General features: G+C 44.5%; 2 protein-coding genes, 1 long non-coding RNA gene and 1 pseudogene across 5 annotated transcripts in view; 2 read left to right on the top strand and 2 right to left on the bottom strand.

Moving 5' to 3' along the window:
* LOC141076435 (uncharacterized) overlaps window positions 1–10,335 on the top strand; it is a 151,740-nt gene extending 141,405 nt beyond the window's left edge. For all 3 annotated transcript variants that reach the window (XM_073563884.1, XM_073563883.1, XM_073563885.1), the window contains one exon: window positions 6,422–10,335. In XM_073563884.1, the coding sequence (XP_073419985.1) occupies window positions 6,422–8,511 (2,090 nt within the window). In that variant the 3' untranslated portion in view covers window positions 8,512–10,335. The remainder of the gene's footprint in view (window positions 1–6,421) is intronic.
* The window catches only part of LOC141076439 (uncharacterized), a 70,129-nt pseudogene extending 41,896 nt beyond the window's left edge, over window positions 1–28,233 (bottom strand).
* Window positions 28,234–29,488: 1,255 nt separating this feature from the next.
* Window positions 29,489–34,909, bottom strand: LOC141076442 (uncharacterized). Its single transcript, XR_012227487.1, has 3 exons — window positions 34,811–34,909; window positions 34,522–34,612; window positions 29,489–32,109 (listed from the first exon to the last, which is right to left on the bottom strand). It is a non-coding gene; the product is annotated as an uncharacterized lncRNA (long non-coding RNA).
* Window positions 34,910–46,089: 11,180 nt separating this feature from the next.
* LOC141076405 (oocyte zinc finger protein XlCOF29-like) lies at window positions 46,090–47,938 on the top strand. The gene is made up of 5 exons (XM_073563855.1): window positions 46,090–46,095; window positions 47,006–47,197; window positions 47,327–47,506; window positions 47,589–47,712; window positions 47,796–47,938. The coding sequence occupies exons 1-5, from the start codon at window positions 46,090–46,092 to the stop codon at window positions 47,936–47,938; spliced, it is 645 nt and encodes a 214-aa protein (XP_073419956.1).
* Window positions 47,939–72,089: the final 24,151 nt, after the last annotated feature.

Genomic DNA, 72,089 nt, shown 5'->3' with positions numbered 1-72,089 from the left:
GGAGCTGGGCTTCACGGGCCCCGACCAGCATAGCAGTTGCGTGGGGGGCAGCATTCCGGTAAGGCCTGCATCCTGGATGCAGCCCGGTGCATGAAGCCGAGCTGGCACATGCGCCGACTGACACAGATTTTTCTGCCCCGGAAGTGAAAGTTGGACTTCCGGGGCACACAGGCTGAGGTACAGGTGGTAGGGGAAGTGCTGGTGGCGCATGCGCGATACACCGCAGCCGCTGACCCGGAACTGGATGGGGGACTTCTGGGTCATGGAAAACAAAGGAAAAAATAAAAGGGATGTGTATTATGTTCTATAAAAGCCCCCATGCCGACTACCCCCGCCACCGCATTGAACTATACCGGCATCATAGATGCCGGTACAGTTCATAGCAATGATGGATGATCATTCCCTGCTGTGACTCTGACACTTCATTGCGCACTCACTGTGTGCCAGGCAGAGCAGGATACCGGAGCAGTGCGGGCACGAGGAGTTGAGTGTTTTGGTTTTTTTAAATGTAACAGTGACTGTGGGGCCATTCTCGGGGGGGGAGGGAGAGCTGGTGCATACCATGGGGCAGTGCTGTATACCATTTGATGCTGTGTACCATTTGGTGCTGTATACCATGGTGTTGTGCTGTATACCATATGGGACTGTGCTGTATACCAGTGGGGGGCTGTGCTGTATACCAATGTGGGGCTGTGCTATATACCATGGTGCTGTGCTGTATACCATCTGGGGCTGTGCTGTATACCAATGGGGGCTGTGCTGTATACCATGTGGTGCAGTGCTGTATACCATGTGGGGCTGTACTATATACCATGTGGGGTTGTGCCATATACCATGTGGTGCTGTGCTATATACCACTTGGGGCTGTGTTATATACTTTGTGGGGCTGTGTTATATACTTTGTGGCTGTGCTATATATTATGTGACTGTGTTATATACCATGATGGGTACATTATACATTATATCCTATGGGGGAGGCTGTGTTATATAATATAGGGGGATACATTATATTCTATGGGGAGGTGGGCTGTATTCTATTCTATTCGGGGCTACATTATATTCTATGGGGGGCTGTATTATATTATATTCTATTGGGGTGATCGCATCATACTCTGAGTGGGCTACATTATACTATATGAGGAGGCTACATTGTATTCTATGGGGGGCTGCATTATAGTCTATGTGGGGCTAGATTATATTGTATGGGGGCTCTATTATATTTTTTGAGGGGGCTACATTATATTCTATTGGGGCTGTATTATACTATATGAGGAGGGCTACACTGTATTCTATGGAGGGGCTACATTATACTATATTAGGGGCTGCCATATATTCTATGGAGCGGCTGCATTATACTATATTAGTGGGCTATATTATATTCTATGGGGAGTTACATTATATTCTTTGGGGTGGCTACATTATGCTCTAAGGGGTGGCTGCATTAAACTGTAAGAGTGGGGCTGCATTTTATTCTATGGGGGTTACATTATATTGTATGGCGGGGCTGCATTATACTCTTTGGGGTGGCTGCATTATGCTCTATGGGGTGGCTGCACTATGCTCTATGGTGTGGCTGCATTATACTGTATCAAGGACTATGGGGAATACATTATACTATATGAAGAACTATGGGGTGCATTATACTATGGGAAGTGAATTGTACTACATGGATGACTATGGCGGTGTATTATACTATATGGAGGACTATGGGGAGTATATTATACTATATGGAGGACTGTAGGGGGTGTATTATACTATATGGAGGACTATGGGGTACATTATATTATATGGAGGACTATGGGGTGTAAACTGTAGATGTGCTGCTGATAACATGATACTGTATGGGGACAGATTGATCCATTAGGGATTGTTCTGTCCCCATCATTCTTTCTCAGACGGTGGAAAGAGGCCGGGAAACAAGTGTTGAACGACTTCAATATTGTCGATCACACTCATTTAGCAGCCTTAACTCAGCACATGTAAATACAATCGAACTACTTCTGTGTGATGTGCAATATGTTAGCATTTGGGGCCCCATTTTAAACTTTGCCTAGGGTCCCACTTTGCCTAAAACCGGCCCTGCTCAAACACATGACATGATGCAGCATTACCGATCACAATCTCTGCCAGTACCTCCAATGTAAGATACACACACACCACACTCTTATATGGCCTAATATGTCATATGAGGCCTGTATACCGACTGTACAGACCACACTATCATCCTCCTGTATGCCGTATATAGGCAGAGAGTGCAGTCTGTACAATATCTAAGATGGCGACAGTCTGTATGTCTTATAGGGGGCCTAATAGGAGACGACAGTCTGTATGTCTCATAGGAGGCCGACAGTCTGTATGTCTTATAAGGGGCCTAATAGGAGGCCGACAGTCTCTATGTCTTATAGGAGTCCGACAGTCTGTATGTCTCCTAGGAGGCCTAATAAGAGGCCAACAGCCTGTATGTCATATACGAGGTCAATATTCCGTACATACCGCAATATCGGCATCCTATTTACTGTACATACCACACTTATGGAAAGTATCTATTATAGGAGACTGAGTCTGTATGTGATATAGGATGCCAAGAGTACAGTCTGTATGATATATAGGAGGCTGAGAGTGCAGTCTGTATGATATATAGGAGGCTGAGTGCGGTCTGTACAATAGAAAGGAGGCTGAGTGCGGTCTGTACGATATATAGGAGGCTGAGAGTGCGGTCTGTACGATATATAGGAGGCTGAGTGCGGTCTGTACGATATATAGGAGGCTGAGAGTGCAGTCTGTACGATATATAGGAGGCTGAGAGTGCGGTCTGTACGATATATTGGAGGCTGAGAGTGCGGTCTGTACGATATATAGGAGGCTGAGAGTGCGGTCTGTACGATATATAGGAGGCTGAGTGCGGTCTGTACGATATATAGGAGGCTGAGAGTGCAGTCTGTACGATATATAGGAGGCTGAGAGTGCGGTCTGTACGATATATAGGAGGCTGAGAGTGCGGTCTGTACGATATATTGGAGGCTGAGAGTGCGGTCTGTATGATATATAGGAGGCTGAGAGTGCGGTCTGTACGATATATAGGAGGCTGAGAGTGCGGTCTGTACGATATATTGGAGGCTGAGAGTGCGGTCTGTACGATATATAGGAGGCTGAGAGTGCGGTCTGTATGATATATAGGAGGCTGAGAGTGCGGTCTGTACGATATATTGGAGGCTGAGAGTACAGTCTGTATGATATATAGGAGGCTGAGAGTGCGGTCTGTACAATAGAAAGGAGGCTGAGTGCGGTCTGTACGATATATAGGAGGCTGAGAGTGCGGTCTGTTCGATATATAGGAGGCTGAGAGTGCGGTCTGTTCGATATATAGGAGGCTGAGAGTGCGGTCTGTATGATATATTGGAGGCTGAGAGTGCGGTCTGTTCGATATATAGGAGGCTGAGAGTGCGGTCTGTACGATATATTGGAGGCTGAGAGTGCGGTCTGTACGATATATAGGAGGCTGAGAGTGCGGTCTGTATGATATATTGGAGGCTGAGGGTGCGGTCTTTACGATATATAGGAGGCTGAGAGTGCGGTCTGTACGATATATAGGAGGCTGAGAGTGCGGTCTGTATGATATATTGGAGGCTGAGAGTGCGGTCTGTTCGATATATAGGAGGCTGAGAGTGCGGTCTGTACGATAGAAACGAGGCTGAGTGCGGTCTGTACGATATATAGGAGGCTGAGAGTGCGGTCTGTATGATATATAGGAGGCTGAGAGTGCGGTCTGTACGATATATAGGAGGCTGAGAGTGCGGTCTGTACGATATATAGGAGGCTGAGAGTGCGGTCTGTACGATATATAGGAGGCTGAGAGTGCGGTCTGTACGATATATAGGAGGCTGAGAGTGCGGTCTGTACGATATATGGGAGGCTGAGAGTGCGGTCTTTATAATATATAGGAGGCTGAGAGTGCGGTCTGTACAATAGAAAGGAGGCTGAGTGCGGTATGTACGATATATTGGAGGCTGAGAGTGCGGTCTGTACGATATATAGGAGGCTGAGAGTGCGGTCTGTACGATATATTGGAGGCTGAGAGTGCGGTCTGTACGATATATAGGAGGCTGAGAATGCGGCCTGTACGATATATTGGAGGCTGAAAGTGCGGTCTGTACGATATATTGGAGGCTGAGAGTGCGGTCTTTACGATATATTGGAGGCTGAGAGTGCGGTCTGTATGATATATTGGAGGCTGAGAGTGCGGTCTGTACGATATATTGGAGGCTGAGAGTGCGGTCTGTACGATATATTGGAGGCTGAGAGTGCGGTCTGTACGATATATTGGAGGCTGAGAGTGCGGTCTGTACGATATATAGGAGGATGAGAGTGCGGTCTGTATGATATATAGGAGGCTGAGAGTGCGGTCTGTATGATATATTGGAGGCTGAGAGTGCGGTCTGTATGATATATTGGAGGCTGAGAGTGCGGTCTGTACGATATATAGGAGGCTGAGAGTGCGGTCTGTATGATATATTGGAGGCTGAGAGTGCGGTCTGTATGATATATTGGAGGCTGAGAGTGCGGTCTGTATGATATATTGGAGGCTGAGGGTGCGGTCTTTACGATATATAGGAGGCTGAGAGTGCGGTCTGTATGATATATTGGAGGCTGAGAGTGCGGTCTGTACGATATATTGGAGGCTGAGAGTGCGATCTGTACGATATATTGGAGGCTGAGAGTGCGGTCTGTACGATATATTGGAGGCTGAGAGTGCGGTCTGTACGATATATTGGAGGCTGAGAGTGCGGTCTGTACGATATATTGGAGGCTGAGAGTGCGGTCTGTATGATATATTGGAGGCTGAGAGTGCGGTCTGTATGATATATTGGAGGCTGAGGGTGCGGTCTTTACGATATATAGGAGGCTGAGAGTGCGGTCTGTACGATATATTGGAGGCTGAGAGTGCGGTCTGTACGATATATTGGAGGCTGAGAGTGCGGTCTGTACGATATATTGGAGGCTGAGAGTGCGGTCTGTACGATATATTGGAGGCTGAGAGTGCGGTCTGTACGATATATTGGAGGCTGAGAGTGCGGTCTGTACGATATATTGGAGGCTGAGAGTGCGGTCTGTACGATATATTGGAGGCTGAGAGTGCGGTCTGTACGATATATAGGAGGCTGAGAGTGCGGTCTGTACGATATATTGGAGGCTGAGAGTGCGGTCTGTATGATATATTGGAGGCTGAGGGTGCGGTCTTTACGATATATAGGAGGCTGAGAGTGCGGTCTGTATGATATATTGGAGGCTGAGAGTGCGGTCTGTACGATATATTGGAGGCTGAGAGTGCGGTCTGTACGATATATTGGAGGCTGAGAGTGCGGTCTGTACGATATATTGGAGGCTGAGAGTGCGGTCTGTATGATATATTGGAGGCTGAGAGTGCGGTCTGTATGATATATTGGAGGCTGAGGGTGCGGTCTTTACGATATATAGGAGGCTGAGAGTGCGGTCTGTATGATATATTGGAGGCTGAGAGTGCGGTCTGTATGATATATTGGAGGCTGAGAGTGCGGCCTGTACGATATATTGGAGGCTGAGAGTGCGGTCTGTATGATATATTGGAGGCTGAGGGTGCGGTCTTTACGATATATAGGAGGCTGAGAGTGCGGTCTGTATGATATATTGGAGGCTGAGAGTGCGGTCTTTACGATATATTGGAGGCTGAGAGTGCGGCCTGTACGATATATTGGAGGCTGAGAGTGCGGTCTGTATGATATATTGGAGGCTGAGAGTGCGGTCTGTATGATATATTGGAGGCTGAGAGTGCGGTCTGTATGATATATAGGAGGCTGAGAGTGCGGTCTGTTCGATATATAGGAGGCTGAGAGTGTGGTCTGTATGATATATTGGAGGCTGAGGGTGCTGTCTTTACGATATATAGGAGGCTGAGAGTGCGGTCTGTATGATATATAGGAGGCTGAGAGTGTGGTCTGTACGATATATTGGAGGCTGAGGGTGCGGTCTGTACGATATATTGGAGGCTGAGAGTGCGGTCTGTACGATATATTGGAGGCTGAGGGTGCGGTCTTTACGATATATAGGAGGCTGAGAGTGCGGTCTGTACGATATATTGGAGGCTGAGAGCGTTCTCTTTTGCACACTGTACAGCTTGCAAAAAGGCACACGTTTTAGTGGGAGAGGCCAAAAAATGAACACGTAATAAAACTGTTTATGGTAGCCATAGGGTGGGCCCTAGGCATCCCAGTCCGACCCTGTTCATCCAACAAGATTTTCTATTAGACTGTGAACTGTCCTTGTCTTGGTAAATAAAGTTTATTACAAAGCTTGCCATTTTTATGGACAGTTTAAGTAGAAATGTTCAAATATATAAAACTCAAGGATATTTTATTAAAAAATAATTGTTTTTTTATCTTAGCAGATGACTATAACAGGAGATCAGAGGGACAGCTGACATCTTCAACTTTTAAATCTGATGATCTTGAGATCCTACGAGATAGAACTGAAGTGATTGCTGTTACTCCAGATATATCATTATCCATTCACAGCAAAGATTTCTCATCTGATCCTATGAAACAGGTCCCATCTTCTGATTCATTACTGACTACTAAGGAAAATCAAAGTCACAAAAGAGGCAATAAAAAGCCAACTGCTCCTAAAGCAAAGAAGTCATATTCATGTTCAGAATGTGGGAAGTATTTTACATGGAAATCACATTTTGTTACTCACCAGAGAACTCACGCAGGAGCGAAACCTTTTTCCTGTTCAGAAGCTGGGAAATATTTTGCACAGAAATCAAATTTAATTAACTACCAGAGAGCTCGTCCAGGGGAGAAGCCTTTTTCATGTTCAGAATGTGGGAAATGTTTTACAAAGAAATCAACATTTGTTACCCACCAGAGAACTCACACAGGGGAGAAGCCTTTTTCCTGTTCAGAATGTGGGAAATGTTTTGCAAAGAAATCAACTTTTGTTACCCACCAGAGAACTCATACAGGGGAGAAGCCTTTTTCCTGTTCAGAATGTGGGAAATATTTTGCACAGAAATCAACTTTTGTTACCCACCAGAGAACTCACACAGGGGAGAAACCTTTTTCATGTTCAGAATGTGGGAAATGTTTTAACAATAAATCCGATTGTGTTCATCACCAGAGAATTCACACTGGAGAAAAACCTTTTTCATGTTTAGAATGTGGGAAATGTTTTGCAAAGAAATCAACTTTTGTTACCCACCAGAGAACTCACACAGGGGAGAAGCTTTTTTCCTGTTCAGAATGTGGGAAATATTTTGCACAGAAATCAACTTTTGTTACCCACCAGAGAACTCACACAGGGGAGAAACCTTTTTCATGTTCAGAATGTGGAAAATGTTTTGCACATAAATCACAGTTTGTTACCCACCAAAGAAATCACACAGGGGAGAAGCCTTTTTCCTGTTCAGAATGTGGGAAATGTTTTGCACAGAAATCACAATTTGTTACCCACAGGAGAACTCACACAGGGGAGAAGCCTTTTTCATGTTCAGAATGTGGGAAATGTTTTAACAATAAATCAGATTGTGTTAATCACCAGAGAATCCACACAGGGGAGAAGCCTTTTTCTTGTTCAGAATGTGGGAAATGTTTTGCACGTAAATCACATTTTGTTATCCACCAAAGAACTCACACAGGGGAGAAGCCTTTTTCATGTTCAGAATGTGGGAAATGTTTTAACAATAAATCAGGTTGTGTTAAGCACCAGAGAACTCACACAGGGGAGAAGCCTTTTTTATGTTCAGAATGTGGGAAATGTTTTAAATGGAAAATAGATTTTGATCGCCATCAGAGAACTCACACAGAGGAGAAGCCTTTTTCCTGTTCAGAATGTGGGAAATATTTTAACCGGAAATCAGATTTGGTTAATCACCAAAGAACTCACACAGGGGAGAAGCCTTTTTCCTGTTCAGAATGTGGCAAATCTTTTAACTACAAAGGGAATCTTGATGAACACCAAAGAACCCACACAGGAGAGAAGCCTTTTTCATGTTCAGAATGTGGGAAACGTTTTACTCAGAAACCAAATCTTGTTAAACATCAGAGAATTCACACAGCAGAGAAGCCATATTCATGTTCAGAATGTGGGAAATATTTTAAATGGAAAATAAGTCTTGATAGCCATCAAAGAACCCACACAGGGGAGGAGCCTTTTTCCTGTTCAGAATGTGGGAAATGTTTTACTCATAATTCAAGTCTTGTTAAACATCAGATAATTCACACAGCAGAGAAGCCATATTCATGTTCAGTATGTGGGAAAGACTTTAAATGGAAAATAAGTCTTGATCGCCATCAGAGAATTCACACAGGGGAGAAACCTTTTTCATGTTCAGAATGTGGCAAATGTTTAACAATAAATCAAATTGTGTTAAGCACCAGAGAACTCACACAGAGGAGAAGCCTTTTTCCTGTTAATGTGGGAAATATTTTAACCACAAAGCGCTCCTTGATCGCCATCAGAGCAGGCACACAGAAGTGAAGCCTTTTTCATTTTCTTAATGTTGGAAATATTTTACTTGGAAATCATCTGTTAATAAACATCAGAGTCGTCACATAGGGGAGAAGACTTTTTTATATTCATAGTGTCGGAGTAGTTTTAACCCAAACTGAATCTTCTTAAATGGGTTGTCTCTTGTCATTCCTCATGTTTGCTGACATAAAACTAAACTTTATTAATTCCAAATGTAAAACTATACCCATAATTCACCCTCTGAAGGTTAGTCAGAAGGTGACTAATAGAAAAAAACATATACCCCACAGTTCAATATATCGGGTGAGGTGACGTATAAACACTCACTCTCCAAGCCTCTCATTTCTACGGGCTTCATCGTCCTCACCAAAGGCGACTCATCAGGAGACTATTTAATATTGACCTATATTCAAGCAAGACTAGACAAAAAAAACTAAAATCATGTATCATGTATCATGTTATTCGAAACAGTCAGAAAACTAGCCCCATATTGGCAGATCCCAGACCTCAAACTATTTACTTCGGAAGCTTATAAGCCACTCCAGTGTCAGGAATAGATAGTATGATTTTGAATTTACCAAATGGCGGCAATGAAACAAAGAGTGAAAAATTTAAAGGGGTCTGAATACTTTCCATACCCGCTGTATCAGTAAAAATAACTCCTCTTTATTAGGTAAAGAATAAAAGAATTGCAGCATTTTCCGATACCCGTCGCGTCTCCATTTTTTATGATCTCGCATTGGGTGAGGGCTTATTTTTTACTTGCCGAGCTGATGTTTTTAATGGAGACCATTTTGATGTAGATACGATCTTGTGATCGGCCGTTATTGCATTTTAATGCAACGTTGCGGCAACCAAAAAAAGTAATTCTGGCGTTTTGACCTTTTTTCTCGTTACGCCATTTAGCGATCGGGTTAATTCTTTTTTATAGTGATAGATCGGGCGATTCTGAACGCGGCTATAACAAGTATGTGTATGTTTGATTTTTTTATTGCTGTATTTTGAAAGAGGGGTGATTTGAACTTTTATATTTTTTTAACATTTTTAACTTTTTTTTACTTTTGGCATTGTGAAGACATACAGCATTGTATCTTAATTAACCAGATGAATATTTTTTAGCAAACGAAGAATAATAGAATGTTATCTGTATGTTGGCTTTAAATGTAAGTGTTGATTTCTGGTTGGTCAAGAAAACAGACTTTTGTTTGTGTAAGCCGGTAATATTGACATCTATACATCCAAAGGACAAGAGACAGGACAGCAGCCACAACATCATCACAAGGGACACGGATCTATCATTCTATAGGAAACAACCTAGGGGTTTTCAGCCTCGGTTGGAAGAATACAGATCTGCTCCATTGGCCATTGCTGAACCATGGATACGTTTGGAGACAGGTTGTGATCCTCGGATCAACTGGCCTTGTATGGACTGTCAATTTCCTATGCTTGTCATTACCCCTGTGTGTGTGCGCCACAGGTGGAGTTGCGACCCTGGAAGATCTGTAGTCACAGCAGCTATTATCCTGGCGGGTCAGTGGAGGGTGAGACTCTGTAATGTGCCCCATCTTGGGTATTTTTCTGGGACTGTTCTATGTGTTAGCATACAAAGAGATAAACTGCACGGCAGGGAAATCACGGCCGCCACATGTGCTCGGTGCGATACTGCTCAGTGAGCCATGATGAGCTCATGTAACCGGACACTTCGGGTGCACACCAAGTAAAGAAAGTGTGGACCCGCAGAAGCGCAAAATGGCCGTCATCACTCGCATACTCCATCTCCCTGAGGACATGCTGTGAACTGCTTGATCAATAAAGAACAGACTTTTTACACTGGTGAGTGCCACCTCATCTTTTCTTCGTGTTCTATGTGTTATGTGCCTGTTCTGTGGTACAGTAAAGCATTGCCCACACTGTGTTACCCTCACCCTGTGTTGTCTGAGTAGCGTTTTGCCCATGTTAAAAGGAGAGCGGGAGATCGGCGGGATGATCCCTGGTCCGTGCGGTTTTGGCTAGTGGGCGGCGCTCATAGCATTCCGGCAGTGACAAGCATAGAGGTCTGCTGGAGACCTCTGGTTGTCATGCCAACCCATCGGTGACCCATGATCATGTGACGGGGTCACCGATGGGCGGGATTTCCGGTGCACTTGCTGGAAGTGCGCATTAAATGCCGCTGTCAGAGGTTGTTCGGGGCAAATGGCAGCTGTTCAAAATAGCTGACGTGCCGGAAAAGATGTCGGCTCACCGCCGGAGCCCACATCAAAGGGAGGAAGTATATTTACACCCGGTGTCGGAAAGGGGTTAAAGGGGATTGTTTTTACAGAGCCAGAAGTGGTAATCAATCATGTATACATACAGATAATTACAGAAATACACAGCTTCTAATGGTAAATAGTATAAGTTACCACAAGAAAATATAATTTGTGTAAACCATGTGTAGATATAAAAATTCAGGCAAATGTCAAATGTTGTAGCTCCATCTAGTGGCCATGTGCAAAAGTGCCATCAGAGTAAAATGTTGGCGTGACACCTAATAGTGGTTGGGACATACCCCTGATGGCTTATTGGTGCAAACCGAGCGACCTGGGGCAAATGCCAATCAGAGGTCACAGGGAGCGAGTATACCCCACGTGGGTACATGAATCTGTGACTCCCCCGGGTGGTGTGTCACGTGCGGGATCCAGGAAACAGCGTCACACGCCATCCCGGGTAACTCCGCCTCCAGGCACCTCTGATTGGATGGTGTCACACCGAAGAGGAGTGACCGGAATGACACTGGATGGACTCGTCGCCATGGAGACCGGACTAGGCCACACCACGCGAGAGTTCAGCATCCCCAGTGAAGCAGGAGGTTCAGGATGAAAACCTGTTGGTAAGACCAAGATGAATAATGCTGCATAGAGCCATCTGGTAGTGATCAATCAGGTAAAGTGATAGTGAGGGGGGTCTGGAAACAAAACTGCATGTGAAAAGTGCCAAATGTGACCCCACCAAGTGACCAGTGAGAGCGCAACTGTGCAACGGGTAAGAAAAGGGAATAAACAGTGATATGGTAAAGATATAAAGAGAAAAGCAGCTTAATAACAGTGATGATAATAAAATCTATGGGAAGTGTTTGTGGTGAAGTGTATACACTCCTAGAAATGTTTCCTCTACAGTATAGAGATATAAGTGATCAGTATTAGGACGTGTAACAAAGAGGAATCTGTTATTATATAGAGAGAATGTAACGAGCAATAAATGACGGGAATAATCGGGAATGACATTGTTATTAGTAATATAATGAGATCCCAGCACCTGACACTTCCCGGGATATATGGGCTTATATTAGAATCCCAATTACCAACTGGAAAGATAACAACAAAGGGAAAAGGGCGGAACAAAAAACAAGCCCCAAACACCTCATAACCCACAATGTAAGGGCAGAAAAATACCGGAAAATATAAGTTTCTATTCACACTGCAATATTAGTCACATGTGATCTGTGTCTCTTCCAGAAGAAAAGTCATCACAGTGTCATTCCCCATAATAACCGTATAGAGGAGGAAATGATCGCGGAGAGAGCGTCCATTGTTAGAATAGTGGGGAGACACAGATGGGATCCTGTTGTGAGTTCATTTTTCCCTTCACCAGTGAGGTCTGATGAACTCCCTCTTCTGGCGAAGGAAGATAGTGAGGCTGATTACCAAACAGCTGAGCAGGTAGATGATGACTGGGTCACAGGAACTGATGACTGGATATAAGGCAGCCGACGCCCTGCTGCCTTGCCGGTGATTTTCCTGCTGGATTCTTGGAGACCAGTCTGATTTCTGCTTCTCAAAGTGAAGTTTTGCTCTGCCTTTTGTACACTTTAGTTCTGGTTTTGTTTGCCTTGTTTTTTTTTGGAGTTCAGCCATCCCCGGCCGGGGGTGAGCTGAATTCCATTTTTTCTCTGATCTGTTGATCTCTGGCTCTGTCTTCAGAATATACCTGAGTGCTGATATAGTCTTTTGAAGCCTAGCGACTTCAGGGCCTGTTTCTCCTATCAGACGGTTGGGACATTTTTTGGATAGGGTTTTTTGCGGATTGCAGACAGCAGCTTTTCTATCCTGTCCTATTTAGTTAGCTTGGGCCCCATCATTTGCTCATCCTATCTTTCTATCTGTGTTAGTGTTTTTCATCTTGCTTCACCGTCATTATATGTTGGGGGCTGCCTATTGCTTTGGGGTCTGCTCTGGGGCAGTTTAGATTTCCCCTTTCTTTCTTTAGGCCTATTTAGTTCTCCGGCTGTGATCGAGGGGTCTAGGGCACCGTAGGAACCCCCCACGGCTACTGCTAGTTGTTGTGGATAGGATCAGGGGTCTGCAATCTGATAGCTGCCAACTTCTCTGGTTTTCTGGACTTAGCTATTATTTTTGTTTTTTCCTCCTTCGGTGACTCATCCATAACAGAATCACCGGCCATACCGCAGATCCTAGGGTACTCAATAGCAGGAAAGAATTGTAAAAAAAAGAAGGTGTCAGAATTTCTTTGTGTATATTTTTTCCTCTATATCTCTGAGGCCGTAGGGGGAATTTTTTTTCTCTCAATGGAGAGGAAGCAATTGTCTGATCATGTGGAGCAGCTTGCTGCGGAAGTGCGGGGAATTTCCGCCTATCTTACTCATTCACATGCTGCTGAACCAAAGATCCCTACTCCTGATGTGTTTTTTGGGGATCGGTCTACATTTTTGAATTTCAAGAATAATTGCAAATTATTTTTTTGCCTTGAAGCCTAACTCGTCGGGGAGCTCCGCGCAGCGGGTTAAAATTGTCATCTCTTTGCTGTGCGGCAATCCCCAGGATTGGGCGTTTTCTTTGAAACCTGATGATCCTATTCTAAATAATGTGGATGCATTTTTTCAAGCCTTGGGGTTGTTGTATGATGAACCTAATGCTATTGATCAAGCTGAGAAAGCCCTGTTGGCAGTGAGCCAGGGTCAGGATTCTGCAGAGTTATACTGTCAAAAATTCCGAAAGTGGGCAGTCCTTACTACCTGGAATGATGGTGCCTTGGCAGCTCTCTTTCGGAAGGGTTTGTCAGAAACCGTAAAAGATACTATGGTGGGATTTCCTGTTCCCTCTGGTCTTGACGATTCTATGTCATTAGCCATTCAGGTTGATCGGCGTTTGCGTGAACGCAAGACCGCACGAGAGGTTTTGCCACATGTTGAACAAATGTCTGAACCTATGCAATGTGATAGAGTTTTGTCCAGGGCGCAACGTCAGGAGTTCAGAAGGCATAATAAGCTGTGTTTTTTTTGTGGAGATGCCTCGCATATTATTTCTGTCTGCCCTAAACGAGAGAAACGTTGTGCTCACACGTTTTCTGTGGGTGGTGTTCAACCTAAGTTTCTTCTAGCAATTACTCTGATCTGCTCCCTGTCCACATTTTCCGCCAAGGCTTTTGTGGATTCGGGAGCAGCTCTGAACCTGATGGACTTGGATTTTACTAAACGTTGTGGATTTCCTATGATGCCTTTGCGGACGCCTATCCCTTTGAGGGGTATTGATGCGACTCCTTTGGCGAAAAATAAACCTCAGTTTTGGACCCAGGTGGTAATGCGGGTCGCCCCAGACCATCAAGAAAATTGCAGATTTTTGGTGTTGCATAATTTGCATGATACCATTGTTCTGGGGTTTCCCTGGTTGCAAATCCATAATCCAGTTTTGGATTGGAAATCTGTGTCTGTGGTGAGTTGGGGTTGTCGGTGTGCCCTTAGCGATGCTCCTGTTTTCTCCACCTCTCCCCAGTCGCATGATGTTCCTGACTATTTGGCTGACTTTTATGATGAATTTAGTGAGAATGAGTCTGCGTCTTTGTCTCCTCATAGGAGTTATGACTGTGCAATTGAGCTGAGCCCGGGGTGTAAATTTCCCAAGGGTCGTCTTTTCAATTTATCTGTACCCGAGCACGAGGCTATGCGATCCTATATTAAGGAGTCGTTGGAGAAGGGTCATATTAGACTATCCTCTTCACCTTTAGGTGCTGATTTTTTTTTCGTGGCTAAAAAAGATGGTTCATTAAGGCCTTGTATTGACTATCGTGCCCTCAACAAAATTTGTTAAATATCAGTATCCGTTACCCCTGATTTCTGATCTATTCTCCAGAGGTAAAGGTGCTTGCTGGTTTACCAAGCTTGACCTCTGGGGGGCGTATAATCTTATTCGCATTAAGCATGGGGATGAATGGAAGACGGCGTGTAATACTCCGGAGGGACATTTTGAGTACCTGGTGATGCCTTTTGGGCTCACTAATGCCCCTTCTGTCTTCCAATCCTTCATGAACGATATTTTCCGAGACTTTGTGGATAAATTTTTGATTATCTATTTGGATGATATTTTGATCTTTTCCAAGGATTGGGACTCCCATGTGGAACATGTTCGGACTGTGTTCCGGATTTTGAGGGAGAATTCCCTGTACTTCAAGGGATCGAAATGCCTTTTTGGGGTACAGAGGATTTCATTTTTGGGATTCATTTTGTCTCCGTCAACTATTGAAATGGACCCGGCCAAGGTACAGGCCATTTATGATTGGGTTCAGCCCACTTCTTTGAAGGCCCTTCAGAAGTTTTTGGGTTTTGCTAATTTTTATCGGAAATTTATAGCTAATTTTTCTAGTATTGCCAGGCCATCGACTGATTTGACTAAGAAGGGAGCTGATGTGCTGAATTGGTCTCCGGAGGCTGTTTCTTCCTTTCAGGAGCTGAAGCGAAGATTCACTTCTGCTCCGGTTCTGCGGCAACCTGATGTCTCACTCCCGTTTCAGGTAGAGGTGGGCGCCTCTGAGATTGGTGCAGGAGCTGTTTTGTCCCAAAAAGATCCTGTGACATCTAAAATGAATCCCTGTGCTTTCTTTTCCCGAAAGTTCTCCCCATCCGAACGTAACTATGATGTGGGGAATCGGGAACTGTTGGCCATGAAATGGGCATTTGAGGAGTGGAGACATTGGTTGGAGGGAGCTAAACACCAGGTCGTGGTCCTTACTGACCACAAGAATTTGATTTACCTAGAGTCGGCCAAACGCTTGAATCCTAGACAGGCTAGGTGGGCCTTGTTTTTCACACGTTTTGATTTTGTGGTCTCTTTTCTTCCTGGCACTAAGAATGTCAAGGCAGACGCCCTCTCTAGGAGTTTCTTTGCTGATTCTCCTGTTGTGACCAAGCCTGCTACCATCTTAGGTGAGGGGGTAGTTCTTTCTGCCATCTCGCCCGATTTGAGACGTGCTCTGGAAGAGTTTCAGGAGGACAAACCTGAGCATTGTCCCAGTGGAAAGCTGTATGTTCCTGACCAGTGGAGGAAGAGAGTGATGTCTGAAGTTCATTGCTCTGCATTGGCTGGTCATCCAGGTATTTTTGGTACTAGAGATCTGGTGAGTCGGTCTTTTTGGTGGCCCGCCTTGTCTCGTGATGTCAGGAATTTTGTGCAGTCCTGTGGGACTTGCTCCCGGTCTAAACCTTGTTCTCGCTCTAGTGGGTTGTTGATGCCTTTGCCGGTGCCCAAGAGGCCATGGACCCATATTTCAATGGATTTTATCTCTGATATGCCTGTCTCTCAGAGAATGACCGTTATTTGGGTGATTTGTGATAGATTCTCTAAGATGGTCCATCTTGTACCACTCCCTAAGTTGCCATCTTCCTCTGAGTTGGTGCCCTTGTTTTTGCAACAGGTAGTTCGCTTGCACGGGATTCCTGAGAACATTGTGTCTGACAGAGGAGTTCAGTTTGTGTCTAGATTTTGGAGGACTTTCTGTTCCAAGCTGGGAATTCAGTTGTCCTTCTCCTCTACGTTTCACCCTCAGACCAACGGGCAGACGGAGAGAACAAACCAGACTTTGGAGTCGTATTTGAGATGTTTTATTTCCGCTGATCAGGATGATTGGGTTTCATTTTTGCCCTTGGCCAAATTTGCTTTAAATAATAGAGCTAGTTCTGCCACTTTGTTGTCACCTTTTTTTTGTAACTTTGGGTTTCATCCTCGATTTTCTTCAGGGCAGGTGGAGCCTTCTGCCTGCCCAGGTGTTGAGACTGTGGTGGAGAGAATGCACCAGATCTAGGACCAAGTGGTAGATAAATTGTCTCTCTCCCAGGAAAAGGCCCAGCGGTTTTCCAACCGACATAGGACCATTGGTCCCCAGTTTAAGGTGGGTGATATGGTTTGGTTGTCATCAAAAAATATCGCTATGAAGGTGGCTTCTCCTAAGTTTAAGCTTAGATTTATTGGACCTTACAAGATTTTGGAGATTATTAATCCGGTCTCTTTTCGGTTGGCTCTTCCTGTCACGTTTAAGATTCATAATGTGTTCCATAAGTCCTTGTTGAAGAGGTTTGTTGGTTTGGGGTGGCACCTCCTGACCCTGTATTGGTTGAAGGTAACATGGAGTATGAGGTAGAGAAGATACTGGATTCCTGTCTGGCTAGACGGAGACTCCAGTATTTGGTTAAGTGGAAGGGTTATGGTCAGGAGGATAATTACTGGGTCTCTGGCTCTGATATTCATGCCGAAAGATTGGTGCGTGCCTTTCATCGGGCTCACCCGGATCACCCTGGTGGCATGGATGAGGGTTCGGTGACCCTTCCACAAGGGGGAGGTACTTTTGTGAGTTCATTTTTCCCTTCACCATTGAGGTCTGATGAACTCCCTCCTCTGGTGAAGGAAGGTAGTGAGACTGATTACCAAACACCTGGGCAGCTAGATGATAACTGGGTGGCTGGAATTGAGGACTGGATATAAGGCTGCCGACGCCCTTCTTCCTGGCTGGTGATTTTCCTGCTGGATTCTTGGAGACCAGTCTGATTTCTGCGTCTTAAAGCTAAGTTTTTCTGCTCTGCTTTGTACTCTTCAGTTTTGTTTTTGTTTTGCCTTGTTTTTTGGGAGTTCTGCCATCCCCGGCTGGGGGTGAGGTGAATTCCATTTTTGTCTCTGATCTTTTGATCTTTTGCTTTGTCTTCAGAATATACCTGAGTACTGGTAGAGTCTTTTGAAGCCTAGCGACTTCATGGCCTGTTTTTCCTATCAGTCGGTTGGCTCATTTTGATAGGGTTTTTGCGGATGGCAGACAGCAGCTTTCCTATCCTGTCCTATGTAGTTAGCTTGGGCCCCATCATTTGCTCAACCTATCTTTCTATCTGTGTTAGTGTTTTCATCTTGCTTCACCGTCATTATATGTTGGGGGCTGCCTATTGCTTTGGGGGCTGCTCTGGGGCAGTTTAGTTTTTCCCCTTTCTGTCTTTAGGCTATGTAGCTCTCCGGCTGTGATCGAGGGGTCTAGGGCACCGTAGGAACCCCCCACGGCTACTGCTAGTTGTTGTGGATAGGTTCAGGGGTCTGCAATCCGATAGCTGCCAACCTCTCTGGTTTTTCTGGACTTAGCTGGTATTTTGTTTTTTCCTCCTTCGGTGACTCATCATAACACCCACCTCCACCTTGCTGGCGTCTGAGTCGGAGAGGAGCTCTCTGGCTTTACTGATCCAGCCTCGGGCCCATCCATCTGGCCCATCAAGATTCACTCTCATTTTATCAGTCCATAAAACCTTAGAAAAATCAGTCTTTACATATTCCTTGGCCTAGTCTTGACGTTTTATCTTATGTTTCTTGTTCAAAGGTGGTTGTTTTTCAGCCTTCCTTACCTTGGCCATGTCCCTGAGTATGGCACACCTTGAGCTTTTTGATACTCCAGCAACGTTGCAGCTCTGAAATATGGCAAAACTGGTGGCAAATGGCAACTTGGCAGCTTTACGCTTGATTTTCCTCAATTCATGGGCAGTTATTTTGAGCCTTTTTTTATCAACACGTTTCTTGCGACCCTGTTGGCTATTTGCCATGAAACGCTTGATTGTTCGGTGATCACGCTTCAAAAGTTTGGCAATTTCAAGACTGCTGCATCCCTCTGCAAGACATCTTACAATTTTTGACTTTCATAGTCCGTCAAATCTCTCTTCTGACCCATTTTGCCAAAGGAAAGGAAGTTGCCTAATAATTAAGCACACCTTATCTAGGGTGTTGATGTCATTAGATCACACCCCTCATTACAGAGATGCAATCACCTGATTTACATAATTGACAGTTGGCTTTCAAGCCTATACAGCTTGGTGTAGGACAACATGTATAAAAAGGATGATGTAATCAAAATACTCATTTGCCTAATAATTCTGCACACAGTGTATATGGGGCCCATCATATACTAGAGCATCATATGGGGTTCATTATTTATGGGGAATCACATGGAGCCCATTATATGAAGCATTACATATGGGGACCAGTATATTTGGAGCATTATATGGGGCTCATCATACACTGGAGCATTATAAATGGGGCCCAATATACACTGGAGCATCATATGGGGCCCATTATATATGGAGCATTATATAGGCCCATCATACACTGGAGCATCATCCATGGGGACCATCATACACTGGAGCATTATAAATGGGGCCTATCATACACTGGAGCATCATATAGGGGGCCCATTATACACGGGAGCATTGTAAATGGGGCCCATCATACACTGGAGCATCATATACGGGGCCCATTATACACTGGAGCATCATATGGGGCCCATTTTATATGGAGCATTATACAGTATAGGCCCATCATACACTGGAGCATCATCCATGGGGGTCCAGCATATACTGAAGCATTATGTGGAGCTCATCATATACTGTATGGAACATTATATGGGATAAATTATTTATGGAGCAATATATGGGGATCATTATTCTGTATAGTGCACTATGTGGTGGCAATAATACTGTATGGTGGAATATACTGTCCAGTTTTTGAGATATTGTAGAATTTAAAATAGATACCACTCATGTAATGTAAGAAGTGAACTATTTGTCATTGTACTATACCTATATTTCTCTGCCGTATCGGAGCATCATGAATTGTGGTATGTGTTAAAGGGGCCCACTGGGACTTTTTGGCCTGGGGCCCACGAAAACCTGGAGCCAGCCCTGCCCCCCCACAACTTTAGCCAAATAACCCCCAGTTTTTTTTTAAACACAAACTTTATTTCAAATTTTCATAAACAATGCACCGTTTCATATATTAAAACGTATTTCCAATAAACAGACAATAACTTAGCCTATCCTCCTCCCATCCAACCCTCCCTTAAGCTAACCCTAGTCATCGTACATTTTCGGTAACCCCCCCTCGCAACTTCGCACACACTATATGCCTAGACCACTTGGAAAACACAGATTATAATCACCACCTCTGTGATATAGCACCACGTGTTTTATCCCCCCGTCCCAACCCGGATCTTACACCTCACCTTCATTAATCACCTTCAATTTCCCCAAAGTGCCATGGATATCTTCCAATATATACCATTCTGTATACTTAAAGGGAGTTACTATTTTCCTTATTTCCTCTTCACCGCACTGTTGTACTATGAAATTCCTCCATTTTTTGAAAAATTTACCCGTCAGGCCCTCCTTATTCCTTTCCGCCTCCAGCTGTTCGATTCTGAGTAATGATTTAATCTGCCTCAACGCCTCTTCCTCTGACGGCACACTTCCTTCAAGCCATTTGGACAATAAAGCCCTTTTGCCTATCATAGCCACTCCATGGAACAATTTTGGTAATTTGGGCCTCTGGTCCCCCCCTCCTGCTATTATTTGCCCCTTGTTCCTATAATGGAAGATCCACAGCAATGGATCCAGTTCGACTTCCACACTCCCCACTTTTTGTATAAATGTTTGCAATCTTTTCCAGAATTTCTGGCTCTCTGGGCATTGCCAGATCCCATGAAACAGGTCCGTTTTTGACCATTTACATTTGGGACATTGGATCACTCTGTTTATCTGTTGTGTATTTGGGATGTTAAAACCATAGATTGCTCTATGCATCAACCGAAATTGTGTATCCCTCCACCCTTCATTAATCACCTCCTTCCTCATCGTCATCCACCCCTGCAATATCTTGTCCCCTACTTCGACGTCCTCTAATTGTCTTGCCCATGCTCTCCAGATTTGTTCTGGGCATATTGGAATCAAAACCTCCCTCATAGCTTTATATAAAGCTGAAATAGTGTTCTCATGTCGATCTTTCATAATAATTCGGTCCATGTCATTCGTCACCTGTTCCATACTAACATCCCTCAATTGTAACATTAACCCTTTTTCTATCTGTTTGTATTGAAGGATTTGGAATGTGGATAGCCCATATTTTGTCACGATTTCCTGGTATGTCAGCCATCTATTTTCCGTTTCATGTAATAGATCCGTCACCCCTTCTATCCCCTTATTCCTCCATTCTGAAAATAATTTATTGTCCCTTCCCGCTGGGAAATCTGGGAATTTCCATATATTGAGATGTTTGGAGATTCTCCAGGACAAACCGAATTTTTTCCTCACTGCTTTCCAAGCCATCACCGTATCTCTACATACCAGTGAGTGTTTGATTTTCTTCGGTATGTTAGCCAATGACGTGTGAAGTAATGCCCCTAAATTCCAGGGTTTACAAAACTCACTCTCTAAACGTATGTCTGAGTGCCCGTTTGTCTTCCTTAACCAGTCTATGGCGTGTCTCATCAGGCATGCCAAGTTATACCCTCTAATATTTGGCATTTTGATGCCTCCTTTTTCCAAAGATTGCATTAATTTTTCCGTTTTGATTCTTGGTCTTTTCCCCCTCCACAAGAATGTCGAGAATGCTTTATTCAGTCTATTTATGTCTGTATGCTTCAATAACATGGGGATTGTCTGCATTGGGTAGAGTAACTTTGGAAAACTCATCATCTTCAAAAGATGATTTCTACCTAGCAATGATAGCTGTAGCCCTTCCCACATCCTTAGTTCCCGTTCTATTTTCTTTATCAAAGGTTTGTAGTTCAATTCGTATATCGACGCTGTTGTACGTCCCATCTGTATTCCCAAATATTTAAGGTGAGACCGTGCTATCGGTATCCCAGAGATGCCATCTCTTGTTCCATCGGCAACCATCAATTGCATCTTTTGCTCACACAGAAACAAAATTTCACACTTTGCTCTGTTCAATTTAAAGCCTGATAAGCCCCCAAACTCCTCTCTCTGTTTTATCACTTTTGGGAGATCCCTCTGAGGGTTGTTCATAAATAGTATGATATCATCCGCAAATAGGGCTGAACACAATTGTTCCTTCCCGACCCTAATACCTTCGAAACAATCTCCTTCATTTAACAGTCTAGACAATGTCTCAATGGCCAGATTAAACAGGAGGGGTGACAGTGGACATCCCTGTCTAGTCCCCTTGCTCAATGGGAAAGATCTTGACAGGAACCCGGGCGTCGCCACCCTCGCCTGAGGATTCGCATACAATACCCCTATGAATGTACGAAAGGCTCCCCTTATCCCCATGTTATCTAGTACCGTCTCCAGCCATGTCCACCCCACGCTATCAAACGCTTTTTCAGCATCAAGTGTGACCATGGCTGGACACTCCTCCTTTCAAAGATCCCTATGTCTAATGGCATCCATTACCAGCATAGCCCTCCGCACATTCGTCACCGCTGCCCTCCCCTTAACGAACCCCGATTGTGCCGGTGATATTAAATTTGGTAGTATCTCCGCCAATCTATTGGCCATCAATTTGGCCAAGATTTTGAGATCTTGGTTTATTAATGAGATTGGCCTATAGTTTGCTGGGTTGTCTAGATTTCTGTCCCCCTTGGGTATCAATTTTATGTACGCAGTGTTAAGGTGTCCCGAAATTCCACCTCCTCTCATTATTTTGTTATACATTCTAGTCAGGATCGGTGCTACCTGCTCTCTCATTACTTTATAAAATTCCCCATTAAACCCGTCAGGTCCCGGTGCCTTGTGTACGTTCAGATCTCCTATTGCCGTCTGTACTTCTTCTAATGTTATTTCTGCGTTCAATCTAGACAGCTCTTCCGTATTAATTTGCATGAGTTTTATGTTTTTCAACCAGTCATTTTCCCTGCCAACGTCTCTTCCCCCTTACTATATAATTTTGCATAGTAATCCCCCAGAATCTCAGTAATCTCTTGTGGGCTTGTCGATTTGCTCCAGTCAGGTCTAGTCATGTTAGTTATCAAAGTCATTGGTCGTCGACCTTTTGCCAGATTGGCCAATAGTCTCCCTGCCTTATTGCCAAATTTGTGTAAATCAACTTCCTGTTGTGATCGTATCAGATCCTCCCTTTTCCCCGCCCAAGATTGAAATTCCTGTCTTGCTGCTTTCCACTCCTCTTTTGCCTCTTGTGTCTTGTTTTCTAGATACCATGTGTACTTCTCTCTGAGGGCCTCACTTGCAGCCTGGTATTGTTTGTGGGTATGTTTCCTAAGTTTAGCTACATGTCCCATCAATCTTCCCCTTAATACTGTTTTTGCTGCTTCCCAAAACAACATTATATCCGCCTCATGTTCACTATTGGTTCTGCTATAGTCTTCCCACCATTCGTTCAGTGTTTTGGCAAATTCCTTGTCTCTAAGTAGAAACGACGGAAACCTCCACAAGTAGTCCGTCCCCCTCAGTGTTGTATCAGTGATTTCTAGAAGCACAGGGCTGTGATCCGATATCACCATATCTCCAATAGCCACATCCCTTACCTTATGCATCAGAAATTGGTCTACCAAAATGTAATCAATCCTGGACCACGCTTCGTGTGGATGCGAGTAGTGAGAATATTCCCGGTCATTTGGGTGAAGCATTCTCCAACTATCTTTTAAATTTGTGTCCTCCAAAAGCTTGACCATTAATCCTTTTACCTCCCTGATCGGTCTGCCGTCGTCTCTACTATATCTCTTATCTTCCCCCCTTGAAACCACTGCATTAAAGTCCCCTCCGACTATCCGTTTGAGTTCTGTGTCTTTTCCCAATTCAGTAGTGATAAAGTTAAAAAATGAAGTTTGTTCATTGTTAGGGGCGTATATGTTATATATATATCAAACTCTCCCTGTGGACTGGTAAGCTTAATGTGAATATACCTCCCTTCTTCATCATTGATCTGAGACACTATCGTGTGATTAAAATTTTTGTTAATTAGAATCATCACCCCTGCCTTTCGTCCCAGGGAGCCTGACCCAACTACTTTTCCCACCCATAGTTTCTGCATACGGAAGAAATCCCCCTGGGGTAGGTGTGTCTCCTGTAGTAATGCTATATCGACTTTCAGTCTTTTGAGTTGCCTCAATATCATCATGCGTTTATGTGGTGACTTCAGTCCTTTCACATTCCATGTCACTATTCTAACCATTGTCCCAATTTCTCAAGTATTTCACGTCGACATGTGGTCTTTCATATGTGTGGTGTTGTGACCCCTCCAAGCGTTCGGTGCGCCTATAACGTTGCTTTCCCTGAACCCATCTGCTCATCCTAAATCTATTATCAACTAACAACCCCTCAACTGTCCCCCCCTTTACAGTCAATCGTCTCTTCACTTCCATTTTTTCTGTGATGCTCCTGGCTCCGCAACTCCCTCTCAGCTCACTGATTAGTAATTACCCATAGCCTATCCCCCATTCTTCTGCTCCCCACTATATCAAGGCAAGGCCTTCTTGGTCAATAATCTTGTCAACATACAATACCCCTTCCCTCCTTTCCCATACACCTTGTTTGGTGCCTCTGAACCCAATCTCCCTCTCCTTCCTAACGATATGGTCCTCCCAGCACCCAATAGAGAGATTTGGAAGAGAATCCCGGACCCCCATGAACGCCAAAGCTCCTCTACCCCCCAGAGTATGCAGGATCCCAGGATCCATAGAGACCAAAGAGGAGGGGAGAATCAAAGAGAAGATGTAAGAAAAGGAAAAAAAAAATGTCCACCTCTACTTTTCGTCATTCCCCCCCCCCATAGGTCCCCCAGTTCGGTCCAAAATGATATATCTTCTCCTTAGAGTCTCTCTCAAGGCGCTCCCCTGCCCCGGTCTCCAGATTTGCGTGGCGGCGATCTTCTTTCCTTGGGATTCCTCATATGGAGCTCCTTCCCCTCCTCTCTCCTCTCCCTCCATTCGTTCCGGCCCTCTTCTCGAACCTCCTCCTCACTTTCCCCGCATCGACCACCCCTCCTCCCCGAAGATTCTCTTGTCTGGTCACTTTCCTCCGCCTCCTCCATCCATCTCTCCGCCTCTTTCAAGTCCTTTGTCACAAAAAAGGATCCATCTTGTCTTGTCACTCTCAGTAGGGCAGGGTAGAGCAACTGGAACTTTATACCTTTGCGGTACAGTGTAGTGCAGATCTTGCTGAAGGTCTTCCTTTTCCGGGTGACCTCTGCCGAATAGTCTCCAAATATCAATACTTTATGTCCTTGTAAAAACAATGGGATCCTCCTTCCTCTAAATGCTGGCAGCAACTCTTCTTTGTCCTTATATTCCAGGTATTTTATTATGACTTGGTGCGGTCTGGCTGTTCCAGTCGCCCCCGCATTGTCTTCCTTCCCGCTCGTTCTCCACATGCCTGGATTCTCTCTTACAGGTCCCACTCTGTGCACTCTTTCCACTCTGCAATTATGTGTCAGACCCAGCACCTTGGGGAGCTCTATTTCACAAATGTTATCCAATTGTCGCATGCTTATAGATTCCGGCAGCCCCACCAGCCTTAAATTGCTTCTCCTGGATCGGTTTTCCAAATCCTCCAGTTTGTCTTTTATAGCCTGGGAGCCCTCCGACATCTCCTTCAACTGCTCCTTTAATGTTATCACCTCGTCCTCTGCAGCTGATATTCTTTGTTCCGCCTCTGCCATCCTGGTTCCCTGCTGTGTGACCTGTTCTTTAATGGAGGATAGCGCAGCCCCCACCATAGCCTCCAGGGACTCTTTTATCCTGTCTGCCAGGTGCGTTGCCACTGCCCCAGCCAAACGGTCATAGTCTATCTGCATGTGTTATCTGGCTGCGCTGCTGGGCTGCCGACTTTTCGTTCTGCCTCTCCCCTTCCTCCTCCACCAGGCTCTGCTCACCTTCCTGCAGACCGCTGTATCCCGCGTCTGCCGCCATTTTATGGTCCCATGCTGTGTGGTCTCCCTCTGCAGCTCCTTGCTTTAAGTGCTTGCCGCCACTCCGGAGAAGGTACCGCTCCATATACCGATATCTCCTGCTCCCTGCCTCTCGCTTTCCACTGTCTCTCGCGGCCGTGGGGTGTTCTGTGTCGGTCTTTGTAGCTGAGGATTGCACGGAGCTCTGTCTCCTGCGTCCTCACATCAGAGCGCCGGAACCGGAAGTCCAACCCCCAGTTTTTAATGGGTAACTATTATTATAAAGTAAATTAAAGTTGACAAGCTTAAGTAATAAGAATTGATGGCGTTGGTATTGCAATGGGCATTTTAGTTGTGTTTACAGTCCTCCACTCCCAGCCGACTTTTCTTCCCCATTGACTTGCACTGGGTTTCGTGTTTCAGTCGGACCTTCGACTTTTCCCGATATTCGGCCGATTTCGTTCGACTCGACTTTTGAGAAAGTCGGGTGACCCGAAAAAAGGTTATGTCGCTCATCTCTACTCCCAAGGCCTCCTTCTCTCCTCCACACTTATTCGCTCCTCACCCAACCGCCTCCAAAACTTCTCCCGAATTGTCCCCATCCTCTGGAATTCTTTGCCCCAACACGTCCAGCTATCAACCACACTCGGATCCTTCAGACGGAACCTGAAAACCCATCTCTTCAGGAAAGCCTACAGCCTGCAATGATCCCCGCTGCCCCCTCACCACTACTGAAGCTACCACCTCACCATCACTGGAGCTGCTGCAACCCCCCCAACCTTCTGTCGCCTTCCCCATCCTGTAGAATGTAAGCCCGAAAGGGCAGGGTCCTCTCCCCTCTATATCAGTCTGTGATTGTTTGTTTACTGTAAGTGATATCTGTAATTTGTATGTAACCTCTTCTCATGTACAGCACCATGGAATCAATGGTGCTATATAAATAAATACTAATAATAAAAATAATAATATTGCACTCATTTCTTGACAGACCGCAGCATGGCCATTAGTTAGAAGCTGCTAATGATCTTTGGAGCAGGTAAGTTTTCCCTGAGTGGTACATATTGGGCCGTCTGAAGACTGAGTTTAGTCTAGGACAATTTGTCTGCACTACTAATTAACAGCAGTTACAATACCAAACTAAGGCAGTCCCTAATAGGAGAAAAACACAAGAATTATACTGTATTTTCACATACTATCTATTCCTGACACTGGAGTGGCTTATAAACTTACCAAGTATATAGTTTGAGGTCTGGGATCTGCCAATATGTGGCTAGTTTTCTGGCTGTTTCGGATAACATGATACGTGATTTTAGGGTTTTCTTCATCTAGTCCCGCTTGAATATAAGTCAATATTAAATAGTCTCCTGATGAGTCGCCTTTGGTGAGGATGAAACCCGTAGAAAAGAGAGGCTTGGAGAGTGAGTGTGCATATGTCACCTCACCCTATATACTGAGATGTGGGATATTTGTTTTTTCTATTAGTAACCTTCTGACTAACCTTCAGGGGGTGAATTATGGGTATAGATTTACATTTGGAAGTAATAAAGTTTAATTTTATCCTTTTGTCAGCAAACATGAGGAATAACAAGAGATAATCCCTTTAAGAAGATCCAGGTTTGGTTAAAGCGATTCCAACATTCTGAACAAAAAAGGGTTCTCCCATATGTGACATCGCTGATGTTTATTAACAGTTGATTTCCAAGTAAAATATTTACCACATTAAGAAAATAAAAAAGGCTTCTCCCCTGTGTGACTGCTCTGATGGCGATCAAGAAGCGCTTTCTGGCTAAAACATTTCCCACATTCTGAACATGAAAAAGGCTTCTCCCCTGTGTGAGTTCTCTGGTGTCTAACAAGATTCCCTTTATGGATAAAACATTTCCCACATTCTGAACATGAAAAAGGCTTCTCCCCTGTGTGAGTCCTCTGGTGCCTAACCAATGTTGAGTTACGATTAAAACATTTCAAACATTCTAAACATGAAAAAGGCTTCTCCCCTGTGTGAATTCTCTGGTGAACAACAAGGTCTGATTTCTGTTTAAAACATTTCCTACATTCTGAACATGAAAAAGGCTTCTCCCCTGTGTGAATTCTCTGGTGACTATCAAGCTCTGATTTCTGTTTAAAACATTTCCTACATTCTGAACATGAAAAAGGCTTTTCCCCTGTGTGAATTCTCTGGTGAACAACAAGGTCTGATTTCTGATTAAAATATTTCTCACACTCTGAACAGGAAAAAGGCTTCTCCCCTGTGTGAGTCCCCTGGTGCCTAACCAATTTTGAGTTACGATTAAAACATTTCCCACATTCTGAACAGGAAAAAGGCTTCTCCCCTGTGTGAATTCTCTGGTGGTATACAAAATGTGATTTAGATGTAAAATATTTCCCACATTCTGAACAGGAAAATGACTGATTTGCGTTAGGAGCAGTTTGTTTTTTATTGCCTCTTTTGTGACTTTGGTTTTCCTTAGTAGTCAGTAATGAATCAGAAGATGGGACCTGTTTCATAGGATCAGATGACAGATCTTTGCTGTGAATGGATGATGATATATCTGGAGTAATAGCAATCACTTCATTTGTATCTTGTAGGATATTAAGATCATCAGATTTAAAAACTGAAGATGTCAGCTGTCCCTCTGATCTCCTGGTACAGTCATCTGCTAACATAATAAAATAGTACTTTTTAATAAAATATCCTTGAGTTTTATATTTTTGAACATTTCTACTTCACTTGATATTTTTATGGACAGTTTATGTAACAAAAACTTAAATTTACAAAACAATGACAGTTCACAGTCTAATAGAAAACCTTGTTGGATGAGCCAGTAGTGTGCGGTGTTCAACTGTTGGTTCATTCTGCCTCCCAAATGTCAAATATAAAGAAACTAATCAATGTTATGTAGGCGAAAATAATACCAATTCTCATCTCACAAAAAACAAGTCCCCACTCAGGTCCATCATCTGTCAATGGAAAAACAGAGGTTCCCGCACTATTAGTGGCTCAAAGGCTGCTGAAAAGCAACAAGGTTTCCATAAACCAATCCGGCAAAATCCGCTCTCACTTCGGAGTCTTGCAGTGTGCGCAAACAACATTTAGGATCCCTGTATTTAGCAATACTACAGTGAGAAGAACCCACTTAATTTGTGGTGTGTGTCTCCTGGAGCACAATCTGGGCACTATGTGCTGGGTAATAAAATGGCAAATGTGTAATTTTCACTCTCCAACATCCACTGCGTGTTAATTTCCAGAAAGTGGCTGTGGAGTCAAAATATTCACTCCTCCTAAGGATTATAACCCTCAGTGAATTAATTTATAAAATGGAATCACTTTATGGGGATTTCTACTATTCTGGTTTCTGTCATTTAGTTATATTAGGGCTTCTGCATATGGTGTGTCCAATCTCATCTGGGATCTGTTCCTGCTGTCCAGCTGGAGTAATCTGGTCCCTACTTCAGCCAATTGGAAAGTACCACACCCTACTAAAGCTCAAAGCACATGGCCGGAATCTGCCAGATACAGCGCTGTTCTCCTCTGGTTCAGTCCTCTGTGCTCAGCTTGCGGCTTGTGTATTTGTTTCCTGCTGTGACCGTGGCCCGTTTACTGACTACTCTTGTGTCTTCTGATTCTGTGTTCTGTCCTTCTGGTTCTGACCCAGCTACCTGACTATTCTTCTTGCCATCTAACACCACAGAATAGCAGGTAACACCATGGTCCAAGCCTAGGGGTCCCTGTGTAAGTCCAGATTCCATGTAAGGGTGTTATAGGGCGATGAGCAAGGCAATCCTTGGGATATGGAGAGTAGAGAAGATAGAGCCAAGCATGTTCATGGTGGACATCTTTTGAGCTGCCAGGTGACCATGAACAGAGCTCCCAATACATTGTGTCTGTAAACTATTCCAGCTAGATCTGCATTCAAATAGCTAAATATATATAACAAAAATGGGGCGCACCAACTGTACCAATCACAAATATATAAATGAAGGTTTAGGTGCAGCAACAGTGGAATAATAAACATGAGAAGAGAAGAAAAAGAACCACTGCAAATAGCGCACACTGAACCAGTACAAAAACAATGTTTTATTGATGCAGCAATACAATTAAAAACATAATAAAAACATATGAAGCATCCCACAATATATAACAGTGAAGTATGGCATATCACAATTATAGATTATGCTGTAATAACCTGTATATCAACCATGTGGTCCAACCTCACTGCAATAAATCACAACAACCACCCCATAAACCTGCTCATGGAGACCAAGGGCCCTAATATTGCACAATCACTGCATGAAATAATTCCATGCATGTGTCCCTAAATATTCACTGGTTAGGGCACACAGGCCATAATAAGCCAACAGCAATATGGCCAATGCCCACAATCCAATATTCAATTGTACCACACAAAAATTACTCCAGAGCAACCAATGATAAGGTCGCAGTGAAAATACAGCTATAACCAAGTGGGTGCTACACCCAGGATCATACCCCACGCGTATCGCCGCAACCCATGCGGCTTCATCAGGGGAGCTAAATAGCTAAATGGCGCTCCTTCCCTTCTGAAGACTTCCATGTGCCCAGACAGTAGTGTACAATTGTATGTAGGGATTAGTGCGAAGCTGGAAAATAATTTGTAAGATCCATTTGTTTCCTATTATCCTTTGTGAAGAATTCCAAACTTACCACCACATAAAGTGACACACGTCAGATATTAATAATGGGGCCTGATTAGGAACTACTGAAATGATCAAACTCCACAGTCTCCATCAGTAATAAATGAGCAGCTAGTGGTGAAACCTCTCTGGGGTAATTAGCGTATGGGTCTCGGAGACTTCACAATCTATACTATCCTAAGCTCCAATAATATTTTCTGTCAGATGAGTTTCAAGAAGAAATATTAGGCATTTAAAGAGAACTGTGTATAAGGCCGGTTTCACACGTCCAGATATTTTCGGTACCGGAGATGTCCATGTGTGTAATACTTGTGGTACATGTGTGACAACTGTGTGCAGCATCAGTACCACATGGACGGTCGGAAGGGAAGAAGCGCTACAGTAAGCGCTGTTCACCGGCGGCAGGTGCTGAAGACGCTCTCATCATTCTCCTCTGCTCTGTCGGCAGGGAGAATGATGAGAGTTATATTAAAGTCAGAATGATGACAGCAGGTGGCGGCTTTTGGGACTATTATTCCCATCAACCTACACCTGCTGCTAAGAACAGTGACAGCAGGAGCGGATGATGGGAGTATTCCTCACATTTAAAAAACTGCATGGGGTCCCCCCATTTTTGACAACAAACCTTGCTAAAGCTGACAACTGGGGGATGGTATTCTCAGGCTTGTAAGGGGCCAGCCTAAAAATAACAGCCCGCAGCTGCCCAGAAAAGGCACATCTATTAGATGCGCCAAATCTGGTGCTTTTCCCGGCTCTTCCCACTTTCCCTGTAGTGGTGGCAAATGGAGTTCATATTTGTGGGGTTGATGTCACCCTTGTATTGTCTGGTGACATCAATTCCACGGCTTAGTAATGGAGAGGTGTCTATAAGACACCTATCCATTACTAATCCTATAGTTATATGGTAAAGACACAGCCAGAATAAAGTCTTATATTAGAAATAAAACAAAACACAGTTTTCATTTTTTATTTAACAATAACACAGAGAATTAGCTTGAACTGTGGTGACCTCATCACTGGCTATTTCCCACAGTCCTGAGGTCACTGCAGTTCAGCCTGGCTGGAAACCTCGATGATGTCACTTCTGGTTAATGATGTTGTGCTTGCAGCAGCTCATTCACCAGTGGTTCTCTGCCTGCATGGTCGCATCTTGGCACCGTCCAGGTTGAAAACGAATTATCCCCCAGACATGGATTACGGCGTGGGACAGAGCGACAGACAGGTATGGTATATTGTTGTATTTTATTTTTATTACAGAATGAGGTCTTCGGTGGAAATAGGCGTTAGGTGAGTATAACTGTGTTTGTTATTTTTAAATAGAAAAGGAAAACTGTTTAGTTTTATTGCTAATAAAAGGCTTTATTCTGGCTGAGTCTTTATTTTCCATGTAGCCAGGGCCGGACTGGGAGTGAAATTCAGCCCTGGCATTTGTAAGACCACAGGCCCACGTCTTGTACCCTCTGTAATCTTGCTCTCTAGATAGTCTAATACAGGTCCGCGGCCTACAATCACAACGTTTAGTGTTGTGGAGCTGCAGAGCTGACAGCCACTGAATTATGGCCACTTTAGATGGGCCAATAATCATGAAATGTGGGATTGTAAGAGCGCGGCTTCCTGATTATCGGCTCATTTCAATAGGTCAGTAATCACCTGATGGAAGGAAAAATGATTATTAGTCACGGCTTAAAAATCCAGGTTCTTGGTGGCACATTGCTCGGGGTAAACAGGACATGCGCTCCTGAGAACAGGACAGTCTACGTGCACAGAACATATTACCAGTCGCTGTGTGCACAGAGAAGTGCGTCCTCCTGTGTGAACAGGCCGTAGAGGACACTGACTGACGTGTATATGGCTGGTCGGTGGTCGTGGACATGCTGGAGCACAGGAATGACAGGAAAGTCTCAGTCAGACGGCCGTTTCTCACGTCCATGTTCTGTCTGTGGTTTTCATTATTTCTCTTCCATTATAGTCTATGGTGCTGCTCACAGGCTCATGTTCTTGCAGACTGTGTCTCCCCAAATAAAAATCAGACATTTTCATTTTTAATTGTTGTCACAGACACAATCCCCTCCACAAGTCTCTGAACCTGCGCCGATCACAGACCCCACATAGATCGCCCCAGTGCACACTCTGCGCGGATTAACACTGTAATGTATAGGAGAAGATTTTCATTCATTTAGTTTTTTTCATACGTGAAAATCACTAAAGTTCCCGTCTGGGGGCAGCACCCATCACCGGCCCATGTGTAGTGACCCATTAACCAGTTTATCGCTGCCTTGCCTTCCTTATAGAAGCAGCAGAGACTGGACAGATGGTTTTCATGCTGGGATGCCTGTATTTTGTGGCTGCAGAACCAAGGTAAGGGGATGTGCACACATCTTTGTCAGGCGGATTGAAGAAGCGCCACAAACCTGCCGCTAAACATGAACGTAGTGCACGGCAATGGAAAACCACATTGCTGTACCCGCTCCGTCTGTTACGTCTTTTATCTGCTTCAGTGCTTGGAAACTGAGGCCATTAATAGAAGTAGCACATTCTGTCACCTGCAACTATAATAGAAACTATCGAGAAAAGACGCCGGTGGCACAAAAGACATGGCGCCTTCAGGTAAAAGACCGGAGACACTTTCCTGAAGCAGCTCTGCCCCCTGAAATAAAACTGTGTGCACATACCCTAGATACAAACACAAGGCTACAGCACCCTGCAAACACTGAGTACAAGAATCATTCTAAGGCCGGGGTCACACTAGGGTGTGTGATGCGAGAAACAACACCCAGCACTGCCACCGGCACTCGGACCGGAGCGTGCGGCTACATGGATTTCTAAGGGCCAATGCAGACGGCCATATATATCCTCTGATCTGAGAGAATCGGCCAATTATACTGTACAGCTGACACTTGGATCAGGATCTGACCCGAGTGTCAGCACAGTGTGGTCCGATTGTCTAGGATGAGAGATTCAGAGAACACTGAGGAAAAGATGGAGAACAAACTCTTCTCCATTGTGTCATCGGAGTGCAGTCCAGTGTTTTCCACGCACTCATTGTATTGCATTACTGAGCGTGATCAGAATATCATACGTTAACAACATATAACGCATGTTCCAACCCCATGGATAGAGACAAACACCTCGGTCGCCTCAGAAAGTCCTTTTTGAGTCAGGGCTACCATCCAAGAACAATAGAAAACCAAATTACAAGAGCCACCAGAATATCAAGGAATCACCTGCCACATTACAAAGCTAAAGAAGAAAATAACCGGGAGCCTCTAGTGGTCACCTACAACCCAAATCTGGAGGTGCTAAAGGGAGCGGCACGGGAATTACAACCTTTACTACAAAACGATGCCCGATTACAATCCATGTTTCCAGACCCCCCACTACTGTGTTTTAGGCAGCCCCCTAATCTAAGAAGCATCATTGTCAGAAGCTCCCTGTCCTCTCCAACAGCTGCAGGAACCTTTCCTTGCAACCAGAAAAAATGTAAAACCTGTCCATTTATAATGACCACGGACAAGATAAAGATCCCCAACTCACATCAGGACTACAAGATCCCAGGTACTCTCAGCTGCATCACATCTAATGGGGTGTACTTAATTATTTGTACTAAATGTCCATCTGGGGGGTCTGTATGTGGGGAGAGACCAGGCAAACACTGAGAACAAGGATGAATTCTCATTGCCACACAATAAGAGAAAAAAGAAGGGATCTACCTGTGGCAAAACATTTTTGTATCCCCGGTCATAGCATGATGGACATTAAATTACTTGTATTAAAAGGTAACTTCAACTCTCAGAGAGACAGGAGGGTCTGGGAGTATAAATTTATGACAACTTTTGACACACTCAGTGCAGGAATGAATGTGTCGCATGGATTTATGTCTTTTTACATCAATTAAGGAATTTGCTCTTCAGACCTTCTGGGGTCATCACACAACACAGAACCAGATCCCAATCAGAGGGCAATAAAACCTTCACACTCCTAATCTATAAACTGTTCCAATATTTATGACAATTCTGCTAAATGTTACTTGTCTTGTCTGTTGCGTTATTTTTGTGCTGTTTTGTGTATAAATATGTGATTTTTCAGATGTTGCATTAGTCTAGCCTGATGAAGAGACCTGAGGAGTCTCGAAAGCTTGCAATGTGCTACCACCTTTTCAGTTAGCCATTAAAAGGTATCAACCACTGAGGACTCTCAATTCTAAATATTCTTTTATCTACTGGCTAACACGGTACAAAGTTATATATCTTTCCTGTATCAAAGTCATTTGAACAGTTTTGGGTGGAGGAGAATGTTGTGGTCTAGAGGCAAAATGGTGATCATGGAAATACGGCCGGACTACACCACCGATAAAGCAGCCACAGCCGGTGACTGAGAGGAATCTGTGACGTCTCTGCATTCAGTGGTTACTACTCACCTGGGTAGTCATATGTGGGAATCTCCTCTTTACACCATTCATCACCCCTCACATATGTCTCTGTAGTATTAGTATGGGTCAGATCTTCACCCTGAAACAAATATTGTAAGAGTCACCGACAGATGGAGAAGTCCCATCTATGATCAGCTCTAATCCTGCCATCTCCACCGCTCTCATTACACAAGTATAAAACATATAATACTGGTGGATAAAACAAGACTGAGCACAAGACCTTCACAGCCGTCTACACATCATAGGGGAGATCTCCTGACACCTTCTCTCCATCTACCTGATGATCCTGAGGAGCACTGGGATCTTCTTGGTTACAGTCCTGTGGAAGAAGAGGACGGGGACATCTCTCTGGTGTTGTCCTCTTACTGGATAGATCTGGAGGAAACACATACAGGGACTGAATTCATTCTCTACATACAGATAATTATAGGCCGTGTGTATTTAGTCCTGTCTATTACCTGGTGATGTGAGGGGCTGGGGAACCTCCATTATGACGTTCTTGTACAGATCTCTGTGTCCTTCTAAATACTCCCACTCCTCCATGGAGAAATAGACGGCGACATCCTGACACCTTATAGGAACCTGACACATACAATGATACCGTCATCCCCCGATCCCTTCATAGTGTTACTGTATAATGTCCCAGCATTCCCAGCAGTGTCACCTCTCCAGTCAGCAGCTCAATCATCTTGTAGATGAGTTCTAGAATATTCTGGTCATTGATGTCCTCATGGATCAGGGGGTGAGGTGGAGGCCCCGTGATTGGGCTCAGGGGTCTTCCCCATCCCTCAGACACAGGGTCCTGACAGCGATCACTAGAGGTCTTCACCACTGTGTAATCCTGGTAATGGAGAGACACATTAATAAATCTCACTCCAGACATTTCCAGAGTCCTCACCTCTCCAGTTCTGTCCATCTGTTATTCCCATAGATAAGAATGATGTAATGTGACGTCATCAGAATCTCTCACCTCTCCAGTGAGACGGAAGAGGATCTCTAGGGTGAGGTGTAACATCCTCTCCGCCATCTTGTCTCTGTCCATATCCATCCTTGATGGGTAAATCAGGAAAATTCTCTTCTGTAGAAGATCTTCACTGAGAGGATCCGATATTGTAGAGACCTGAATGAGAAGAAGATGATCCGATGTAACATCATAAGAATCCTGTGTAATAATACAATTACTGGAGATAATAAGGGAAACATAGGAGGAGATTTATTATCTTACAGGGTTTAGTTTTCTTCCCTGACATCTACTAATAAAACCTATATATTTAGGCCACAGACAACAAGCAGTTTCCTCCTCGGAGTCGGCAGCTGAACACGTTCCTCATAGACTCATCTTCCATAACGCTAATTCTCCTCTCATTACCGACACTGGAATCGGCATTAGCAATACTGCAGGAGATATTCATTACACGCGACATGAGAAATAACTCCTTCATGATGAGGACGACATCTTCATCTTCTACTGCGGCTCTAGAGACAGATGTGGCCAGAGTCGGTCACTGCCTCCATCCCCACCGGCCGTCTATATGAAGGTTTCCCGTCTTCCCCGCACTGGAATCTTCTCTCACGTTAGATCTCAGCTCTGAGTCACACACAGAAGTTTGAGGCTTTTCTGGAAGAACAGGACAGGAGAGATCTGAGGCCGATGTCTCCATGTACAGGGTTTCCCCTCGGGATAAGAGGCTTTTCTATCCCTTTCCCCCAATTAGAGGGGACACCTGTGGATATCGGGGACTTTACCGTCTGCAGTCCTGGGGGGATTTACTCGGTAACGTGGACGTTGGACAAACGTCACCATCAATTCCCATCAGAGTGAAGGAACATCGCTCCTCTATTCAGCTCTATGGATCCAGGATGAAATCCACTGCGGCCCCTGCAAGAAAAGAGCGAAGTCTGGTGAGACCCCCGAGGCCGGAGATTTCTACAGCTGCTCTGTGCGCACAGGACCTGTGATGAGGTCACAGGAGGGGAGGAGTCAGGGGTCACATGATCAGGGGCCTCAGTGTGTGCAGGACTCTGCTGTGCTGGTTGTCATGGTGCTGGATGAGGGGAAGTTTATGTGTGGGGTCAGGAGGGGTTTACAGGGTGGATGTAGCAGAGCCGTGTGTGTACGAGGTGCACGGAGCGGAGCCGTGTGTGTACGAGGTGTACGGAGCGGAGCCGCGTGTGTACGAGGTGTACGGAGCGGAGCCGTGTGTGTACGGTGTGTACGAGGTGTACGGAGCGGAGCCGTGTGTGTACGAGGTGTACGGAGCCGTGTGTGTACATGGTGTACGGAGCGGAGCCGTGTGTGTACGAGGTGTACGGAGCAGAGCCGCGTGTGAACGAGGTGTACGGAGCGGAGCCGTGTGTGTACGAGGTGTACGGAGTGGAGCCGTGTGTGTACGAGGTGTACGGAGCGGAGCCGTGTGTGTACGAGGTGTACGGAGCGGAGCCCTGTGTGTACGAGGTGTACGGGGCGGAGCCGTGTGTGTACGAGGTGTACGGAGCGGAGCCGTGTGTGTACGAGGTGTACGGAGCGGAGCCGCGTGTGTACGAGGTGTACGGAGCGGAGCCGTGTGTGTACGAGGTGGACGGAGCAGAGCCGCGTGTGAACGAGGTGTACGGAGCGGAGCCGTGTGTACGAGGTGTACGGAGTGGAGCCGTGTGTGTACGAGGTGTACGGAGCGGAGCCGTGTGTGTACGAGGTGTACGGAGCGGAGCCCTGTGTGTACGAGGTGTACGGGGCGGAGCCGTGTGTGTACGAGGTGTACGGAGCGGAGCCGTGTGTGTACGAGGTGTACGGAGCCGTGTGTGTACATGGTGTACGGAGCGGAGCCCTGTGTGTACGAGGTGTACGGAGCAGAGCCGCGTGTGAACGAGGTGTACGGAGCGGAGCCGTGTGTACGAGGTGTACGGAGTGGAGCCGTGTGTGTACGAGGTGTACGGAGCGGAGCCGTGTGTGTACGAGGTGTACGGAGCGGAGCCCTGTGTGTACGAGGTGTACGGGGCGGAGCCGTGTGTGTACGAGGTGTACGGAGCGGAGACGTGTGTGTACGAGGTGTACGGAGCGGAGGCGTGTGTGTACGAGGTGTACGGAGCGGAGCCGTGTGTGTACGAGGTGTACGGAGCGGAGCCGTGTGTGAACAAGGTGTACGGAGCAGAGCCGTGTTTGTGTGGACCCCTCTGTATACACCTGTATACCCCAAGCTTCAGTCACAGACCCCGCGTCTCTCACACTGTATACACCCGTATAGCCCAAGCTTCGGTCACAGACCCCTGTGTTCACTGTATACACCTGTTTATCCACAGTTTTGGTCGCAGACCCCTGTGCATACTGTATTCACCTGTATACCCCCAGCTTCGGTCGCAGACCCCTCTGTGTACGCTGTATACACCCGCATACCCCCCGTTTCGGTCGCAGACCCCTGTGTACACTGTATACACCTGTATACCCCCAGCTTCGATAACAGACCCCTGTGTGTATGCTGTATACACCCTTATACCCCCAGCTTCGGTCACAGACCCCCCCGTGTACGCTGTATACATCCGTATACCCCCAGCTTCGGTCACAGACCCCTCTGTGTATGCTGTATACACCCGTATACCCCCAGCTTCGGTCACAGACTCCTCTGTGTACGCTGTATACACCCGTATACCCCCAGCTTCGGTCACAGACCCCTCTGTGTATGCTGTATACACCCGTATACCCCCAGCTTCGGTCACAGACCCTGCATCTCTCACACTGTAGAACTGATGCCGGACACACACGGTAAAACTGCGGTCGTCGGTCTCTCATCTCTCGCACTTATACTGATAACATAAGATGGAGTCAGACGAACCCTCCTACAAAACGTGAGAACAAAGTCATTACTACAGGACTGTGTGAGAAAGGGATTTATTCTACAAGAAACGCTGGGGCCACAAATGAGAATAACATAATGTCGCTCATCTTCTCTTTCACCATAGATATTGGCAGTGAGGGCGACTTCCACTTTGCCGCAATGTGGATTTTAGTGGCCATACATAAGTAGTTTACTAGCTTCTGAAAGCTTTCTGGAAGCCGGGAAGGCCTGGTTCCCAGTAAAAGGGTAGAAGGTTCCAGATCAACCGGTCCACCATACATCTGTGCTATCAGATGCTTCACCTTCTCCCAAAGCCCAGAAACCACCATACAAGACCACCAAATATGTCTCATGTCACCAGATATTCCACAGCCCCTAAAACAGTCTCCCGAGATTTTAGGAAAAATGCTGTGAATTTTTTCCTGTACATAATAGACTCTGTGCAATAGTTTTAAGGAGGTCTCCACAAGGGAAGTCTGGTGACTACCTCATGATAGGGTGTCACAGCTACGATACCATTCATCAATTGACTGTTCAAATCCCAGATCCTCCTCCCACTGTAACATATACTTCAAATTTTTTATCATCTTGTGGGGAATTTATAGCACAGTAGATCAATGAGAGATCGTTCCCCTGCCCAAAGGGTCATTTAGACATTAATTTTCAAAACTCGCCCTGAGAGTAGTACCGCTCGGGAGGATCTGCTTTGCAAAGTGGAAAGATCTGATTCGGTCGCATTACCTCCCTAACTAGAGGGTCAAATATTTGAACAAATTCCTGTCTGTCAAGTAAGATATTAAATGGGGAACACAAATGTTGAAGTATATGAATACCTTTCAGCTTCCACCAAGAAAACATTTGTGTCTCAAGGCCTGGCGGGAACATGGGGTTTTGTAATATAGCTGTCAGGGGAGAAGGGCTTGATTGTAAGTTATATTTAAACTTTCCTCCAAAGAAGCAACGAGTGGACTGTAAAAGGAGCCACATTCATTAACCCCCGTGGAAGTCGGTCTGTGGTCCACATTAGGCCTGATAAAGAGAATGGTTTGGAGAGAAATGATTCCAGAATAACCCATCTCGGACTATTGGGATATGAACACGCACTTATTAATGGAGCAATCTGTGCCGACTTGTAATAAAGTGTAAAATTAGGGAGGGATAAACCCCCTTCTTTTCTATGACGGAACATAAGTTTTTGCACAATTCTGGGTTGTTTTCCAAGCCAAAGAAACTTAGACATCATAGAGTGTAACTGAGTGATCGTTCTGGCTGGTACCATAATTGGGAGGGACCTAAATAGATATAAGAAGCGAGGCAGTGACACCATTTTTAATGCCTGTATTCTGCCGAGCCAGGATAACTTTGAGGAAGCCCATCTATCGAGGTCTCTCTGGAAGTTTTGGATCAGTGGAGTGTAATTCCACCTAAACAGAGGTGACCTGTTGGTTGTTAAGTTGATACCCAGATATGTTAGATAATGTTCTTTGTGTATAAACCCAAAATGGGAGGCTATATTAGTTTGCTCTTAGGAAAATTTACAAATAATGCTTCGGATTTATCAATGTTAATCTTTAACCCTGAGATCTTCTCAAATTCGTGAAGGAGGGAAAACAAGTGAGGGAGTGTAGTGTGGGGACTTATTAATGTTAGCAGGAGATCATCCGCAAAGAGGCTGACTTTATATTGGTCTCCCATATTCTCAGGGACCAGGATATTCTGATCTCTCCTTATTGCTTCCACAATGGGTTCCATTGCAAGTGCAAAAAGATCCGGAGATAGAGGACAGCCCTGCCTGGTACCCTCTGAATATTAATTGGAGGGGGGTGTGGTGACGGGAGTTTTATATAAGCGATAGGGCTATCATATAACAATTGGAGGCACTTTATAAGTTTAGGGGAGAATCCGACTTCCGATAGAACTGTAAAGAGATACGTCCAGGACGCCGAATCGAAAGCCCTCTCCATATCTAATGCAAGCAGGAGAAGTCGCTTTCGCTGTAGGTTAGTTGTATGAATAATATTTAACGCTCTCCTAATATTATCTGGGGCCTGTCGCGCTGGTATAAAACCAACCTGACCCCGATGGATGAGGTGAGGGAGGATTTTATTGATCCTGTCACAATGGATGTAAAGATTTTGAAGTCAATGTATAAGAGGGATATAGGTCTATAATTTGTGGTGAGATGATCTTTCTTAGGATTAGGGATTACGGTTACATGCGCCACGTAGAGCTCAGGGGGCAGCTGTGAGCCATTTAGTAGTGAATTACAGAGGTTTTTATATGTGGTGTCAGCACATCGCTGCATTTTTTATAATATATTGCTGTAAGACCATCCGGCCCCGGGGCCTTTCCTCTTTTTAGTTTTTTGATTGATGAAACTATTTCCTCCTCAGAGATGTGTAAATGGAGTTGTTGTGCCGCGGACTCAGTCAGTGTAGGTAGATGTAGTGTGTGAAGGAATGACTCCAGTAGTGAGGGGGGGGTGATTGTGGGGGGAATACAAACTCTGGGGGTATTCATTATAAGTGCTATACATGACATCGGGGTGGGCTGAGGTCTGACCCTTAGGGTCTTTTATAGAGGAGATTATATGCAGTGACTCTCTCATTCTGAGCTTACGAGCGGCATCTTATTAGGCTTATTGGCATGGTGATAAAACACGGCTTTACTCCAAGTTAGCGCCTCTCCGTTCTGGTGGTGAGAATGGCGTCTAATTGTCATTTCATATCTTGTATTTGTGTAGATAAGTATAGGGGTGAAGAGCGCTGATTGGCCAATTCTAACTCCTGCAGTTTCTCCTCCAGTCTGGGCTGTAATTCAGACCTTTCTTCTTCCTGTCGGCCGATAACTTATCACAGAACCGGGAATAGATTTTCTGTGCGCGAGTCACATTGCTCCAAGTGAGGCCTCCTCCGCTGTGTGAGTTTAGGGGAAATTTGTTATATCTTCTCTTATAGCGGTTACATTAGAGATTTGGGCATTTTAGCTCCTGGTGTGGAGTCGATAGCACAATCATATGCCGCCATATAGTAGACGGCCGGTAACTGGTGAGAATTCCCTCCTGTGTGGGGTCTATTTCCCTCCAGAGAAACCACACGTTACATTCCACACATAACACTGTGTAGAGAAGGCGGCGCGGAGTAATTGTGCCAGTAGTGAGGGGCGAATAATGGCAGGAATGTCACTGACTGAGGAGAAGGCTCCATGGAGGTCTGCACTCCGGAGATCATATGACCCCTGACTCCTCCCCTCCTGTGACCTCATCACAGGTCCTGTGCACAGAGCAGCCATATATGTGGAGTGCGGCTCTGCAGGTTAGTGATGGGCAGTCCGGCTCTTCTGGCTCCTTTCCCCACTTTTCTCCCTCCTGTCCCTTCACTATAAAGCCTGGGCCTCATTATACAGCTGTACAGGGGTCTAGTGAAGGCTTTTTAGCCCTTTCCTCAGACTGTAGCTCCTGGGAACAGGCCCTAACTCCTGTCCCTTCACTATAAAGCCTGGGCCTCATTATACAGCTGTACAGGGGTCAAGTGAAGGCTTTTTAACCCTTTCCTCAGTCTAGCTCCTGGGCACAGGCCCTCACTCCTGTCCCTTCACTATAAAGCCTGGTCCTCATTATACAGCTGTACAGGGGTCTAGTGAAGGCTTTTTAGCCCTTTCCTCAGACTGTAGCTCCTGGGAACAGGCCCTAACTCCTGTCCCTTCACTATAAAGCCTGGGCCTCATTATACAGCTGTACAGGGGTCAAGTGAAGGCTTTTTAACCCTTTCCTCAGTCTAGCTTCTGGGCACAGGCCCTCACTCCTGTCCCTTCACTATAAAGCCTGGGCCTCATTATACAGCTGTACAGGGGTCTAGTGAAGGCTTTTTAGCCCTTTCCTCAGACTGTAGCTCCTGGGCACAGGCCCTCACTCCTGTCCCTTCACTATAAAGCCTGGGCCTCATTATACAGCTGTACAGGGGTCTAGTGAAGGCGTTTTAGCCCTTTCCTCAGACTGTAGCTCCTGGGAACAGGCCCTCACTCCTGTCCCTTCACTATAAAGCCTGGGCCTCGTCATACAGCTGTACAGGGGTCTAGTGAAGGCTTTTTAGCCCTTTCCTCAGACTGTAGCTCCTGGGAACAGGCCCTCACTCCTGTCCCTTCACTATAAAGCCTGGGCCTCATTATACAGCTGTACAGGAGTCTAGTGAAGGCTTTATAGCCATTTCCTCAGACTTTAGCTCCTGGGAACAGGCCTTCACTTCTGTCCCTTCACTATAAAGCCTGGTCCTCATTATACAGCTGTACAGGAGTCTAGTGAAGGCTTTTTAGCCCTTTCCTCAGACTGTAGCTCCTGGGAACAGGCCCTCACTCCTGTCCCTTCACTATAAAGCCTGGGCCTCGTTATACAGCTGTACAGGGGTCTAGTGAAGGCTTTTTAGCCCTTTCCTCAGTCTGTAGCTCCTGTGCACAGGCCCTCACTCCTGTCCCTTCACTATAAAGCCTGGGCCTCATTATACAGCTGTACAGGGGTCTAGTGAAGGCTTTATAGCCCTTTCCTCAGACTGTAGCTCCTGGGCACAGGCCCTCACTCCTGTCCCTTCACTATAAAGCCTGGGCCTCATTATACAGCTGTACAGGGGTCTAGTGAAGGCTTTTTAGCCCTTTCCTCAGACTGTAGCTCCTGGGAACAGGCCCTCACTCCTGTCCCTTCACTATAAAGCCTGGGCCTCATTATACAGCTGTACAGGGGTCTAGTGAAGGCTTTTTAGCCCTTTCCTCAGACTGTAGCTCCTGGGCACAGGCCCTCACTCCTGTCCCTTCACTATAAAGCCTGGGCCTCATTATACAGCTGTACTGGGGTCTAGTGAAGGCTTTTTAGCCCTTTCCTCAGACTGTAGCTCCTGGTCACCATGTGATCTCACCATAACCCTAACAAGCTAATTAAGGTGTGAAATCTTGATCAAAATTATCTCAGTACACAAATCTCTAAAGGTACCCGAATTTTTGCATCGCCCTTTCTCCTTTTTGCAATTATGAAATTGTACAAAAGTTTATATATATATATGTTTTATTATTATTTTTGCCTAAAATACAAAGGCCATGTGCCATCTTAGAGGTTCGGCCTTTTAGAGATCATTTCATCTTCATCTTACTACTGCTCACAATAACGGTCATTTTGACCAGGGGCGCCCACACTTTTACATGCCGCTGTCAATGCTTCATCCCGCTGGTGCTCAATATTTAATAGGGTCTTGCTATTAAACTTAATGAAAAGTTTGGTGAATGTCTTTGAGCTGTTATTACTAGAGATGAGCGAATATCGTCGGAGAAGTTGTTATTGGCTAATATCACTTACCGAATAGCTGCATCGGGACCCCGGATCCCTGGAGCGCTCCCGATAATCAGCTGCATGTGTCGCTCTCCATGCAGGTGCTGTGACTATCACACAGCGCGACACACGCAGCTGATTATCGGGAGCGCTCCAGCACACTGAGTCCTGCACACACTGAGGGCCCTGATCATGTGACCCCTGACTCCTCCCCTCCTGTGACCTCATCACAGGTCCTGTGTGCACAGAGCAGTCATATATGTGGCGGACACTCCTGGATCTTCTGCTTTCTGGGCCGGTTCCTCCTGTGAGTCCTATTAACCCTTTTGCTCCCTGTATTCTCCTTTCTGACAGGACAATATCTGAATTCGGATAGTGTAACAGGGATTTCAGCAATGTGGAAGGAAAAAATGACAATTTTACTTTTTTCCTCACAAAAATGTGACTTTAGCCCCAAAATTGGCAGCGTAACAAATCCTTATTTCCCCACTGTAGTTTGTAGACTCCATATACAGATCCCTTAAGTGCGAAAAGAGCTGAATTCCCCACTTAAGTTATTGCATTTTGGAAATTGCCCCCACTGGGAATTTATCTCCAGGTAAAGGCACAATTGTGTCTCCATGGGGGTTGTGCTCACAGCCCAACATCGTGCGGCCTCCAAAGAAATGCCACCCCACACCATTACTGACCACTGCCAAACCGGTCATGCTGAAGGATGTTGCAGACAGCAGATCGCTCTCCACGGCGTCTCCAGACTCTGTCACGTCTGTCACATGTGCTCAGTGAGAACCTGCTTCCATCTGTGAAGAGCACAGGTCACCAGTGGCGAATTTGCCAATCCTGGTGTTCTGTGGCAAATGCCAAGCGTCCTGTACGGTGTTGGGCTGTGAGCACAACCCCATCTGTGGACGTCGGGCCCTCAGACCATCCTCATGGAGTCGGTTTCTTACCGTTTGTGCAGACACATGAACATTTGTGGCCTGCTGAAGATCATTTTGCAGGGCTCTGGCAGTGCTCCTCCTGTTCCTCCTTGCATAAAGGTGGAAGTAGCGGTCCTGCTGCTAGGCTGATGCCTTCATACGACCCCCTCCACATATCCTAGTGTACTGGCCCTCATACGGCCCCCTCCATATCTCCTGGTGTACTGGCCTGTCTCCTGGTAGCGCCTCTGGACACAACGCTGACAGACACAGCAAACCTTCTTGCCACAGCTCGCATTGATGTGCCATCCTGGATGAGCTGCACTACCTGAGCCACTTGTGTGGGTTGTAGAGTCCGTCTCAGGTTACCACGAGTATGAAAGCACAAACAACATTCAAATAAGTGGACAGTTTGATTTCACAGAAGTTTGATTTACTTGGAGTTATATTCTGTTTAAGTGTTCCCTTTATTTTTTTTAACCGTGTATATAGATAGATTTTTTTTTTTCTTTACATTGGAGGGTCCAATTCCAGCTATTGCTGTGGGATCTGTGATTTCTATCTACTCCACTGTGTACAGGATAATAGCGTATAATAAAGTAGTTATGGCCGTGACGTAACTAACATTGTGCAGTGACTCTGCTTGCCATATAGTGATGGATATTTCTTGTTGCTGAAACTGTGATATTTTTTCCACTTTTAGGCTGAGTTCACACGTGGCGGTTTTTTCGCGTTTCCGTGGCGGTTTTACCCGCACGATTTTGCCACGAAAAATAAGCATCCCATTCATTCCTATGGGATTCCGCAATGCTGTGCTAATGCTGCGTTTTTTACCGTGGCGGAATAGCTTCGCTGTAAAAACCGCAGCATGCTCATTAATTTTGTGGAATCGCGGCGATCCCGCACCCATAGGAATGCATTGTTCTGCTTACTTTCCACATGTGGCTGTGCACACCATGCGAAAAGTAAGCAGAACATTTGCAGATGGTACCCACGGTCCGGAGGAGAGGAGACTGTCCTCCGGGCTCTGGGTACCATATCCCTGTAAAAAATAGAATTTAAAATAAAAAATATTGTTATTCTCACCTTCCGACGTCCCGCGCAGCCTTCCCGCCTCTCTCCACGCTCCCGGTCCCAGTAATACTTTGCGAGCGATGACGTCCGTTCTCGCGGGATCGCGAAGTCTCGCGGTCATTTGCACGATGTCATCACGAATGACCGTGAGACATCGCGATCCCGCGAGAACGGACGTCATCTCGGTAATTGTCGCAAAGGATTACTGGAACCGGGAGCGTGGAGAGAGGCGGGAAGGTGAGAATAACAATATTTTTTTTATTATTATTTTTTACATTCTATCTTTTACTATTGATGCAGCATAGGCGGCCTCAATAGTAAAAAGTTGGTCACACTCATCAAACACTATGTTTATTGGACGCTGCCTCTGGCCCGGCCTAATATACCTTCATACATTGCAGCCCAGACCCTATTATTAGGCATGCAAGTATCGGAGTAACTAGGCCGCCCCATACTATCGAGTACTTGAAGGCGGGGGGCATTCAGCCGAACTCTGTCACACCTTCTTAGATGTCATGCTTGCTTTCCACAGCAGCAAGGGGTTAAACTGTCAGGGTTTGTGGACAAGCCTCATCTGTGCCGTCCCTGCGGTGTACATCTATGTTCTGGGGTACAAAAAGATCAATTTCTTTTTAATAAATGTTTAACATGTTAAACATTATAAAATGTGTCTTCTGCTTTTTTCTTATTTTTTTCTTCTTACAAGAATTGTTGGCGCCAATTTTCTTTAGAAACATTTTAATATCGGCTTTTTCTGGAGTTTTTCTTGTAATATAGGAAAGCCTAAGGCCAGAAATAATCCCCATAAATCACTGTACATGGAGACTTTGCGATCAGATCATTTCTGTCCGCGTTGATTGTGGAAACTAAAAATCTTTTCTAAAAGCCTCAAACTTCTGTGTGTGACTCAGAGCTGAGATCTAACGTGAGAGAAGATTCCAGTGCGGGGAAGACGGGAAACCTTCATATAGACGGCCGGTGGGGATGGAGGCAGTGACCGACTCTGGCCACATCTGTCTCTAGAGCCGCAGTAGAAGATGAAGATGTCGTCCTCATCATGAAGGAGTTATTTCTCATGTCGCGTGTAATGAATATCTCCTGCAGTATTGCTAATGCCGATTCCAGTGTCGGTAATGAGACGAGAATTAGCGTTATGGAAGATGAGTCTATGAGGAACGTGTTCAGCTGCCGACTCCGAGGAGGAAACTGCTTGTTGTCTGTGGCCTAAATATATAGGTTTTATTAGTAGATGTCAGGGAAGAAAACTAAACCCAGTAAGATAATAAATCTCCTCATATGTTTCCCTTATTATCTCTAGTAATTGTATTATTACACAGGATTCTTATGATGTTACATCGGATCATCTTCTTCTCATTCGGGTCTCTACAATATCGGATCCTCTCAGTGAAGATCTTCTACAAAAGAGAATTTTCCTGATTTACCCATCAAGGATGGATATGGACAGAGACAAGATGGCGGAGAGGATGTTACACCTCACCCTAGAGATCCTCTTCCGGCTCACTGGAGAGGTGAGAGATTCTGATGACGTCACATTACATCATTCTTATCTATGGGAATAACAGATGGACAGAACTGGAGAGGTGAGGACTCTGGAAATGTCTGGAGTGAGATTTATTAATGTGTCTCTCCATAACCAGGATTACACAGTGGTGAAGAAGACCTCTAGTGATCGCTGTCAGGACCCTGTGTCTGAGGGATGGGGAAGACCACTGAACCCAATCACGGGGCCTCCACCTCACCCCCTGATCCGTGAGGACATCAATGACCAGAAGATCCTAAAACTCACCTACAAGATGATTGAGCTGCTGACTGGAGAGGTGACACTGCTGGGAATGCTGGGACATTATACAGTAACACTATGAAGAGATCGGGTGGATGACGTATCATTGTGTGTGTCAGGTTCCTATAAGGTGTCAGGATGTTGCTGTCTATTTCTCCATGGAGCAGTGGGAGTATTTAGAAGGACACAAAGATCAGTACAAGAACGTCATAATGGAGGTTCCCCAGCCCCTCACATCTCCAGGTAATAGACAGGACTAAATACACACGGCCTATAATTATCTGTATGTAGAGAATGAATTCAGTCCCTGTATGTGTTTCCTCCAGATCTATCCAGTAAGAGGACAACACCAGAGAGATGTCCCCGTCCTCTTCTTCCACAGGACTGTAACCAAGAAGATCCCAGTGCTCCTCAGGATCATCAGGTAGATGGAGAGAAGGTGTCAGGAGATCTCCCCTATGATGTGTAGACGGCTGTGAAGGTCTTGTGCTCAGTCTTGTTTTATCCACCAGTATTATATGTTTTATTCTTGTGTAATGAGAACGGTGGAGATGGCAGGATTAGAGCTGATCATAGATGGGACTTCTCCATCTGTCGGTGACTTTTACAATATTTGTTTCAGGTTGAAGATCTGACCCATATTAATACTACAGAGACATATGTGAGGGGTGATGAGTGGTGTAAAGAGGAGATTCCCACATATGACTACCCAGGTGAGTAGTAACCACTAAATGCAGAAACTTCACAGATTCCTCTCAGTCACCGGCTGTGGCTGCTTTATCGGTGGTGTAGTCGGGTGTTGTGAGTTCATTTTCCCCTTCACCATTGAGGTCTGATGAACTCCCTCTTCTGGTGAAGGAAGGTAGTGAGGCTGATTACCAAGCACCTGAGCAGGTAGATGATGACTGGGTGACAGGAATTGCTGACTGGATATAAGGCAGCCGACGCCCTTCTGCCTTGCTGTGATTTCTCTAAGGGATTCTAGGAGACCAGTCTGATTCCTGCTCCTCAAAAGCTAAGTTTTCTGCTCTGCTTTTTGCATTTGTGTTTTGGTTTTGTTTTGCCTTGTTTTTCTGGATTTCTGCCATTCCCTGCTGGGGTGAGCTGAATTCCTTTTTGTCTTTTTGCTCTGTCTTCAGAAAATACCTGAGTACTGATATAGTCTTTTTGAAGCCTAGCGTCTTCAGGGCTTTTTTCCCTATCAGTCTGTTGGCTCTTGTTTTGATAGGGTTTTTGCGGATTGCAGACAGCAGCTTTTCTATCCTGTCCTATTTAGTTAGCTTGGGCCCCATCATTTGCTCAGCCTATCTTTCTATCTGTGTTAGTGTTTTTTCATCTTGCTTCACCTTCATTATATGTTGGGGGCTGCCTATTGCTTTGGGGTCTGCTCTGGGGCAGTTTAGATTTCCCTTTCTGTCTTTAGGCTATTTAGTTCTCCGGCTGTGATCGAGGGGTCTAGGGCACCGTAGGAACCCCCCACAGCTACTGCTAGTTGTTGTTGATAGGTTCAGGGGTCTGCAATCCGATAGCTGCCAACTTCTCTGGGTTTCTGGACTTAGCTAGTATTTCTGTTTTTGCCTCCTACGGTGACTCATTCATAACAGTCGGGCCATATTACCATGATCACCATTTTGCCTCTAGACCACAACATTCTCCTCCACCCAAAACTGTTCAAATGACTTTGCGTATTGAAAGATTGAAAGCCCTATTCTATAGAACGTACGACCTGGAGGATCCACCTACCTCCTGGGATTAGTGTGAGGTTGATACCTTAAAGCGAGATCTATATGATTGCTCGTACCTGACCCAATATAGGCCGAGTGCGCGCTTATAGAGTCACACTGAGCTCAGAGTTAGATGTCTACTCCTTTCTTAGTAAAGGCTTGCACACAACTAAAGTTTATTCTCAAGACAAAGATACAGGAAATGGGTGTCACACCATCTTCTGAGTAGCCAGTGTCAGTCTATGATAGGTCCATTTCAGCTTCACTTCCACATATGGTATCCAGTATCTCAGCTTCTGCATTCTAAGAATTCCTTCCGGGGTGTTGTCTGAAGACACAGATGCCATCTTGGTACACCATATCTGAACTGACTTGTATAAGGTTTAATAATTGATTTCATTAGCCATTCTCTCCTTCACATTAGGAGACGCTGACCGTTACCTGCCCAGATCTGTAACTATAAAGCCAAATGACAGCGTACGTAGAATGTGCTGACAAGATAGAAAATCACTTGGAGAAAAATCTTATGCTGGGCCTGTAAGAGAAAGCGGAGGGTAATGATGCTGTTGGCTTCCTAGATCCCTGAGATCTTATCGGATGAATCTTCTCTCCCTTCTGTGCTGCTGAATGTCTCATGGTCCCTACAAGACGAGGTCCAGTCTTTCTGGCCAAACTTCCCTTTTATGAGCGACAGCAGTAAATGTGCAGTGAGGCCAAGTGTGAATTTCTGACCAATAACAGCAGAGTTTCCCTTTATCCTGACTTTTCCATTTGTATTAAAACCAACTAACTTCAAGGAGGATTGTGAGAATCTCCAGGACAAACATTCCACCTGTGCCCTGATAGATCTCTAAGCTGTGCGTGGCTGAGGGCTGTAATATACATTTATTCCCGCCTGCAGGAGATATGTTGGCTCCAGCCCTGGTGTCATGGAGTCACTCCACATCATAAATTACATTGTTTCTGATCCTAAGGAATTCAGATTACTGCACAATCTCTCCTGAAATGGGGAGCAATATTATTCTCTCTAGTCAGGAGTCATAGTAGCTCCAATGGTCCACCATAAATGAGGGCCACTCAGGTTTACTGTTGTTTAACCCCTTAACGTCCAAGGATGGACACAGTCCATCATGGCAGGATGTCCGTTCCCGCACCATGACAGACTGTGTCCGTCCTGCATTTAAACTGTCACTGCATGTAAAAACAGACAGCTGACAGGCATGGGCAGAGGTGCGGGGAACCATGCCGTAAGTCCCCGCACCCAAAACGCTGTGATTGGTCAGTCAGTCTGACTGACCAATCACAGAATGATCAGGCAGAAGATGCTGAAATTTCAACATCTACCACTCAGTCAGTGCAGGAGCTCAGCGCTGCCGGTGGCTGAGCTTCCTGCACTAACTGCCAGGAGCGGCATCCGTGTCCGCCCCTGGCTGTTAACCCCCTGATTCCTGCGATTGCAGAGTTCAGGGGGGAGGCAGAGGGTCGGGGGCTCCCTCTGCCTTCAGATCGGCAGCCCCGCGATGTAATCGCAGGGCCCGATCTCTGCCGTGATGACTCACAGCATGGTCTCAGAAGCTTTCTCCATAGGTATAATACATTGCAATGCTGGAGCAGTACAATGCATTATACCTGCAGCCAAATTAAAAAAAAAGTGAAAATCCCATAAAGGGACAAGGTAAAAAAATTAAAAAAAAAAAAAAAATAATAAAATAATAAAAAAAAATCCCCTAATACATAAATCAGAATAGAAAGCGATCAAAAAACATCATGTGCCCGAAAATGGTACCAATAAAACCGTCGCCCCGCAAAAAGCAAGCCCTCACATAACTATGTGGGCCAAAATATGGGAAAATTATAACCCTCAAAATACAGTGATGCAAAAACTTCTTACAAAAAAGCGTCTTTTAGTGTGTGACAGAAGTTAAACATGAAAAAGGATATAAATCTGTTATCGCTGTAATCGCACCGACCCGAGGAATAAAGTCGCCATATCACTAATACCGTACGAGGAACGGCGTAAAAATACAGCCAATTCTTCACCATTTGTGGATTTGTTCATTCTGCCTCCCAAAGATCGCAGTAAGGCGATCACAGTGGTTTATCCCACATATGGAGTATCAGAGTACTCAGGACTAATTGCACAACAACTTTTGGTATTCTATTTCACCTGTTACCCTTGGGAAAATAAAAATTTAGGGGCAAAAAGATCATTTTTGTGTTAAAAAAAAATATGATTTTTAATTTTACGTTATTAACTTCTGTGAAGCCCTTGGGGGTTCAAAGTGCTCACCAGTGTCACCACACATCTAGATAAGCTCTTTGGGGGGTCTAGTTTCCAAAATGGGGTCACTTGTGGGGGGTTTCCACTGTTTGGGCACATCAGGGGCTTTCCAAACGCAACATGGCGCCCGATCTGAATTCCAGCCAATTTTGCATTGAAAAAGTCAAATGGTGCTCCTTCCCTTCCAAGCTCTGTCATGCGCCCAAACAGTGATTTACCCACACATATCAGGTATCAGCGTACTCAGGACAAATCGCTCAATAACTTTTGGGGTCCTGTTACAGTTAGGAAAATAAAAATTGGGGGTGAAAAGATTTTTTTTGGAAAAAATATGATTTTTTAATTTTATGGCTCTTTGTTATAAACTTCTGTGAATTCCTTGGGGGTTCAAAGTGCTCACCACACATCTAGATAAGTTCTTTGGGGGGTCTAGTTTCCAAAATGGGGTCAATTAAGGGGAGTTTCCACTGTTGAGGTGCATCAGGGGCTCTCCACGCGTGACATGGCATCCCCTCTCGATTCCAGCCAATTTGACATTCAAAACCCCAAATGATGCTCCTTCCCTTCTGCCGTGCGCCTAAAGATTGGTCTTCCTCCACACATGGGATATTGATATACTCAGGAGAAATTACGCAACACATATTGTGGTTCATTTTCTCTTGATGCCCTTGACAAAATAAAAAAAAATTGTGTTTGAATTAAAATCTTTGGGAAAAAGAGTTAAATGTTCATTTTTTCCTTCCACGTTGCTTCAATTATTGTGAAGCACCTGAAGGGTTAATAAACTTCTTGAATGTGGTTTTGAGCACGTTGAGGGGTGCAGATTTTAGAATGGTGTCACTTTTGGGTATTTTCTGCCATATAGACCCCTCAAACTCACTTCAAATTTGAGGTGGTCCCTAAAAAAATAGGTTTGTAAATTTTGTTAGAAAAATGAGAAATCGCTGGTCAACTTTTAACCCTTATAACTTCCTAACAAAAAAAAATTATGTTTCCAAAATTGTGCTGATGTAAAGTAGACATGTGGGAAATGTTATTTATTAACTATTTTGTGTGACATCACTCTCTGATTTAAGGGCATAAAAATGAAATGTTTGGAAATTGCAAAATTTTCAAAATTTTTGACAAATCTCCATTATTTTTAATTTCATAAATAAAAAATTAAGGAAAGAAAGCGCCCATAGGGCAATAAAAGTAATTTTTTGGGTGACAATACATGGTTAGTGCACTCACCGTTACAGGTTGTGAACAGTCACAACCCCTTGCAGAATGTGAAAGGAACCAGTGGTCGCTGCAGACTCCTGTAGATACCAATGTCACAAAGGAGGAAGAAAAAGACCGAGTTTTTCAATGTATCCGCGCTGACCACACAAGGACAGAAAAATTCTTCATAGCTTTATTGTGCTGACGCGTTTCGTGGCAGATCTGCCACTTCCTCAGGGCGTTTCCACAGGAAGTGATGTCTTTTTGCATGTAATTGTGATGTCATGAAGATTTTGTTTAAAACTGCTGCTGTAATCAGATACTATAATTCTTTGGCCCTGAGGAAGTGGCAGATCTGCCACGAAAGGCGTCGGCACAATACAGCTATGAAGAATTTTTCTGTCCTTGTGTGGTCAGCGTGGATACATTGAAAAAAACCCGGTCTTTTTCTTCCTCCTTTGTGACATTTTCATAAATAAACGCATTATATCGAATAAATTTTACCACTAACATGAAGTACAAAATGTCCCGAAAAAAACATTGTCAGAATCAGTGGGATCTGTTGAAGCGTTCCAGAGTTATAGCCACATAAAGTGACAGTGGTCCGATTTCAAAATTAAGGCCTGTCATCAACCTACAAAATGGCTTGGTCCTTAAGGGGTTAATCTTTATTTGTAGTTTTCAGTTAAAGAGATTCTTGTGCTCTGGGGCGGGGCTGTGGGCGGGGCTTTATGTGGTGCTCTGATTACATATTCCTCTGTATTGGCTTATGACAGGTCGCTGACCCCTCACTGACCTGCCCCCATTATTACATAATGCATATAATAGCATTGATATTATTGGTGATAATGCCTATAATATTGTGGCTATTGTGAGGCTTAGAAAAAAAATTACATCCAGCAAAATGTCACCGGCGGCGTCTGTCCAGTAGCATCTATCTCTTACTTATAGACGCTACTGAAAGCAAAAAACACAAATATCCTGAACTAAAAGTAAAAAATATACTGCAAATAATACATAAAGGTAATAATGAGGGTATTTAGTAAACATAATTTTGATCAAAATAATGTACAAGCCATCCCGCCACGTCACGGCAACCCTTGTGGGACAGTCCCTACTCTAGTATTTAAAACCTTTTCACTTGCCAAGTGACGTGAATGTGAATAAGGGTCGAGCGGCTGAACCACTAGTAACAGCTTAGGCCAGACTGGATGGCTTTCCCAGCTCAGAAAGAGGGCGGTCACACCCATATATGCACTGAATGCACAAATACTGAATACTAGAGTAGGGACTGTCCCACAAGGGTTGCCGTGACGTGGCGGGATGGCTTGTACATTATTTTGATCAAAATTATGTTTACTAAATACCCTCATTATTATTACCTTTATGTATTATTTGCAGTATATTTTTTACTTTTAGTGCAGGATATTTGTGTTTTTTGCTTTTCGTTTTCTCTGGTTAATGGTCATGTGTTAATATGCACTTACATTGTGCATACACATTAACTTACTTTTCTCAGTTCAGATTTGTTTTTTGTTTTTTTATATATGCTACTGCGCAGGCGCCGCCATCGCCGGTGACAATTTGCTGGATGTAATTTTTTTTCTAAGCCTCACTATAGCCACAATATTATAGGCATTATCAACAATAATATCAGTGCTATTATATGCATTATGTAATAATAGGGGCAGGTCAATGAGGGGTCAGCGAAATGTCATAAGCCAATTTATGGATTATGCCAAACTACATGTTGACAAACCACAAAGCTTCTGGGAGAATGTCCTATGGACAGATGAGACAAAAATGGAACTTTTTGGCAAGGCACATCAGCTCAGCATGTCAAGTAAAGAACACTGTCCCTACTGTGAAACATGCAGGAGGCACTGTTATGCTCTGGGGCTGCTTTGCTGCGTCTGGCGCAGGGTTTCTAGAATCTGTGCAGGGTACAATGAAATCTGAAGACTCTCAAGGGATTCTAGAGAGAAATGTGCTGCCCAGTGTCAGAAAGCTTGGTCTCAGTCGCAGGTCATGGGTCTTGTAACAGGATAAAGACAAAAAGCACACAGCTAAAAACACCCAAGAATGGATAAGAGGAAAACATTGGACTATTCTGAAGTGGCCTTCTATGAGCCCTGACCTAAATCCTATTGAGCAACTTTGGAAAGAGCTGAAACGTGTCGTCTGGAAAAGGCAACCTTCAAACACGAGACAACTGGAGCAGTTGCTCTTGAGGAGTGGGCCAAAATACCTGTCGAGAGGTGCAGAAGTCTCATTGACAGTTACAGGAATTGTTTGATTGCAGTGATTGCCTCAAAAGGTTGTGCAACAAAATATTAAACATTTCGCGCCAGAGCCTGTTTTTGCCTTCGTGACCGGTCCAATTTTTTCAATTCTGACCAGTGTCACTTTATGAGATCATAACTCTAAAAGGTTTCAACGTATCTTGGTGATTCTGAGATTGTTTTGGAAACAGAATTTTTTTTGGTAGGAAGATATAAGGGTTAAAAGTTGACCAGCGATTTCTCATTTTTACAAAATTCACAAAGCCATTTTTTATGGACCACTTCACATTTGAAGTGAATTTGAGGGGTCAATATGACAGAAAATACCCAAAAGTGACACCATTCTAAAAGTTGCACCCCTCAAGGTGCTCAAAACCACATTCAAAAAGTTTATTAACCCTTCAGGTGTTTCACAGGAATGAATGGAATGTGGAAGGAAAAAAATAAACATTTACTTTTTCCTGTCTCCCATGACGGCACACATGAGAGAGGGGATCCGCCCAGTCAGGACAGGAACCCTACTGAAGATAAAAGGGCGGTACCTCTCCCTCGCTTCAGTTGGGTTTCCTGTCCTGACAGGGACCCGTGTACTGAAGGAACACGTACCTGCCCCTCTCTTGTGCCGGCATGGAAGAACAGGCAGGGTCCTGGGCGCCATGCGTCGGGGGAGGGAAGCACCGTCCGCGGGTCCCCAGGGGGCTCAGCATCCGAGCGGGTGCAGAAGCAGCACGGCCTGGGGTCCTGGGGCTCTGCCGTGGAGCCGCGCCGACCCTCTCCCCCTCTGCCGCATCCAGGAGCGTCAGGGATCGCGCTCCCCTGACGTCACACGCAGGGCACGCTGGGAGGGGGCGTGCCTGCGTGACGTCGGGAGGCGGCGCCGGCAATCCAAGATGGCGGCGCCCATAGAAAATAACGCCGGCCGGCGAAAGGAGATCCCGGCGGCATGGCGGGGGGAGGGGCTGTGGGATAACCGGAGGAGGCGGAGAGTGCAGTGGATCCCCCTTACAAAAGGGGGATGACCACAGAAGACGCACTCATGCCCAAGGCTTCATGATGGAAGTGGGGCAAGACGAGCAGCGTCAGCAGCAGCGTCAGCAGCAGCAAGACCTCTCGCCAGATGCCAGGCCGAGCCGCCAACATACCAGGAGCAGTCGCTCAAGTGGTGGGAGCGGCAGTCATAAACGCAATCGGCATGACTCAGACGTCCAGGAGAAACGTCACGAGTGCATGTGAGGAGCCTCCGAGATCGGTACCCCTAATTGACAGCGGTGGTGAGTGATCTACGTGATTGTCACCCTTATGGTAACGGGGTTCCATTTTCTCTGTTTGATCACTAGGGGTCGAGGAAGGCCAGCAGCAAAACCAAAAATAGAGAATGCGCCCTATGTAAACACCCGCTGGCAGATCAGTGGCAGAAAGACCTCTGCGCTGACTGTATAAATAAAACTATACAGGAGGAGACCCCTGATTTGGTGACTAGCCTTAAACAGTTAATTCAACAGGAGGTGAAAGGTTCCTTAAAGGCAGCCCTTAAAAAGAAAGATAAAAGAAATCGTAGAAGAAGCTCCGATTCAGAGGCCTCGCCAAGGCAGAAGGGGCGGGAAAGATCCTTGTCCCCCTCCACCTCCTCTTCCTCTACTCAGTCCTCAGAATCCTCCTCGGACAGCGATCTAGGCGGCCGTCCATGTTTCCCAACAGAGGATGTGGAAAAACTGGTCAGAGCGATTAGGGCTACTACTTAAAAAGGAAAAAGCTCCCAAATCATTAGAGGATGTAATGTTTGGAGGACTGAAGAAAAAACGAAAACGTACCTTCCCTGTAAATGATAAAATAAAAGCACTAATTGACAGGGAATGGAAAAAAACGGAGAGGTCAGGGGGCTTACCTTCCGCATCAAAGAGGAGGTATCCTTTTGAGCAGAAGGATTCAGAAGCCTGGGAAAAAGTCCCAAAAATTGATGGGGCCATAGCCAGATCCTCAAAAAAGGTATCCCTACCATTAGAGGACTCTGGCGTGTTGAAAGACCCGCATGACAAAAAAGCAGACGGTTTCCTGAAGCACATCTGGGAAGCTTCAGCAGGTGGATTGAAACCAGCGATAGCTGGTACCTGTACCGCTCGTGCCCTCATGGTCTGGCTGCAACAAATAGAGGACCAGATCAAGGATAGAGTTCCTAGGGACGAAATTCTGTCTAATTTGACACTGGTGCACGGAGCAGCGGCTTTCCTAGCAGATTCCTCTGCAGACTCCACAAGATTAACAGCTAGAGCAGCAAGCCTGTCAAACGCGGCAAGACGAGCCATGTGGCTTAAAGGGTGTCCGGGAGATTTGCCATCAAAGCATAGGTTATGTTCCATTCCATGCGATGGCCAATTCCTCTTTGGGAAAAAACTAGAAGAGATTTTGGAACATGCGGGGGATAGGAAGAAAAGCTTTCCCCGATTTCCAGGAGAACATAAAAAGCAGCCCTTTCGGAGGAGGAGATTTAACAGGGGTCGTCCCCCGGGAGATAGAAAAAGCTGGGACTTTAAAGAAAGAAGAGGATCAGGCTATATGTTTAAAGGGCCCTCCACTTCCTCCAAAAAAATCTACCCAATGACGTTGGGCCGGAGGTAGGGAGAAGGCTTTCTCTCTTTCTTTCCGCCTGGGCAAATATCTCCCCCAGTACATGGGTCCTAAATATAATCAAGGATGGCTTAAAAATAAAATTCATCCGTCCGCCCAGGCATACCTTCATAATGACACGCAGAAGGAAAGCCCAAGAGCAACAGCTGGCCCTGGAGACTGAAGTCTTGGGACTAGTGAAAAAACAAGTCCTACAGGAAGTCCCAGTGCAAGAAGAAGGAAGGGGGTTCTACTCCCCCCTCTTCTTAATACAAAAAACAGACGGCTCTTGGAGAACCATTGTCAACCTGAGGAGACTCAATCAGTGGGTAGACAATTGCTCCTTCAAAATGGAGTCAATCAACACGGCCACAAAGATCCCGTTCCAGCATTGCCTCATGGCAGTGATAGACTTAAAAGATGCCTACTATCACATCCCAATTCTTCGGGAGTATCAAAAATATTTGAGCGTAGTGCTCTATGTCCAGGGACATTCACTAAAGTGCTCTATGTCCAGGGACATTCACTAAAGTAATGGCCGAAGTAATGTCTTTTCTGCCTTCCAGGGACATAGTGATCGTCCCATACCTATGTCCTATGTCCAGGGACATTCACTAAAGTGCTCTATGTCCAGGGACATTCACTAAAGTAATGGCCGAAGTAATGTCTTTTCTGCCTTCCAGGGACATAGTGATCGTCCCATACCTAGACAACTTTCTGGTAATAGGGAGGTCGGAGTCCCACTGCACACATCAAGTGAAGGAAGTGATAGCAATTCTAGTAGGATTAGGATGGATAGTAAACATCCCCAAGTCAAGGATAACCCCAGTAAAAGAGCAATCCTTCCTAGGGTTGATATTGGACTCCGAGCAACAACGCTGCTTCCTACCAGAGAGCAAAGTGACCAAGATAAAGGGCCTAGTTCGCACAGCAATACAAAGGCCAAATATGACACTGAGGAACGCAATGTCCCTTTTAGGCTCGTTGACATCATGCATACCCGCAGTAGCATGGGCGCAGTACCACTTAAGGCAACTACAGTGGGAAGTTCTGTCAGCACAGAAACAATTAAAAGGGCATTTAGAAGGCAAACTATGTCTCTCAGTGGCTGTAAGAGATTCCCTGCTCTGGTGGACTGTAGAAAAGAATCTAACAGCCGGTGTCCTGTGGCAAAAAACAGTCGAGGACATCATTACAACAGACGCGAGTGCCACAGGATGGGGAGCACACCTGAGATCCCACTCAATACAGGGGACCTGGTCCTCGCTAGAAAGGGATCATGGTTCAAATGTAAAAGAACTATGGGCAGTGGAAAAAGCCGTGAAACATTCCCTTCCCTTACTTCGGGGCCGCCACACCCGGGTCATGACGGACAATCAAGCAGTAGTAGCCTACATCAATCACCAGGGGGAATGAGATCTCGGGGCCTCATGCAAATATCAGATCTACTCTTCCAGCTAGCAGAACAACATCTGTTATCCATCACAGCACTGCACATAAAGGGGGCGGAAAATATACAGGCAGACTTCCTGAGTCGCAGGCACCTAAGACAAGGGGAATGGTCCCTAAACCCCCAAGTCTTCCAACAAATAGTTCAGGCCTGGGGCAAACCAGAAATAGACCTGTTCGCTACCGCACACAACCGGAAGGTCAGGAAGTTCTCACTAAACCCAAGGGAAAACCCCTTTGCAGTAGATGCCCTACAAATACCCTGGAAGTTCATCCTGGCCTATGCATTTCCCCCGATAACAATGATCCCAGTAGTGGTCAGGAAAATCAGGGAGGATCGAGCGAGAATAATTCTTATAGCTCCGTTTTGGCCGAGAAGGCCTTGGTTCTCCCTTCTGAAGCTCATGTCAGTGACAGATCCATGGATACTACCGGAGATTCCAGACCTGCTCTCCCAGGGACCAGTGGTCCACTCTCAGGTGAAGGGCTTCCATCTAGCAGCCTGGAATTTGAGAGGGTGCTACTGAGTCGCCAGGGATTCTCTCCAGGGTTAGTCTCCACCCTGTTGAAAAGTAGGAAACCTATAACATCCCAAATCTACGATAGAACGTACTGGTACTGGTAGCCTTAACATCAGCCCGAAGAGTCAGCGACCTTCAAGCTCTGTCTATATGTCCTCCATATACACAGATCTTGGAGGACCGAGTGGTTCTAAGACCAGACCCGGCCTATCTCCCCAAGGTAGTCCAAAAGTTTCATAGGACTCAGGAGATCTCCTTGCCAGCGTTCTGTAACAATCCTAGAAACCCTGGGGAGCAAAAGTTCCATACATTAGATGTAAGAAGAGCCATATTACAATATATGTCAGTAACTAGTCAGTGGAGGAAAGATCAGTCCCTTTCTGTAGCCTTTCAGGGTAGTAGAAAAGGGCACGGGGTAGCTAAGAGTACCATTGCCAGATGGATCAGGGAGGCCATTATGTTATCCTACTCCGCAAGTGGCGCTCCGGTTCCAGAAGGCATCAAGGCTCACTCCACCAGAGCCGTGGCTACCTCCTGGGCAGAGAAGGCTGAGGTATCAATTGAACAAATTTGTAAAGCCGCTACTTGGTCCTCACCTTCCACCTTTTTTAAGCACTACCGACTTGATCTGACTTCCTCTACTGACCTAACCTTTGGTAGAAGGGTGCTGCAAGCGGTGGTCCCTCCCTAAGGTGTCTTATTCTACAAAAGTCTCATGTGTGCCGTCATGGGAGACGGGAAAACACCAAGGTTACTTACCGGTAGCCGGTTTTTCCGGAGCCCATGACGGCACCTGTATATTCCCCCCTTTTCACTCCTTTGGTGTGCACTATAGTTTGGGTGTTTTTTTAGTTAGATATAATGTGGTGATAGTTTTACCATGTGTACTAACCCGGGGGGCCTCTCATGCTCTGTAAACCAACTGAAGCGAGGGAGAGGTACCGCCCTTTTATCTTCAGTAGGGTTCCTGTCCTGACTGGGCGGATCCCCTCTCTCATGTGTGCCGTCATGGGCTCCGGAAAAACCGGCTACCGGTAAGTAACCTTGGTGTTTCTTTCACAAAAATTTTCATTTAGACCTAATTTTTTTTACTTTCGCTAGGGTAACAGGAGAAAATGGACTATACATTTTGTTTTGCAATTTCTCCTGAGCATGCCGATACCCCATATGTGGGGATAACTACTGTTAGGGTGCATGGCAGGGCTCGGAAGGAAAGGCGCGCCATTTGATTTTTTGAATGTAAAATATGCTGTAATAATTAGCAGATGCAATGTTGCGTTTGGAGAGCCCCTGATGTGCCTAAACAGTGGAAACCCCCAATAAGTGACCACATTTTGGAGACTAGACCCCCAACTTATCTAGATGTGTAGTGGGCTTTTTGAACCCCCAAGTGCTTCACAGAAGTTAATTACGTAGAAACGTGAAAACAAAAAATCATATTTTTTCCCAAAAAAAAAAAAAAGATCTTTTCGCCCTCCATTTTTTTTTTCCAAAGGGTAACAGGAGAAATTGGACTCCAAAAGTTGTTGTGCAATTTGTCCTGAGTATTCTGACACCCCATATGTGGGGGTAAACCACTGTTTATGCGCATGGCAGAGCTCGGAAGAGAAGGAGCGCTATATTGAAGTGCAGATTTTGCTGGAATGCTGGAATTGTTTGTGGGTGACATGTTACATTGTCAGAGCCCCTGAGGTGCCAGAACAGCATAAGCCCCCAAAAGTGACTGCATTTTACCAAATACTTCCCTGAACGAACTCTAGTGCAGTGAGCATACTGACACCACTGCTGTTCCATAGAAAATTATACCATTGGGCAGTGAAGAAAAAACAATTATATTTTTACCACTAAAATGTTTTATCTCCAGATTTTACATTGGAAAATAGGTAGATAGGTAAATGGTCACTACACCCATAGATGAATTCGCAGAGGGGTGTCATTTCCAAAATTGGGGTCACTTCAGGAGGGATTCTGCCGTTATGGCACTTTGGAGAGCTGCTAAGTGCCAGAACAACAGAATCCTCCCTCAAGTGACCCCATTTTCGTAATGACACCACTCTGTGAATTCGTCTATGGATATAGTGACCATTTTCACTATATGGATGATTTCCAGAAACTCGTAGTGGAAGTTTCAAGCAAAAATTGCAAAAATGTCATTGTAGTGCCCAATATATTGTGCCCAGCTTGTGTCTCTGGAGACCTCCCCCCACCTACCCCCGGAAATTGTTAAGTCAGCTCTACTCAAATGTGTCTGTCACTAAACAATCCAAATGCTTGATTGTCAAAACAGTTCAAAAACGTGGTTCTGTGTGGAAGATTGTAAAGCCGTCATGGAGGCATAAGGCTGGCAGTGATGGGCATTGTGGGTAATAATAGCGGGGATCATGCCTCATTCCTCTCTAGGAACATACACGACATCTTCTCTGGGGGTTCTTTCTTGTTTCAGTTACTGGGATGAGTGCAATAAAATGTCGCTCAGTGAGTCTTCTGACAACTTCAGATTCTAAAGGATTGGCGGGGACAAAATTTTCAAAGAAGATTTTCAGTGACCTTTTCCTGATAATCAAGGAAAGTATCTGCATTTCCTGCTTTTTTGTATAAGACAAAAGAATTATACTTGGCCACCTGAAACAACTAAATTACTAACTTTTTATACCAGATATATGATTTTCTTGATAACTGGTGTTACAGAACCACTCAGCACCCAGAATATGTTGTGCAGTTATATGTATATATAATAGGTTCCATGTGAGATGCATGTCCCTAATGTATCAGCAGTGTCCGCCCTCCCCCCACCTTTGTAATTTACACAGTAAATATCCGCAGGCTCCGGCCACCTGCGGCTTTTGTAATGCATGTCTGGCCTGACGCTTGTCTATTGGCCGGCCCTCTGTATCTGTGTGATATATTCTGTGTCCTGTGAGTAAAGTGTTGTCAGACTGGAAATATATGGAGAAGCAGTGATCTTTTATATGCGCCCATGCACTCAGAGGAATTCCAGCCAGCGCCATTCATTCAGACTCCAGCCAACGCAGAGCGGACCTCTGAAAACACGGGGTGGTACTGAAAGAGGTACTCCAGCTTGGTAGACCCCGTTACACCTGGTATGGCTGTAGAACCTGATCTGCAAGGTCCACACCCCCATATATTTGTTGTAGTCAATGACAGACACAGGTTTTGGAGTAGTGGATCCCTGTTGGTCTGCAGTGGCCCTTGTGGCATCTGTGTGGATCGAGCGCAGGATAAAAATATCTTTTTTATCCTTATACTTAAGGACAAGCAGCTCTCCATTACGTAAAGTCCCTGACTGCCCCTTTCGGAACTTTTTGTTGGCCAATGATTGTGGAAACCCCTGACGGTTTTTGCAAATGGTCCCACAAGCCCCTATGTTATGTTCAACCAGACTTTTAAATAGAGGTATGCTGGTGTAGTAGTTGTCAACATACAGATTGTAGCCTTTTTGTAAAAATGGAGTTATTAGCTCCCAAATGATTTTTCTAGATGTTCCCAGATAAGTAGGGCCTCCTGGTGGGTTTAGTTGGCTCTCTTTCCCCTCATAAATGTGAAAAGCTGATGTGTATCCAGTTGAACTCTCGCACATTTTATAGAGCTTTATTCTGAACCTTGCCCTCTTAGAAGGAATAAATTGCTTGAGGTGCAGTCTTCCTTTGAATTTTACAAGGGACTCATCAATGGAAATGTTTTCTGTTGGGGTGTAGAGCTTTAAGAACAAGAACTTTTCTGTCATGTCTGTGATGATGGGTCTGATTTTGAATAGTCTGTCATGTTCTGGGGCATCTCTGGGCAGGCATTGACTATTGTCATTAAAATGCCAAAATCTCATGAGCATTTCATAACGGGTCCTAGGAAGAACAGCAGAAAACATAGGGGTGGCTTGAACAGGGCGATAGGACCGAATGCTTGCTTTCCCCATAGGGAATGTAAGTTCTAAAAAATTTTTCATTTCTAGGATATTAGTTGGTTCCATAAATTTGACCTAGCATAATAAGATCGTGGATTCTGGCTGATGAATTGCTTATTTCTGAGTCATCACTGTCGCTGCTACTAAAGCCCTCGACATCCACATCACCATCTGACACTGCACTTTCTTCGCTGTCAGAACATAAAAGTGCATAAGCCTCCTCTGCACTATAATACTGACGGGCCATTTTATTCCTTTTTATTTTTTTTCCGGAAAAAGAAAACTGTATAGTGACTGACTGACGTGACCAAATTATTGGGGAGACAATTGAGAAAAGCCTAATTCTTTAGCCTAACCCTAACTTTAGAATAAACCCTAACTTTAGCTTAACAGTAACCCTAACTTCAGCCTAACAGTAACCATAACCCTAACTTTAGCCTAACAGTAACCCTAACAGCAACCCTAACTTTAGCCTAACAGTAACCCTAACCCTAACAGTAACCCTAACTTTAGCCAAACAGTAACCCTAACAGCAACCCTAACTTTAGCCTAACAGTAACCCTAACTTTAGCCCCTACATTAACCCTAACAGTAACCCTAACTTTAACCCCAACCCTAACCCTAATAGTAACCCTTACTTTAGCATAACAGTAACTCTAACTTTAGCCTAGCAGTAACTCTAACTTTAGCCCCTACACTGACCCTAACTATAGCACTAACCCTAACCAGCCTTACCTGTCAGCAGCACTTGTAACACTGTTTCTCCTCTAATCTCTCTCTGACAGGAGATCTGAGGAGAAACAGCGGTTTTATGAGGCAGATCACCCGGGAAAGTTCACTGCTACAACAAACTTTCCTAGTGACTTGTCTCATTGGCTGGTGTGACGCTGACGTCATCAGGTCCTGAAGCAATCAGGTCTCAATGAGGTCGGGGGTCACAGGAAGCATTGTGCGGCGGAATCCCCTCGTTACAAGGTACGTTGGGGTCCTGATGAGCACAAAACCACTGACCATAGACAAACGTCGGCATTGCACAAAGCCCTGCTAGCGCCGACGTTTATCTACCGTTGGCAGTCATGAAGCGGTTAAGTTAAGGGTACCATAATTTCTGTCCAGGCCTATTTCATGAGGTTTATATTTTTTTAATTCTGTGGAAGCCTGGTTGGAAAGCAATGTCTGACTTTCATTTCTTCATTTTCATAGATTTTTTATTTATTATTACATTCATCAGATTCAAGTTATTTCTGTGACCATTGTGGGTTTTTCTGTCATTAAACGAGGGGTACCAACAATTTAGACCACATGTGTAGGAGGAGTGAATATTTTGACTCCACATTCACTTTCCAGAAATTAACATGCAGTGGATGTTGGAGAGTGAAAATTACACATCTGCCATTTTATTACCCAGCACATAGTGCCCAGATTGTGCTCCAGGAGACACCGCAAATTAAGTGGGTTCTTCTCTCTATAATATTGCTAAATACAGGGATCCTAAATGTTGTTTGCGCACACTGCAAGACTCCGAAGTGAGAGCGGATTTTGCTGGATTGGTTTATAGAAACCTTGTTGCTTTTCAGCAGCCTTTGAGCCACTAATAGTGTGGGAACCTCTGTTTTTCCATTGACAGATGATGGACCTGAGTGGGGACTTGTTTTTTGTGAGATGAGAATTGGTATTATTTTCGCCTACATAACATTGATTGGTTTCTTTTTTATTCGATATTTGGGAGGCAGAATGAACAAACAGTTGAACACCGCACACTACTGGCTCATCCAACAAGGTTTTCTATTAGACTGTGAACTGTCATTGTCTTGGTAAATGATTAAAGTTTTTACATAGCTTGCCATTTTTATGGACAGTTTAAGTAGAAGTGTTCAAAAATATAAAACTCAAGGATATTTTAATAAAAAATAATAATTGTTTTTTATCTTAGCAGATGACTGTATCAGGAGATCAGAGGGACAGCTGACATCTTCAATTGTTAAATCTGATGATCTTGAAATCCTACAAGATACAACTGAAGTGAATGCCATTACTCCAGATATATCATCATCCATTCACAGCAAAGATCTGTCATCTGATCCTATGAAACAGGTCCCATCTTCTGATTCATTACTGACTACTAAGGAAAATCAAACTCACAAAAGAGGCATTAAAATACAAACTGCTCCTAAAGCAATGGAGGAATTTTCCTGTTCAGAATGTGGGAAATGTTTTTACCATAAAGGGAATCTTACGCTACACCAAAGAACCCACACAGGGGAGAAGCCTTTTTCATGTTCAGAATGTGGGAAATGTTTTAACCGTAAAGGGAATCTTGAGCAACACCAAAGAACCCACACAGGGGAGAAGCCTTTTTCATGTTCAGAATGTGAGAAATGTTTTAACCATAAAGGGACTCTTGAGCAACATCAAATAACCCACATAGGGAAGAAGGCTTTTTCATGTTCAGAATGTGAGAAATGTTTTAACCAGAAATTATATTTGGTTAATCACCAGAGAACTCACACAGGGGAGAAGCCTTTTTCATGTTCAGAATGTTGGAAATGTTTTAACCAGAAAGCGCTTCTTGTTAGACATCAGAGAACTCACACAGGGGAGAAGCCTTTTTCATGTTCAGAATGTGGGAAATGTTTTAACCGTAAAGGGACTCTTAAGCAACACCAAATAACCCACACAGGGAAGAAACCTTTTTCATGTTCAGAATGTGGGAAATGTTTTAACCATAAATCAAATTTGGTTAATCACCAGAGAACTCACACAGGGGAGAAGCCTTTTTCCTGTTCAGAATGTGGGAAATGTTTTAACCAGAAAGCGCCTCTTGTTAGACATCAGAGAACTCACACAGGGGAGAAGCCTTTTTCCTGTTCAGAATGTGGGAAATGTTTTAACCAGAAAGCGCTTCTTGTTAGACATCAGAGCAGTCACACAGAGGAGAAGCCTTTTTTATTTTCTTAATGTGGGAAATATTTTACTTGGATATCAAGTGTTAATAAATATCAGAGATGTCACATAGGGGAGAAGCCTTTTTTTATATTTATAATGTTCGAATAGTTTAAACCAAAATTGAATCTTCTTAAATGGGTTGTCTCTTGTCATTCCTCATGTTTGCTGACAAAAGGATAAAACTAAACTTTATTAATTCCAAATGTAAAACTATACCCATAATTCACCCCCTGAAGGTAAGACAGTAGGTGACTAATAAATAAATCATGTGCCCCACAGTTCAGTATATAGGGTGAGGTGACGTATACACACTCACTCTACAAGCCTCTCATTTCTACGGGTTTCACCGTCCTCACCAAAGGCGACTCATCAGGAGACTCTTTAATATTGACCTATATTCAAGCGAGAATCTGGTCAAAAAAAACTAAAATCATGTTATCCGAAGCAGTCAGAAAACTAGCCACATATTGGCAGATCCCAGACCTCAAACTATATACTTCATAAGTATATAAGCCCCTCCAGTGTCAGGAATAGATAGTATGTGACAATACAGTATAATTCTTGTGTTTTTCTCCTATAGGGACTGCCCTAGTTTGGTAATGTAACAGCTGTTAATTAGTAGTGCAGACAAATTGTCCTAGACTAAACTCAGTCTTCAGACGGCCCAATATGTACCACTCAGGGAAAACTTACCTGCTCCAAAGATCATTAGCAGCTTCTAACTAATGGCCATGCTGCGGTCTGTCAGGGAATGAGTGCAATATCGTTATAAAGACTAGGGATATGTGCAGTCATAATGTCTGGGGGATCTGTGCCATTATTTAGTATGAATATGGAAATTATCTCTGAAAGGTAAGTGTTCCCTGAGCGGTATATACGGCATTGTCACATACTATCTATTCCTGACACTGGAGGGGCTTATAAACTTACACAGTATATAGTTTGAGGTCTGGGATCGGCCAATATGTGGCTAGTTTTCTGATTGTTTCGGTTAACATGATACATGATTTTAGGGTTTTCTTCGTCTAGTCCCACTTAAATATTGATCAATAATAAATAGTCTTCTGATGAATGAATGAATCCAATGAATATTCATTTCTCTTAAGCAGTGGCACACGTGACCACCGGTAGCAGCAGGAAGCCAGTGGCTGACACTGCGCGCTACTGAAGAGGAATGAATGCTCACTGCTCTCTGTGCGCACAGTCCCAGCGAGTACTCCGGCAGCTGTGCTCTGCTTGTGAGCAATGCATGTCGTCCCTGCCATGTGCTGCTTACAAGCATAAAGCAGTTGCTGGCACCGGAGCAGACGCTGCGAGGGAGCGCCTGTAGGTAAGTGTAATATTTTGTGTTTTTTTTTTTTAATGTTTTCTGATGGGGCCATGCATACCAGGATGGGGGTGGTGGCCAATTATAAGGATTGCGCCATGCATATCAGGACTGAGATGGGGGTCAATCATACCAGAATAGGGATGGGGCCCTGCATACCAGGATAAGATGGGGGCCCTGTATACCAGGTAGGGATGGGGCCATGCATACTAGTATAGGGATGAGAGTGATAATTCCTGCCAGGATAGGGATGAAGGGCCATGCATACCAGGATAAGGATCAAGGGCCATGCATACCAGGATAGGGTTGATGGGCCATGCATACCAGGGTAGGGATGAGGAGCCATGCATACCAGGATAGGGATGAGGGGGCCATGCATACCAGGATAGAGATTAGGGGGTCACGCATACCAGGGTAGGGATGAGGGAGCCATGCATAACGGGTAGGGATGAGGGGGCATGCATTCCAGGGTAGGGATAAGGGATCCATGAATACCAGGATAGGGATGAGGGGGCCATGCATACCAGGATAGGGATGAGGGATCCATGCATACCAGGGTAGGGATGAGGGATCCATGCATGCCAGGATAAGGATGAGAGAGCCATGCATACCAGGGTAGGTGTTGTGATTGGGTCACCGAGGAGGAAAGCAAGACCAAGCCACAGAAAACCAGAGAGGTTGGTAACTAAGCGGATTGCAGACCCCCCTGATCCTATCCACACAACTAGCAGTAGCCGTGGAGCGTACCTACGATGATACTAGACGCCTTGACACAGCCGGAGAACTAAATAAGCCTAAAGCAAGAAAGGGGAAATCTAAACTGTCCCAGAGCAGACCCCAAAGGAATAGATAGCCCCCAAACATATATTGTCGGTGAGACAAGATGAAAACACAAACGCAGGTAGGAAAATAGACTGAGCAAACGATGGGGCCCACACTAACTAGACAGGACAGGAAAGGACTCTGTCTGCAATCATGCAAAAAACCCTGCAAAAAATGCACAACACGTCTGATAGAAAAATACTGAAGTCACTAGACTTCGCCCACTATATCAGCACTCTGGTATATTCTGAAAGCAGAGCAAAAAGAGGACAATCTAATAAGGGACAAAAACAAACTGGCACAAACAGTAACATAAGGATGGAAATTCAGCACAGCCCCCACCGGGGCTGGCTGACCACACAAACCTAAAATAGACAAAGCCAAATCAAATGTGAACAATAGCAAAAGAGCACTTAGCTGAGCATGAAGGGACTGAGCTGGAAACTAAGACCTCAGGAGGCAGGAAAAAGTCACCAGCAGGGATAGAGGGAGTCAGCTGTCTTAAATCCAGTCAGAAATTACAGATATCCAGTCATCCTCCTCATCATCAGGTGGCAGGCCTCTGTTAATTAGTACAGCTCCATTACTTCCAGTAGCCACCAGAGGGAGCCCGGAAAGAGAACCAGCTCCACTACCTTCACTAGTAATCAGAGGTAGGCCAGAAAGTGAATTCACAACAGGGAGGGATGAGGGATTCATGCATACCAGGGTAGGGATGAGGGGGCCATGCATACAAGGGTAGGGATGAGGGGGCCATGCATACCAGGGTAGGGATGAGGGGGCCATGCATACCAGGGTAGTGATGAGGGGGCCATGCATACCAGGGTAGGGATGAGGGGGCCATGCATACCAGGGTAGTGATGAGGGGGCCATGCATACCAGGGTAGGGATGAGGGGGCCATGCATACCAGGATAGGGGATATTAAGTACAGAATTGACTACATTTTTTGCTTCAATTTTTTTTCCTAATTTCTTGCTCTAAAGCCTAGGTGTGTCTTATAGTCCAAAAAATACGGTATATATATATATATTTGTTTTTCTCAGTGAACTCATTCCTCATGTTTGGCCTCATTAACATAAAAACACTCATACTCCGCTGGCGTGCCGGCTCCACTTCAGTGGTGTTGAGACTCACTGTCCCGGGGCTTATGTGAGGTTCTCACATCACACGATCCCTGCACCCAATCACCGGCAGCTTCACTGTTCCTGCCTTCGGATGTATTGGACATCAACATGAAGCCAGGGCTGCGGCTGCTCTCTGACGGCCTCATGATGCTTGATTTGTCCAAAGGTGGGGACAGTGACGTCAGCGCTGATTGGGCACAGAACTCACATGATGTAACAACCTCAAAAGAGACAGAAGAACACAAGTGCCGACACCACTGAAACGGAGCCAGCATGGGAGGTTTGTGTAAGTGTTTTTATTTTAACAGGACCAAACATGAGGAATGAGAAGGGGATGTCCAACTAGTTGTCAACCTTTTTATCAAAAATCCCACACAGGGAAAAGTCATTATTATACTGAGAGTGTGAGAAATGAATGACAGGAAAATCGTATGTTGTTGACAATGAAAAATAACTCAGATGAGGAGAACCTATATATATTATTCACAAATTGTACAAAAGCATGATGCACGCGGCGTGTGTTCAAGATGGAATATTATATGGGAGTTTTATAGGATAAATTCAAGGTGAGAATATTATATGGGAGTTTTATAGGATAAATTCAAGGTGAGAATATTATATGGGAGTTTTATAGGATAAATTCAAGGTGAGAATATTATATGGGAGATTTATAGGATAAATTCAAGGTGAGAATATTATATGGGAGTTTTATAGGATAAATTCAAGGTGAGAATATTATATGGGAGTTTTATAGGATAAATTCAAGGTGAGAATATTATATGGGAGTTTTATAGGATAAATTCAAGGTGAGAATATTATATGGGAGTTTTATAGGATAAATTCAAGGTGAGAATATTATATGGGAGTTTTATAGGATAAATTCAAGGTGAGAATATTATATGGGAGTTTTATAGGATAAATTCAAGGTGAGAATATTATATGGGAGTTTTATAGGATAAATTCAAGGTGAGAATATTATATGGGAGTTTTATAGGATAAATTCAAGGTGAGAATATTATATGGGAGATTTATAGGATAAATTCTAGGTGAGAATATTATATGGGAGTTTTATAGGATAAATTCAAGGTGAGAATATTATATGGGAGTTTTATAGGATAAATTCAAGGTGAGAATATTATATGGGAGATTTATAGGATAAATTCAAGGTGAGAATATTATATGGGAGTTTTATAGGATAAATTCAAGGTGAGAATATTATATGGGAGTTTTATAGGATAAATTCAAGGTGAGAATATTATATGGGAGTTTTATAGGATAAATTCAAGGTGAGAATATTATATGGGAGTTTTATAGGATAAATTCAAGGTGAGAATATTATATGGGAGTTTTATAGGATAAATTCAAGGTGAGAATATTATATGGGAGTTTTATAGGATAAATTCAAGGTGAGAATATTATATGGGAGTTTTATAGGATAAATTCAAGGTGAGAATATTATATGGGAGTTTTATAGGATAAATTCAAGGTGAGAATATTATATGGGAGATTTATAGGATAAATTCAAGGTGAGAATATTATATGGGAGTTTTATAGGATAAATTCAAGGTGAGAATATTATATGGGAGTTTTATAGGATAAATTCAAGGTGAGAATATTATATGGGAGTTTTATAGGATAAATTCAAGGTGAGAATATTATATGGGAGATTTATAGGATAAATTCAAGGTGAGAATATTATATGGGAGTTTTATAGGATAAATTCAAGGTGAGAATATTATATGGGAGTTTTATAGGATAAATTCAAGGTGAGAATATTATATGGGAGTTTTATAGGATAAATTCAAGGTGAGAATATTATATGGGAGTTTTATAGGATAAATTCAAGGTGAGAATATTATATGGGAGTTTTATAGGATAAATTCAAGGTGAGAATATTATATGGGAGTTTTATAGGATAAATTCAAGGTGAGAATATTATATGGGAGATTTATAGGATAAATTCTAGGTGAGAATATTATATGGGAGTTTTATAGGATAAATTCAAGGTGAGAATATTATATGGGAGTTTTATAGGATAAATTCAAGGTGAGAATATTATATGGGAGTTTTATAGGATAAATTCAAGGTGAGAATATTATATGGGAGATTTATAGGATAAATTCAAGGTGAGAATATTATATGGGAGTTTTATAGGATAAATTCAAGGTGAGAATATTATATGGGAGTTTTATAGGATAAATTCAAGGTGAGAATATTATATGGGAGTTTTATAGGATAAATTCAAGGTGAGAATATTATATGGGAGTTTTATAGGATAAATTCAAGGTGAGAATATTATATGGGAGTTTTATAGGATAAATTCAAGGTGAGAATATTATATGGGAGTTTTATAGGATAAATTCAAGGTGAGAATATTATATGGGAGTTTTATAGGATAAATTCAAGGTGAGAATATT

The sequence above is a fragment of the Dendrobates tinctorius genome, unplaced genomic scaffold (genome assembly GCF_039654945.1).
Source record: "Dendrobates tinctorius isolate UK_male_01 unplaced genomic scaffold, ASM3965494v1 ptg000404l, whole genome shotgun sequence".
Taxonomy (NCBI): Eukaryota; Metazoa; Chordata; class Amphibia; order Anura; family Dendrobatidae; genus Dendrobates; species Dendrobates tinctorius.
Note: the sequence above shows the minus strand (reverse complement) of the source record. Positions and strands in the feature narration are given on the sequence as shown.

Coding starts and splice junctions, on each gene's coding strand:
- LOC141076405 (XM_073563855.1), top strand. Junction 47,507..47,588: donor TTGAGCTGCTGACTGGAGAG/GTGACACTGCTG, acceptor TGTGTGTGTCAG/GTTCCTATAAGGTGTCAGGA. Junction 47,713..47,795: donor CCAGCCCCTCACATCTCCAG/GTAATAGACAGG, acceptor TGTTTCCTCCAG/ATCTATCCAGTAAGAGGACA.